This window comes from Drosophila ananassae, chromosome 3R (assembly GCF_017639315.1).
Source record: "Drosophila ananassae strain 14024-0371.13 chromosome 3R, ASM1763931v2, whole genome shotgun sequence".
Lineage (NCBI taxonomy): Eukaryota > Metazoa > Arthropoda > Insecta > Diptera > Drosophilidae > Drosophila > Drosophila ananassae.
In genome coordinates, this window is record NC_057930.1 from 20789346 (window position 1) to 20848946 (window position 59601).

The window sequence follows — 59601 nt, forward strand, 5'->3', positions numbered from 1 at the left end:
GCAGATAATAGGAAAAGTTAGAGTACCACAATTCATTATAGGTATGCCTTTATACATTTCTACAAATCAAGTCCTTCAGATACTAACTCCCGAATCAGAACAAAATATTGAAACTCTCCTTTCCCCAGGAATGATATGACAAATGTCTATCCAACTCCCTTGATAAATAAACTCCCCAGCCTTGAAATAGTATATTATTATGACAGTCATAGTTGTACGAACATCTTCCCTATCTACACAAATGCCACCAAAAATAGCGATGCCAACGCATCTTGCTGTCCCTGAACTATCTCCAAGTTTAAAATATCTCCAAAAGGATGGCACGCTGCCAAGGATCCGAATACGAAAAGGGAAACCCAAACTCCGACCCAAAACACAACAATAATGAAGACAATGATTAGTGTTAAATGCGCCCAGTGTGCCAGGAAATATATTTTCTAAATAGTTACCATTTGGTGTCCTTTCAACTGGCGCCACTTTTATTTTTGTCAACGCTGAATAATTAGACTGTTTCCTCCCCATCCTACACTTGCAACCGTTTGCGGGTGCGTGTAATGTGCTGTCGAAATGTCGGGATATTTGTTTGGGTTTACGCTCAGCAGGAGCTCCTTTTTGGCTCGAGTGCAGGATGTCGGCAGGACAACGACTGTACGGCTTCTGCTGTTTACAGTAAGCGGACTCTCCCGTCTCTTATCAGTCTCGCCACATGGCTCTCGGTGTGTAAATCAGATAAAACGTGCAACAGTTTAAAGTGTATATTCGTCCTGAATATAAAAATGTTTACGCACTGAGACAGTTTTTCTTTTAAAGAACATTTTACTATCTCGAGAAATGTGTTTAAATCATGTGTGAGGTCGCCCTGAGTGATAAGATCAAGTGTTTTGCGGCTGTGTTTACTTTAAATATGTATTTTTAACTCAGGGATAGAGCTCAGACTTTCTCTATTCGATACCCCTTGGCAAAGATAAAACATTACAAAATCTTCTCTGCAAACCTTAAACCTTAAACTCTACTATTTTCATTTTGTTGCTGATTAAGCCTGGTACTTTAAACACCCCATAACTTTGATTTTAATGCCTTCAATAAACATTCAACTTTCCCCGAAACCTGAGATAAAGTACTTTCCCTAATTATGCACAATCACGTGAAGGAACAGAGATAATGCTGTGCACCGAAAAAATATTTGGTCATTACATGGAAATCGAGGGTAAAAGCATTGATTTTCCTCTACCCCAGGACTTTCATCCCCTGGCGAGGTTATTAAAGTAGAATTAACATAAAAAATGCGGATTTAAAGAGAATATTTTTGCAAAAACCTGCAAAAGCCAGACCTTCTTTCATCTTTTAGAATGAGTAGTTTTTTGTTGGAGATAGGTACTTTTTGAGCACAAATGCATAAATAAATATAGTCCTGTTCTTTTTTAGCCTTTTCCATTTGGGACTTGGCTCGTCTCGTCAAATGCTTATCGTATTCCCTTTGTGCATTGCATTGTAAATATCTCATGATGGTGGCTCCTGGCCGTCATTCTACCAGAAAATCTCCGTGACAGGGATAATAACAATGGAGCCGAGCTAGCTCTGCCAGGACACTGAATTTTCAAATATTCAAGCTAAGCTTTAACTTATTAATTTCCTCGTTCCAACCACTTTGGCCCCCCAACCACACATTGAAAGCTTAATTAATTAAATTTACAATAATACGGCATTTTCATTTCGTCCAAGCCGACTGCTCTTGGCGACAATCAATCAATTTCTAAAGCACGTGTTCCAAGACAAATTCATCCAACCGAAGGTACTCCCCGGCTTACACATACAAATTATGTATCCCGTCAGCCATCATTAAACACCTCCTAGTAGTGCTAACCCCGGTATCCACCTGGAGTCTCCGGCCTAATGATGTGTTTCGTCCCATCCCCGATTTTGTAGGCCCATAAAAATTGACAGAGCAAAGGTAAAAAGATTTCTACTAAAGCCAGCCAGGGAGTATGAATTTTTACAAGATGACATAACAAAAAGAAAGCATTTCATGTAACCAAAAAATTAAACAATACACTAAAAATGCGAAACCAGGAGGGAGGTGTTTGGAAAGAAAAAACAGCACTTGAGGCCTCCTCGTCGGACTGGGAGATGTCTGGATCCGGGAAAACCGATAGAGCACAACGGGGCCGGTTATTAAACTGCTTTTAAATTGACGGGGAGGACGGGCCGGATAAGAATAGGGCTGCAAAAGTCGTACCTTATCGATATGACAAAACAAATTTTAATCAGCATGCTCGCCCAACAAGCCGCAGCTGTTCAGGATCTGATGCTGCTCGTGCTGATGACATCCTTTTTGAGGCAAACATCACGTCGATTTTTGCGTTTTTTTTTATACTCATTCCGGTGGAGGGTGGAGGGGCTTGAACTCTGATAGAGGATAATAATAGCTGCTGTTCATGATGTGCACGCAGAAGCTAACACGAAGACTGTTTGATGTTGGTTATGAGAAAAGTTGCTGCTGCCCGATAAGCCTCAAAATGGTAAAGCCATGAGAGTGTAAATTTAAAAAAAAAAATCAAGCAAAAAAAATGGAACCATGGCTGGGAAAACAAAACAGGATGTGTGACGCCCCCATCGTCCTTACCACTCACGGCTTCTAGCATCCATTGCCATCATCTCCTGCACGTGTCGCCGATCTAATCAAATGGAAGTAAAATGTGTAAAAGGTGGAAAATTTACGCCGAGAACACAGCCAACAAAAAATTTATATCTATAAGAAAGGACATTTTTGTACAAATTTTTTGCAATTTCCTATTTAGTTGGTTGCGTTTTCATTTTAACGATTTTGTAACTTCAAGATTATTACAAGGTAAGTTAGAGGACAGTACTTAAAGGCAGTTTTGTTCTATGGATCTATCTATAATCTATCTTAAAAATAAATTATTTCAAAAATTGTAGACTGAAAGTATAGGAAAAGTGGACTAAATCCGAAGGACCTCTTTTCAAAGATACCCATCTATCCAAATACAATAAGTTTAGTTCGCATTTTCATTTTATTTAATATCACCTATCTCAGGGATCCCACAACGTTGCTATTTTCTACTTTCCACACTTAAAAAATCCAATAAAATAAAAAGTCACCCGCCAGGGCCCATTTAATTCCCCCTGCAATTCATATGGGAGCTGACAAAGCAAAAAGTTTGCAGCTGACTTTAAAAAACCCGATTTTAAATCGGAAAAACGGAAAAGCGGCATCGGGGAAAGCCCCCACTCGGTTCATTCCCCTGGCCCGCAATGCCTGTCACATTCTAATTTCCATATGGTCAACCCTTTTCGGAGGCAAGGACCCAACGGAAATTTTAATAATTTTCGCCGAAGTTTTTGCCAGGCTTCAACTTTCCCATGGCCCAGTCCATCCTTTTTTGGCGCTGCCATCTGCCGGGCTAATTGTATGCTAAACGTTTCGGGGTTTCAGAGCTGAGGGCGGCGGTGGGAGTGGCAGTGGGAGTGGGAGTGGCAGTCGCCATGGCCATGGTTGGGAAGTCCTGGGAATCCGGACTTCTTCAGATTTGGGGGCGCGTCTGTGGGTGGCTTTGGTGAAAAGTTTTGTGAGGCACTTTCGGAGTTTGGTCGGACACAAACACGTTGAGGGATAACTGAGACATTGTTGGTTGAAAAGGGTGGAAGTGGGTGTGGCTGGTAGGATGGTGGGTTGGTGGGATGGCGGGAGCCTGTAACTATCCCTATTGGACAAAGTCGGGTAATGACTTTAATTGCGGATGCCAAGTAAGAGAACTTAACTCCCGTATTATACATCCCGAAATTAAAAGGATAACTTGGGAAATATTGAATAACTTATGTGGAAATTTGATTCTCCGGTGTCATGATGCTCACTATCTTAACTGAATTAAAATTTTAAGACTTGCATACTGTCTATCTCTTAGCAAGAGTATGTAACTTTCGGATGCATCCGATGAATGCTTTTCTTTCCCGTTTGCTTTTCTTTTCCTCCCAGCCAAGCAAAGGGAAAAGAAAAGCATAGTCTCTCGCATGACAGGACCGAAGCACTCGACGGAAATTATATGTGGAATTCACGGCCATGGCCGACGCCACTTGTTGGCTATGGCCCAGACCCAGAGCCAGATCCAGGGACCATAGTCCCTACCTTCCTTCTCCCCCGGACAGTCTTGCTGCGATGTTGCCAATGTTAATCGAAGTTGGGTGCAGCAGGCGAAAAAATGTGGCTCCACTCCGGGCATTATCTCACGTATTGGGGGCAGACATAAAAACAAATTACATGGACTGTGGCGAGGAGGGGCTGTTCTTTATGTATAAAAATTGTAAATGGTACTTCTGTATCTGCAGCCCACCATGTCCTTGTGTTGAGGCATTTCCGGTGTTATGAACGTAGCTTCCGGGCTGCCTCTGTGCCCTGCCATGCCCTGACAAGGTTGAGCTGACTGCAGAAAAAGTTTATCAATATTGAAAACTTTTAGCGTTTATTTATTATTGTCTGCACAATCGGGACTCGGAGTACATATACATGATAATACATATAGATAGTGGGATAGAGACATGGCACTGGTCGTAGTCATAGTCATAACAATAAACAAGGCTTATAAATATGTTATTGGTCAGTCTTTGGGGTCTTGGTCTATTAGCTTCAGTATTTGGTTTGCACTTTCCTTCCCAAGAAGCTATTGGCTTCATTTTTCAATTTTATGCTTAAGCACTGAAAGTTTTATTATAAAATAAATGGGTTCTGTAATCTTAATATTTTCTATTGCTATTCAGTTGGTTGAAGCTAAAGTTTCACTTAAAGTTTCCCTACTTTAAAGTTTAAACAAATATCACAAGGAAGGGATAACAGAAGTGTCCTTGTCTGTGTTTTAATACCCACTACAAAGGGTAAAATAATTAATTATTTCAATGCCCCTAAAAGACTGTAAAATATTAATTGCTTTAATGAAATAAAACGCCAATAATTTGCCGTATTTCCATTTCGTTTTGACGCCACCCGCTTAATCATTTATTCAGTATCTCCCCGGTGAACTTTGGCCCAGAAATCATTAATTCAAAGGGGTTATCGTTTAGTGTTTGTGTTTCTCTGTTTGTGTCTGTGTCGGTTTCTGTTTCTGGGCCGTGGAGTGTCTATGCTTCTGTGAAGTGAAATCTAAAACTAGACCTAAAAGTTTCCTTGGCAGAAGGAGATTTGTAACCCGAACTCCTCAAGCCAGCGCAGGGAAAGAAAAATCCACTCTCACAAGTTGCGCCACTTTGGAAACTAAGAATTTATTTTATTTGATTTGATGGTTACATTGCGTGACAGTAATTACAAAATAAATGCAAACATCTGCAGCAGATCACAGGCAAAGTCACAGGAGGAAAGTGTTTTATTTTTTTTTCCTCCCATTCGGAGGGATGAAGATTTCCGATTTTCGATGGGTGGGTGAGCTGAGTGAATGTTTTCTGGGTGATGGCATGGTGGGGTGGTGGTTGTATCGTTCAGTGTATCATTACTATTGTTTGGTAATTCGAGTGGCGATGCACACGCGACTACTTCCTCCTTGATGGATTGGCTTACCCAGATGCAGTTGGAGGCAAAGTATTCGATTACATGTGTAAGTTGCGCTTAATTTTTCTCCTTTTGACAAATTTTTTTTCGACACAGCTGAGACCCTGCTTTACGTTCCCTATCCCTGCACTTTCGATGCTGTCTGCTATCTGTCCACCTTGTGGAGCGATCTATCAATCAAAACTTGACAACGGCAGGAACAGTCATCTATTTAGCATTATAGTCTCAAACTTTAATCGTAAATCTTGGGTTTAAGCTCTCCCATGCTTGCATAAGCCTTTGGAGAGTATAGGGCTGCCCTCATTTTGTATAAAAATATACTTATTTTCATATTTATCTTTTTGTTAAAGTGGAAGAAACGCGATGGCGCACTTCAGTGGCACAAGAGGTTACATATTAATATTAATACCAAGTGTGTATTTAGCCAGGCTGTGGCTATTGGCCAAGAGCGGCTCTTAGGAATGTTTTCCGAGGCCCTCCAATAAATCAAAGAGCCATATAGCGACGAAGGCTGCCCCCAATCAACACCCAACAATACTTCAAGACACCGAGTTGGTCCTTTACGGGCGAGGATGTGTGAAGTAGGACTTGTGGGAATATATTTGAGTACGCCTGAAGTGTATGTGTTGGACATTTTGATTAGCTTTGTGATTGGATATCTTCCAAAATCACAATCACTATTGTTAAAGACAAAGAGTGGACTCTTTTCCGAATATATTTAATTGGAAATACTCTAACTTGAATAAAAGTACGGGGTAAGTACCGGGTATTGAATACCCCACTCTCGATTGTCCCTGTTAAATAGGACAATCGTCCTTAAACTGCTGTTGTCGTTGCAAACTAGTCACGTGCTGGGACAGGGGACCAACGAACATCAAAATCACATCGCAGTGTTCGACTTGTGAAGGGTCCTATCGACCAGAGGTGACGAAGCATGGGGCGTGGGCAGTGGGGGGGCTGACGGGTACCAGGTGCTGTCGGCCCAGAGCTGCCTGGCCTGACTTTCAATCCAGCTCCATAGCCGTCTCTCCATATTTCAAATTGGAAAAAAAACGAAACAACAATAAATGACGCACCACACACTCGTCCCTCGAAGCTCCCCCATCAGCCACCCCTTTCACACACGACGCAAATTGCTTAGCATACTTTACGGCTTCAATTGGCAATTGGCAGCCTTTGAATTTCCTTCCCCAGCCGACAGCTCCACGCCCTCCAGCTCCCCAGTCCTTCTCGCCCCTTTTTTGTACTGGAGCCCTTTTGAAGAGGTGGGGAGTTTGGAATTTCTGCGGCAAGTAGAACCTAAAGAGTGGCGCCTACCTGTTAACTGACAAGTTTACAACTTCTGTCGTTGCAGTTGCTGTCGGTTCTTCGATATTCCGTTCTAGTCTTAACACAAAAACCTGACGGCTTACCATTCCTAATGGATTGCGTTTTAACAGGAAAAATTGTGAGTTTTTTTCGATTTTAATTTCTTAATCATTAGAGGGAGTAAAGCTCAAAGTCCCTACCAAATATTGACAGTAATTCATAAAGCTGTATCAGGCATTCTCACTCTTTAAATAAGACAGGTGAAAACAGGTGGGGGCGAAGGTGTATAGTGGTCTGGGCTTTCATAGGGTCTTTCCATCGACCTTTTCAATCGACTACCAACAGCTTATGGCAGGCTGCTTATTATGACTGTCATGGCTGTCAAAAGGAGCAACGTTTTTCCCCATGCCCCTCTCGAATATCTTCATTACGCTGCAAAGTTCATATTGTGGATGTACATATATATTTTCTGGCATCGAATTTTTAAGCGATTTTCTATTTGTTTTTCCTCGGTGCCCTCCTAAAGCAGTCTCGTCTGGGCCCGCTTCTGACAGGTCAGACAGTTCAGGTGTAAAATAGTTTGCCACGTCAGGCGGCTGCGTTTTAAGTTACCTCACCCCATGATCCGATCCCTTTCTTCTCTCTTAGCCGCTTATTGATTTTCCGGCACCTTCTGTTCCTTGATAAGTGTCAGACCAATCAGCTTGACATCTTGACTCTGGAGCGGACTACCCACACACGTCTCTCAGTGTCTAGGCACGAAATCATAATGCAGAAGGTCCAGTCATTTTTCCAATATTTTTCATCTTTTCCACCTACCTGGCTGGCCTACACGCCGCTCCGAATAGCGTCGAGTCATGGATTTTAAAGATCAGACTGGTAGATTTTCATTTTACAAGCCATTATTGGTAATTGTTTCCAGATCTGTGAAAGTCCTTTCTTTTGAGTAATAGTTGCCAGAGGGGTTTAAGGATTATAGATTGCAGAAATCGGAATAATCATTAAAGAAAGCATAAGTAATGCCTATACCCTATTTATATCAAAAGTCCTCAGGGTATCCTGCTTTAAATCCTCTTACTGATAGCAACAATTTGCAAAACTTTTCAGACATTATACCGGCTAAAGTGTTGCAAAAATTTGATAAGCAAAGGGGCCAAAAAAAAAAAGAAGAAAGCCAACAGTTAAACGAAAATTTTCAAGTCCAATCCCCAGTGACAAAAAAAGTTTCTCGGGGGTGATAGACGAAGCCAAAGACGAAGCCCCTGGCTCATGCCAGATACCGCATTGTTTTCCCCTACTTCATTAAGTCAACAATTTGATATGCATTTCTGTTTGTTTTTCTTTAAATATATATCTTTATAAATATATATATACATATATCTCTGTCGCCGATTGGGCTTAGGAATTTTGAACGTGGGGCTAAGCTTTTGGCGCTGAAACTTTTGACAGCGTTTGATTGAATGTTTGGCAACGACATCGAGGATTAACTATGGTATGCCATGTAGTTATCTACCAAACAAATTCCGCCGGGGCCACCGAGACAGTCGTTAGACGGAGGTGGTGGCCCTAATTGGAGTTTCCACTTGGTCGAGAGGCGGGGGGAGTCGTTCCATAATGTTTGGATTTGCTTACGGACTTTAAAAAGCAAACAAATTGTTTTCTAAAATATATTTTTTTTAAAATAGATACAATATTATACATACTTGGTTCTTAAAGTTAAGATATACATAGGTCTTTATTCTAGGTCTGACAAGTCAATAATTTTATGAAATATTTATTAGTTTCCTATGAAATATATTATATTAGCTCTTATAAATAAAAATAAAATAAAAATCTGCTTAACATTTAATAACATTTATTTCAAAAGATTACAATTATAAAAGTGTTTTAGAAACCCCTTCCGAAAAACTGTTTTTGAGTTAACTGAAAACCCCCTAGAGTACTGGCTACTTTAGTGACTAATACTAAACAAACTAATACTATAGTCATAATTCCCTTACCTGAGAAACCACCCTCCAGAAAGAAAGTACTTTTGTTAAAAAAAAACTCATCAACAGGCAGACGCCGGCTCTCTTCGCCGCTCTCTTTCCGAAAGAAGCAACAATGTGTGTTCCATTGCCATGCCGTTTCAGTCTTATACGCCATTCAAAAGAGAGAGAGAAAGCAGTGAAAAGAGCAGCCTGCGACTATATGCTCCATTTTAAGTTAATACAAAGTAACGGCTCTGGCTGTGTGGGGGCGTTTGTGGGGGCGGTGGGAGGTGAAAAGGTGAAGCGGGAGCCAGAGCCGAAATCAATAATTTTAAATAATTAATGCGTCAAAAGAGCATTTCCCGTGAAAGCCAGCTCTCTAATTGGTTTTCTGTTTGGAATGCATTTACACGAGTTCTCTGGGCCCTGTAACCGGATTTGTTTGTCCAAAATTGCATTAAATAAATCGAATTGTGACCCTAGGTCCACACAGCATCCACTACGATCCACATTTTGTGATTGCTCAGCGGGAATTCGTAGAGTTCGTGAGTGCCTCCTCCTCTCTTGTAAACAGAAAGAGAGCGCAGGATTCTCACAATGGAGAGAATAATAACGGTAAGGTTATCCTGGATCCTGTTTACGCCATAGAAAAAGGACACGTAACAGAGTGTTAACACGAAACGAGGGCTTAACAGAGTGGAAGCTCATAGCGGCGAAGTGGCTCGGCTCGGACGATTGTGCACTCAGGGCGGATGGTTAATCAGGGAAAATATTTAGAGTCCTTGCGAAACTTTTGCTGAAGTAACGTGTCGTCGCGCGTTTGGCAGCGACTGTGTTCGTTTCTGTTCTCGTAATCGGCGTAATCGATTGCCGGCTATCGTCGTCGGTTATCGTGTGGGTGGGATTCTTCGATGATTCCTAAAAAGTACAGGTGACTCCGCAGGACGACCTTCCCGGAACCCGGAACCCGCAACCCACAACCCTCAAACCGCTCATCAGTCGAGTTATCCTGGCTAAGGCAATCCAAAAGTTTTTGCCAAAATTTAGTTAGATAAAGTTAAACGACTCCTAATGTCAATTTAATTATGTGAAAACAAAAGTCGCGACCGAGTTTATTGTGTTTTCGTGATTTTTTCTCCGGTTCTCTGATTATCTGGATCTGGCGGTAAATGGATTTGGAGTTGGATTTGGATTGGGGTTGAGGGTAGGTAGGTTGAGATACAAAATCGAATAAAAACTTTTCCTTCAAATTGGAAACTAATTGAAACAGATGACGATTATAACTGTGGGAACTGATGAAAAAGAATAAAAATAATGGATTGCTTTAGATGGTAAATGGGAATTAATCCATTACTACCCAAGAACTACCCTGGAACTAGGCTACAACCTGGAACAATTTTCTAGAAACCAATTAGGATTAAGTTCAAAGTATTAAGCCATTTTTTTTAACAAAACTATCTATGATGAAGTCAAACTTTTTAAGCCACAAAAATATAATATAGAAAAAAAGTATAGTCCGTATAGTGAACGTGGGAAATTAATTTCCCCACTAGGTAGCCCACTATTAGCCACTCCCAATACCCTCAAGTGCAAGCCATTTTAATTAGTGGAGCGAGTGGCCCGATAGACGGCCAAAAGTGACTTTTGAAATGGTCAAGCAGATAAAACCGTAATAACTACAAAGCCGAATGGGATAAGGCGAAGTGAGTGTGTGTTGTTTGTGTGTGTTGTTTGGGGGTTGGTCCGTGGTCCTGTGGACCTGGCGGGACCTAAGCACGCACAAATTTGTTAAACCGGTCACGTATACCAGAGAGAGAGAGACCCCCAGGGCCACCCACTGCACGGCACGGTGCGGGTTGTCAGCGACTTGGAAAATAAAAATCGAAAATTAAACTTAAAACGCGAAAAATGGATACAAATGTCCCTACTTCCCCCAACCAACCTCCTTGCCACATAGCATCGGTCGCCGTTCCGAAATCGATTTCAATAAACGTTAATTCGTTTACCCTCCGAAGTCACAAATTTGAAACCTTTCAAAATGACGCAACAAATTAAACGCCAATAATTTAAAACAATTTCCCAGTCAAAAATAGCAAATAAAAAAGGGCAATAAGCGGGAGTCACTCGGGACAGGGTTTCTTTTTCTTTTTTTTATGGCTTTTTGATCTAATTAAATTGCCATAAAAAAAAGAGCAACCGGCCCGCAAAAGAGTGACGCAAATAAAAACAAATAAAATAAAAATGATTTTAAAGTTAGAGCAGCAAATGCCATAAACAGTCTGATAAGACATCGAAGGTCAATAAATAAACAAAGTTGAATGGGCTGCAAAACGGCGAACAGTAGTAGGCGACAAAGGGTTAATGAGTGCGTGTGACTGGAGGCAGTGGCAGTTGGCAGGCAGTGGTGCGTGTGCTTGTGTGGGTCTGGTCTGGAGTGGGTGGCCGGCCTATGACCGGGTGGAAGTGGGCTAAGGAAGGGGCAGCAAATTGCACTAATGGCCTGCATTTTGCATTGCGTGAATTGTGTGGGGGTGACTGTTAACAAGAGGGCTTGAGGCTGAGGCTGAAACTGAGGCTGAAACTGGGACCTGGCATGGCAACAGTGATCTTTCCATTTGAGGCACGCAAATCACAAAGCTCTGTACGAAAAACCAGTTTGATTTGTTTTCGATCACTGGCCTTTTATCTAATTAGACTTTATTCCCAACTGAATCATCCACCTGTTCTAATTTTATTTGGCAATCTTGATATTTTTTAATGAAGCTTTCTTTCAAGTTAACATAGGCAGTGAGTTACTATCTCTATAAGATAATCTTTATATAAAGGTTCTGTAAAGAGTCTATGCTAGCTCTAATTATTGCGAACTAAAAGCTAGACAGGTAAGTCTTTAACAACCTGGCACTATATTTTTATACCATCTATAAAATATCATATATATATTAAGGATCTATGACTAGTAGACCCTCTGAAAGTGTACTACAATCCTCAATTACAATCATTACTAGCGGCTGGGGGCCAGTATTTTACGCTCAGAAAGTTTGGAAAAAAGCTTCGTTTCTCAAAAAGTACTCGGCCTTTTGCCAGATACGATGCATATGTATTTGCATCCACAAAAACGAGAATATAAACATTTTGATACACTAACAGAGGTTACTATAATATTCGAGAAAAGCTAAGCAATTATAAGAAATAGTTGTGTAATGACACACACAATGTTGTATGATATGAAACAGATTCAAACCCAAGGGGGGCAATAACATAATTTAAACTAAATTATAAAACTCAAAAAATTAATAATCCAGACCCTTCTGTATCTAAGAAGTCTATACTAGACCTAGATAGACTCTATATGATAGAGTATAAGTATGTTCGCTGTCACATTTTCCCACCTCGACAGCAACAAGTGAACAAAAGTTCAACATCACTTGATAAGAACGGTGCTTCGGTTCTGATCGGTGGGTGGTTTTTGATGAGGGGCTGGAGGAGTGACGGCCAAGGCGAAATATTCGTGAAAAGCTCAAAAGTGAGATGAACAAGCTCGCCACATGCGTGTCGGCGTCTATATAGCAAGTCAATTGCGCTAATTTCTCCCAGTTTGTGAGTGAGTCGCAGTTGAAAAGATGTCAGAGATCGCGATACGCGCCCTGGGGGTGGAGGACTTCCCGGAGGTGGAGGCCTTTTTGGCCGAGCACTTCTTCAAGCACGAGCCACTGATGCTGATTCCCCAGGAGGATCCCTCCCAGGCCGCCGTCGTGGAGCCCGAGTCGGAGCTGCATCACCAGCTCCTCCAGCAGGGTCTCTCTCTGGCAGCCGTCGACAATGCCCAGGGCGGACGCATTGTGGGAGTGGCCCTGTCTGGGGCCATGGAGCCCTCCGACCTCGAGCGGGAATACAAGGAGACACAGGAGAAGCCGGTCTCGTGCCTGCTGGACAAGATTCACAAGCTTCTGGCCGGTGTCGAGTGGCGGGCGAATGTCTTCAAGCACTACGGGGTGGAGCGGGTCCTGTACCTCTACATGCTCGGGGTAAGCTCCGAAGTGCGTCGCCAGGGCGTGGGCTCCCGCCTGGTGTCCGGCACCATTGAACTGGGCCGCACCCATGGATTTCCCGTCGTCTGCTCCACCTGCACCAACCTCAACTCCACCCGCCTGATGACCGGCCTGCAAATGGAGTGCGTCCTCGCCCAGGAGTATGCAGACTACAAGGATGAACGGGGCGAGGTTATCCTCCAACCGGCGGCTCCCCACACAAAGGCCAGTGTGGTGGGTATTCGACTTTAGCTCGGGGATTCCCCCGAAAGCCAAAAAGCCTGAATTAAGTTTAGCTACAAATTAGTTACTAAGGAAGCAGTGGCTTTAAAGTAAATGTTAGTTAATTGTTATTATATTGGACCTTGAGCCTATTGCTGGTGCCATGTGAGTATCTTTGAAATACTCACATGCGTGCTTTTTTGTTCAAAAAAACTCATTCTCTCAAAAATAAACCTTGAATTGCTCTGATTACGTTACGGAAATGTTTATTTTCTGTTTGCTCTTCATAGAATGTTATGAGTATATTTTCATATTATGGCATCTTGGTCTAGAAAGCTTTTTTTTTGACAAACAATACAGTGGTTCAGAGCCTATTTAAATGAAAAAGAAAATAAACACAGAAGAGTGTCTAAACTATACGATACATGGTACTATGCTTAAGTTTTGAAATCTTTAATTCATAGATACTAGTTCTTTAAATACAAATTACTATAAACTCTCGATTCAACCCACTAACCAAAACAACTACGTCAGAATACCCGAAAAGTTGTAAACTACATTGCATAGGTTTTTAGCTGTTGACATTCGAAATTTTAATAAAGTGAAAATAGTTTCCTGAAATTTTGTTTTCCAACTACTCAAAATTATGCGCCAAAAATGTGCGAAAAAAAGGGGGGGGGGAGAAATGGAGAAAACTATTTTCCAGCATGGCGGACAGCAACCACAGTTTAGTACTCCGGGGCTATGTCAATCCGGAATATTTGCATAGTCTCATAGAAATTCCTCCAAAGATTCATACAAGTGAATTTGTGATTTATGTTGGCGTGACCTAAAAATTTGTTCGCACACTACGACGAAACTATTGTAATTAAAAGTGAAAAGTTGACAATATTTTCTAGTTGAATTTTTGATTTATTGCGCGCAATGCCAACCGCAGCAAAAAATTTAATGAAAATTCAATGAAAGTTTGCGGCACTCGGCATGCGCAGATGCAGGGATTGGTTAGTTGCAACATATGGTTGCACTGTTAGAAAAATGAAAGAGGACTTAGTTTTGGAGTATATACTTTTTTCCAATACGTTCTGGGTGGTCTATAGGCCTTAAGTGATCAATTAATTACTATTCTTTCATCTAGAATTGTATATATAAACTAAAGATACCAAGAATTTTCCAACTTACCCCACTTTTGACACCGATTTCATAGATTTTTTGAATGTTGCACAGCTGGCCCAGCCGACCCGACCTCCGGTCGCTTTGTTATTGTCTAAGTGACCCTAATGAAGATTAATTTATAACAAGTGCTGCGCTCCACTCTCAGCGTGAACGAGCGAGGAAAAGCGAAAAAATAAGCTTGCCACTAAGTCTGACAGCCACAAAAATGAGAAAAATATACAAGTTTAACACAAAAAAAAACAGCCAACGACTTTTCATTCTTAATAATTTTGACATTAATGGGAATGTCAGTGGCTGAAACACAGACATTCGTGCTTATAATTTAAATCTACGACCTATTACTTCTATTAAGTCATTCTCGTAGGTGACGACTTGCAAGGGCAGAACAATTTCCAATAAGTATAGGTCTTTGTTTGAAGTTATAACAAAACTACTTCCATAGTTTGCTGTAACAAGTTTCGTCACAAAACTAATATGTAAAGTTTTCCTCTTTTCATATTCATTCGTCACCGTCTTTGCAACTCCCTAAGAGGATTTCGTTCTGTACTATAGTCCTATTAATGTCAAACAATGGCTAAAAAAAATGTTAAAGTTTTTCCCGCACTATGCATAAAATTTTATTTAGTTTATAAATAAATATGGAGAAGGTCTCCCCGCAGACTGGAGAGACGGAGACACCTGAACTCGGTCGTAAAAAAAGGGAAAACCAAAATAGGAAGCTCCCTGCCCATTGTTACTTTTAGTTTTGGCTCGGCCATGTCCTTTTGCAATGGCGTTGCATTTGATAGGGGAAAACGGGATTTTCAAACATATCGCATATACAAAATGCAAACATGTCTGGCAAACACAAATCCCATAAATGTTTTGTGCCCCATCGTGGGTGTTAGGGGGTAGATGGGTCGGAGGATGATGGTGTGCCTGTGTGAAGGATAAAAACTTGCAAAAAATATTTTCATATGTGAATATGTGTAAAGTGTAAAAGTTGTTCTCCACTCCTAGCTTCTGGCTTCTGGATCCTGTATCCTGTATACTAGATCCTGGCCTGATTCCTGCTCGTTTTGTTGCCTCCTATGCCATGCTGCTTGTGTGTTGTACGGTGTGGCACGGTGTGCCCCAACTCTTTGCCACTTTTTGTGTTCTGTGTTTGCACTATGTGAGCATCAGGTGCTGTGGCAAAAGAAATTACAACAAATCCATTTGTAAAATTGCAAACCGAGACCGAGGCATTTCCTCCGCTTATCTAGTTGCCTTTGATGGTTCTTTTCTCTTCTGTTTTTTGTTTTTTTTTTGGCTAGTCGGCAGAGATGTGTGTTTGGCTGGTCGGGATGGTTGGCCAAAAAGATGCGATGAATATCGAAGGATATTAGGTTTTCTAAGCTATCCTTTTTCAGAAAATTCCAAAGAAAAAAGTCTTGAATTATGGTTATATTTTTTAGGAGGGCTTCAAAGTTAAGAACTAAATACCTTCCGTAGTGTCGCTGCCAAAAACACAAAAGCCCTTTTAAACAATAAGGACTTGGCTACACTATTCAGTCAATTCACTCAATTACAAGACTGTCTCCTGGATCTGCCTTCTCGGTGGGCCGGCTCCTATCATTATGGACTCAAAAATCAAGATGAAGCCACTCACTCGCTGCCTGTCATTTGACTGGGAAAACATTCATCTTACTAAAGTTTGCAATGGCCGCCATTCGCAGAGTCGTTCCCCGGGCTCAGGTCCTGGGCTCAAGTCCTGGGCTGAGACATTCATCAATTTGTTAGGACCAACCTGCTCGAAAGGTAGAAACAAAAAGCGGAACGTTAACGAAAATGTTACGACTATAGATACCCAACTGTTGTGCAGAAAAGGGACTACTAAGGGGCCTCCTTGGTAGGACAACAAATATACCCTTGCCACTCGCAGGATAACTGGATACGAAAATGGCAACGAACATTTTTCGTACTCCTGCAGCAGATTGCATATAAATTTTCAGAAGTAAGTGCAGGCAGCGCCTTGCTTTAGTCCAGTTTTGTCCTGCCAACAGGAGCTCTAAGGTTGCATAGCTCCTGCCCTCACCTGCCAACCACCACCACACACAGACCCCTCCAGGCCTCCAGGACATCAAGCTACACACGTCAAATTTCAAACAAGTTCGGCTGCCGGAGGGCCTGGAGCAAACGGGCAGCTTCCAGACACAGGTAGCCGAAAAAAAATTCCGAAACAAAAAGAAGGAGTCCGGTTGCCAGACACCGGTAGGAATTCGCAGGGAACAGGGTGGCCAAAACTACGGCTCCGGCTCTTGCTCCGGCTCCGGCTCCGGCTACAGCTCCAGCATCTGGCATCTTTTTTCCTTCATGGCAACAGACCAGGTAGGGCAACAATGAAAATGGCTAACGGCTGACGTTGGGGCAAAGAATTTCGGAGCTCAGGTTTATGCATAGCTGGCACACAAGGGGCACAAAATGTTGCTGATTTACTTCGTCCTTAAAGAGCACCATGGTAGATTTAAAGGCTAACAGAGCTCCTTTTGGCCCAAAACTAGTTAGTAGTCCGAATCAGAAATGATTTTCACACACTCGGTAATGAACCTCAAATATGTTACCAGCATTCAGGACTAGAAGCTAGGGTTTCGGGGATAATGGCTATATGGTCCTATGGTTAATAGTTAAAATGCAATGCCATTGGGTTCAATGCATCGGAAGGACTGTGAAAAATAAATAAAGTCCGCTCACATTTTAGCTCTGTGCAGTAACGTGTTGTGTCTGCAACTGCAAGTTAAATATTTATTTGCAATTCCCCAAACCAACGAGTTCCCCAAAAAGTTGGACTGCCACCTGGAAGAGGAGGCACAGGTGATTTTAAGTTTTAAGGGAATCAAGAGGACACCTGCTGTTTTTATCCTTTTCCAACCAAGACAAAGAAACACTATTTTAAAGTTTATAATTGGCGTTAGTTGGCATCTGCGGAATGAAAGGATAAAGGAAGTATCTCTTTTTTACTTTTTCAAGAGTTAATTTATTTTCAATGCAATAATTGTTCTGTAAACATTAAAGTTGTCAAGTGTTTTTCAGAAGAGCTGTCCAAGTTTTACTTCCTGTTAAGATTATAGTTCCTCAAGTAAATGCCAGCTAGAACCTCCTGAATTCTCCGACGGCGCTTGTCCTGCGTTAAAAGGGACACTAGGTGCTTGGGATTCAGTCCGCGGCGCGTCTGGCGGTCTAGAGCTTCCACATCGTCCTCGGTGATCACATCCTGGTCCTCGCGATCGTCATCTGCCTGAGGTGCCGATGCCCCAGCAGCAGTGGCCAAGTCCAAGACTCCCTCGTCGGCAGAGTCCACCACCTCGGAGTCATCCTCAAACAGACTGCCATCGGCCAGATCGTCCAGATTCAGACCTTGGAGGATATCAGCGATCGAGGGGACAAAGGCGCTCCTCCGGGAGCTCGTCGAGTTGGAACTGTTGCTGCTGGAGGCTGGCACGTAAATGCCCTGAGCGTTGTTGGGGTTGACGATGAGGAAGGTGGCACCAGATCCCCCAGGGAGTCCGTTTAGGTAGTCAGCATAAGGGTTGGGCCTGGAAGTTGGTGGAGGAGGTGGAGGTGGTGGGTAGTAGGGATAGTAGGGGCTATGGTGATGGTGGCGCCTGTCCGACTCCCAGTCGGAGTTGGAACTGGGCTGCTGCACTATGATGATGGGTTGCTGACTGCGGCGGTCGTCTTTGTCGCCTCTATGGAGGTTCCACAGCAAACGAGGGACAATCTTGCTAAGCGCTATAGGATAGGAGGATAACATTTAAGGATGTAAGGATAGTGCTGTGTAGACTAAATTACCATTCTCCTTCCGGTTCTTGCTGCCCGAACTCTGATCAGCGGAGGCCAAAGCTAAGCAGGCAGTGACCACAAGCAGAACACTCAAAGTCTTCATGATATTGCTCATCTCGGTAACCTACACCTTCGACTGAATACCCCCTCCAGAATGCCAATGTCTTTTATACCATCTAACAATTACTTTTGCTCCAATTTCGCCACGCTTCAGGTGTTCATTTTCCAGAGAATCCCATCATCTGTAGATGCTCGCAATGTATCTAAATCGTAAATCAATTTCTAATTCTATCGCCCGATGCCCTCCGTTTATTGCACTCGTAAAACGTTCTCCTCATTGCCCGGTCTTGTGCTTTTTGTTTACTCTGGCCTCTGGTCTGGGCTTTCATGATCTATCCATTGAAACCATTCGATGTAAGTATTTCTAAACTCCACTGGGAGCTGCTAATGTGTTGTTTATAGTCGCGGGCAGAGTGATTATGATCTGTGTACATTGATCTGAAGTTGCAGAGTGGTTTCCAGCGCAATGACCTCTTTTCTAGATTCGCCGATTCTTGTACATTGAACTTATCGTGGTCTTTGGAATTGGAACAAACCAAAAATAAAAACTAACCAGTCTATAGGAAATACCAACTTTTACCCTATGTATGAACAGTGCCCTGAATAAGTATGTCTATCACGCGTGTGTATAAAAACTACCAAATTGCGAGATGCAAATATAAAGCCCTCAAAAATAGATAAAATCTGTATGTATCCATTTCATACTGTCCAATCAAAGAGAAACGAAAACAATAAGTCCTTGAGAGCACACATGGTTTAAAAAACCGAGACACGTAGGAAACACAAAGTACAAACCGCAGCACACAATCGAAATCACCTCCACTCTGGCTGCACGCCTTCCCAAAGACCCATAGCTTTCCAAATAAAATGCCACCTAACAGCCAGGATCCATTCGAAAAGCATAAGTAAAAATAAATAGGAGCAACAGGAGCAGGGAAGGGCATAGCCAGAGCCACAGGCAGAGCTAGAGCCCAAAAAACCTTACCACACAAAACTGTCATGTACGAGGACTTAACAGATTTAAATTCTATTTGTCAAAGAACGCTCGAGAGGCAACGCAATCGCTGAGCTGTGAATGAATATTGACCAGAGGCATTAGGAAAATGGATTTATTTGTTTCTCCGAACATCTTTTATCCCCAAAATATATCTTGCTTAAAAAGCAGAAAAAAAGATGTCAAAAAAAAAATAGAGATGGCCGATCAAAATGAAGTAGACTGAACTACCTTAATAACATAGAATAGTAACTAACTTCAATAGAAAATAATGACTATATATTATAAAAATTATAACCAATTCCCAATATATAAGAAATGGAAAACCACTCCCTATAACAAATAAAAATTAATATCCACGAGCTCCATCCACCGGAAGTTGAAATCAATTTTTGATACATGAGCACTGTGAAAGCTCTCTATTTCTAAAGAAAATTGTATGTTTTTTATGGAATTCTCTTAGTAAGCTTATTAAATTTTTGCCCCAGTAAATTAAGCGACACTTTTGGGGTCAAATGCTCCGCTGTGCGATTCCCGATCCCACATCGAAAAAGGCGTTTCCGCCCGCCTTCCTGCATGTGCGTTTGCGTGCGTTAGCGTCGCGCTGCCATTTCACATCCGGTGCTCGACAGCGGTGCTTAGCTTCAGCTACACTGCAAAAAAATGTTCCAGCCACGAATGGCAATGAACGGCAAAGCTTATTGGACCAAAATCGAAACTAATTTTGGCAGTGAACTCCTTTGGAGAAGACCAGAACAGAGCACTCTCGGTGGCCATTAAGTAACACAAATTTTCGGCAGCATGCTTTTCCGGTTTTCCGACGCAACGGCAGCAGGAGCAGAAGTAGAAGCAGAAGGAAAAGCAGAGGCAGAGAGAGGTCCTGCCAACCCACCGCCCACCACCCACATCCTCGGAGACTGTGCCTCTAGTCGCCTTAGTTCAATAAGGATTTCCGATTCAATTCGTGCGCAGCGACTCTGCAGCCGCTGTCCATTTTCATTTATCGAATTTTTCACATTGACGACCTTTACACCAGGAGCTCAATTTTTTATACTTTTAGCAGCTATTTTATTCTTCGGCATTATTTATTTATTTTGTGCTGATTTCATGCGTTTGCCTTGAGACTTTTCGCTGTTGGTCGCCCAGCTATGTGGTTGTTGCTCTTTGTGCTTGATTTGCTTTCCAATTTTCAATGTGTCACATTATGCACACGACCATTAATCAAAAACAAAAAAAAAGCTCACCCAGAAGTCAGGGGGTGGCAGGCAGTCCGCCCCGGGAAGAGAAAAATTGAGGCAAGAAATTATTGCTTAAATAAGCGTGTTTTCGCTACTAAAGGACGAGCGGTTCGAAAGCGAAAGACTTTACAGAATAAATCAACCACAAAAATGGCCAGAGTGGGGTTATTTCCCGCTCACCGCCCCCCGGCTTTGGCCGATTTAAAAAATTTCCGTACCTTTCGGCATGGCCCTTATTGATTTTGCCTTTATGCGCCATTTACGCGGACTCCGTCTGCCGTCCGTCCGCCTGCGCCTTGCCATGCAAAGGACCTTCCATTCCATCCCATAATTTATAGAGATCAGCAAAAAGGGGACAATATTAAAGAGCTACAAATCAAATTATGATGAAGCAGAAAGTGCTAAGTGAAAATCGTTGAGATGAGAAATCGCTTTCCCGCGATGCTTTACATGGAAATTTTCCAATTTTTTGTGGCAGAAACAGCGATAAGCTTTCACATATTTCTTAAGGGATTTCCTCAAGTCATGGCTTTTCAAATAAGAAATAATTATGACCTATAGTTTTTATGCCTAATGCCACTCGCATGTGTATATAAAATAAGGACAAGAGCTGACATTATGTTGAAGGTTACTCCGCAGGCATCGTAAACACACATCAGTTCTAGCTTCATTTTAGGAGAAAAGTGTCAACACCAAAATGATTTGATAGGCGTTTCCAACAACAACCTCCCCCTCATTTCCGTTCTGGCAAAGTGGGCGTTTCCAAAAGAGACATAAGAATCCACATGAAGAAGCTGGAACTGAAAGTGTGTCCGCCCCCATGGCGAAAATATATTCTTGATTGGCATCGCGAACCAAAATCTATGTCTGATTGAACGTCTCTTTTTTTATACCCTAACAGGGGGAATTATAGTTTTATCCTAAGGCTTGTAAATTAGTGAGTCAGAATTTGATTTCATCTTAAATTTCCTGGAGGATCCCCTTCAGAGTCATGAAAATTGCATGGGGCCACAATATGGCCCACTGCGATGGCTATATCTTTGCCAATACTTATCCGATTCTTGGGCGGAATACCTTAATCGAATTGTACATAGATTCCCTTTCAATTTGCATCAAAATTTAGAAACAAATTATTTTTTCGATTTTTTCTAAAATTTTCTGGAGGATCCCCTTCAGAATGATAAAAAATGCATGGGGCCACAATATGGCCCACTGCGATGGCTATATCTTTGCCAATACTCATCCGATTCTTGAGCGAAATACCTTAATCGATTTGTACATCGATTCCCTTTCAATTTGCATCAAAATCTAGAAACAAATTATTTTTTCGATTTTTTCTAAAATTTTCTGGAGGATCCCCTTCAGAATGATAAAAAATGCATGGGGCCACAATATGGCCCACTGCGATGGCTATATCTTTGCCAATACTCATCCGATTCTTGAGCGAAATACCTTAATCGATTTGTACATCGATTCCCTTTCAATCTGCATTAAAATCTAGAAACAAATTATTTTTTTAGATTTCTTGTCAAATTTTCTGGGGTGTCCCCTTCGAAATCCTGAAAAAAGGCTGGGGAGCAATAAATAACCCACTGTGATGGCTATATCGTTGAGAATACTCATCCGTTCCTTGAGCGGAATACCTCAAACGATTTGTAAATCGATTTTCGGTAAACTATATCAAAATCTAGAAAGTTGATGGATTTTTGATTTTTTGTGAAATTTTCTGGAGGTTCCCCCGTCCAATATGTCTTCTTAAAACAAAGTTATAAACTGATAGACCTGAAGCTCGCTTTCTCTTAAGAGCAGAGCTGTACTTCTTCATCCAATAAGTTGGAGTATATACCCTTACCCTTAGCCTGTTCTCGTTTTATGCGGCCTCATAAAAATGTTTAGTAGCAACTGCTACTGGCTAAGATACATTTGGCTTGGGCCCGCTGGCCAAAAATAGACTTCAACTCGAACTTGTAACCAGCTGCATTTGCAACTAAAAGTAGTGGGGCTGCGGAAAGGGAACGGGTATTAAAAAGGCCGACCCGCGGCCATAAAAAGTATCCAGGGCCACTACTGTTCTCCACTTTCTATAGGCTCCACACAATTTCATGCCTTTTTTATTTTTGGCCACTTCGCAGACATTAGCAGCAACAAAATGCTGCACATTCGCGTTTCGCATTTCGGTTGCCACTTCCACTGTCAAGTTGGTGTAAAATTTTTCATTTCGCATATGAAAGGAAGTGTGGGCGCTACTTCCCTTCTTTTATTTTCTTTTAATTTTTTTTTTGTGTTTTTTCGCCAGACAGACTCTGGCAGCATTTGTCACTTGGTTTTCATTCATATTTTCTTTTTTATTTTTTTCCTTACACATTTTATTAATTGCTCGAGTGAATTCTTCGCGTTGGCAAGATGCCTGCCTGCGGCACATTGTGGTCTTTTGATCTATTCCGATCTACACGGATGAAAAGGAACTATAGCGATGGAACCCGACAGCCAAGAAAGAAAAGATCTCTGATAGAAAATAGTATTCATACCCGGTACTTGCGAAGTTAAAGGTATTATCTGATAGAATTAGACTTGCTCTTCCGGGCATGAATTGTTGCATCTTGTTTACCTTTTAAAAATTAAATGACAGGCCCTACTGTCTGCCAAAGGACAAACATCGGAGCACCCAAGCCCCCCCTCAGATCCTATTCGCCGCCACTGTGTGCGCCACTTTTTCGCGCTGTTAATATTTTTGTATTTTGACACGTTTTGGCATGACGCCAAGCAATCCGCTGGGGAAGTAGGGAGTTTAGGGCCTCGGTGTAGTATGTGCCTGACATTTTACATAAATTTCTGCTTGCTCAGCTCTGAAAATCGTGCCGGGGAAACTGCCAGTCGACTTTAACATCCTCCCCTCCCAGGGTGCACCCTGTTTACGATTGGATGGGACTGCCATGACTTGCTATCATGTGACAAAAACGCGACAGTTTGCAAGGTCACGTCACATTAATTTGCTGACAATGATGTATTTAAGGAAGGACTTCTCCCCGGTCTCTCCGCCACTGTCTCGCTGGTTGGATGGCTGGCTGTTCTGTTGTTCTTAAAGCCTCGCCAATTAAGCCACGCATTTTCACAAATCTTTTATAGTCTTTTCTAATTTTTATCCTTTGCGTTACAGAGTGAAAACAACGAAATGCCGAACAGACCAGCAGATTTACTAACGTGAGAAGAATCTTGAAGGGAATCAGAAACAGAGAAAAAATCAAAATGACGGCAATAAAATTACAACGATTGAAGCCCCATCGTTTCACACAGCCGACCTCTCCCATTGATTGCCCGGGAATAATTGAGGCAGGACGCGGCAAGGACGCCTATGGAGGAGCACAGTTTGCAACAAATTATTTCAAAAATTGCCACATTAAGCACCATAGTATTAATAAAAGTAAAACTTTATGTTGGCTGGCATTGACTTTGATTTTATTGGACGCCCGAAGTGTCCTGCAAATGGCGATGGCCCAAGTACCAGGTGGCGATACATCCACAGGATCAGAATTAGAAATTGGTAAGTTTTATTTTTATTATATTCATAATGAACAACGGAGCCAATCTTTTACTAGATTAAGAACATAGCTCATGGCCATTTCCTAATTAATACTAATTATCTTCCAAAAATGATCAGTATGCATTATAAAATGAACGGAAGTGTCCTTAGCTCTGTGTTGCATGTTAAACATCTCAAGGCACCCGAAACCATCAGATTTGAGTCCCAGCCAGGATGGAGGGTATGGCCCGCACTTGATTTGCAAGTGCACTAAATAGTCGAGGCACACACACAATTTGCATTTTCGTTCAACAATCAACATGGAAATCAATCAACCGCAAACGGAAGGGTCCTGGCCCAAGTCTATGTCCTTAACTATTAACCAACAACACAATACTAATAGCTGATGGCCGGAAGGGCGGGCAACGGGCAACGGGATTGTCTATTAATTCTCTTGCCATCTTACCGCACGCAACTATAACCAATTACTGCACATTTGCGAATAGCGCCCGGTTTTGGGCCGAAGGACTTACAATTAGTGAATATATACGAGGTTAGTTTATGTCCGAAAAGGGAGGAGATTGCATCGGGATAAGTGGGGTGGAAGGTAAAAGGATTTGCTGGTGAATGTCAAATCGAAGCGGCCCTCTCTGGATGGATGACCACCTTATTTCCATTGCTGATTGGACAGCCCCAAGACCCTGGACCCAGCTTAACCTCAGTGACCTCTCTTTCTGTTTCCATGTGCGGGTGCGGTGGCGCCCATCACCCCCCATCGATTGAAGTGGCTTTATTGTGGTCTTTTTATCATAACAAAGTATCTGGTCATTACGATCTTCGAACCTTGACTTTTTGGGTATAACATTAAACCTATGGGATAAGTGATGGAACTATGAACCATACTAAGAGGAGAGACTGTATCTATCAGACCTTTATTTTCTTCCTAGGAGATTGTTTGTAAAGCCATTAAAACATGGTGTTTGTTAATTATAAATGGCAACTGCTTCTGAAAAAATTGTATATTAAATCTTATGTGTTGCGGCAATGTTTAATGTTGCGTTTCAAAAAACTTTTTAATTGTATCCGCTGGATACTTTCCACCCCCAATTGAAAGCCAATTAAAAAGCGTGCCTAATTTGTTTATACAGCTATTGAATCTGATTTTCAGCACCCGTTTACTTTCAGTCTCAACGAACCTTGACCAAAAGTTTTAAGAGTGGTTTGCACTGGGCAAAGATAGGGAGCGAGTCCATGGGGTCGGATGGGGTGATTTGGGGTGGATCCCTCTCATAATGCACGCCTTGTTGCCTTTGTTGTTTACGAGTGCCGAGAAGATTTGCGTCATTAAGCGCGTTTTAGGCCAGTTTTTGCCTTTGTTTATGCCACTTTTTCCCCGTTCCAACTCAGGCGTTTGCAACGAAATCCATATACCCTAGTGGTATGGCATGCCCTTTGATATATCCTCGTATAAAGTGGTTCTTCTCGGTAAATTTACTTTCCAACGGAACCAACGGAATTGAGCTGTCTAATCACTTGTGAATTGGTTTTATACTGCACTTTGAAATTTCCCTCCCATATGCTTTATTAAGCCTTTGCATCTGCACATGAGAACGTATCTCAAATGTTTGTTTGCCATTTTCCAGGAATTATGCTCTGCACATACGCCAGCGATCGACCAGGACGAGGGTCCTTTCGCCTTGCATTGAACTGTAAAATTTTCATTTTCATAAAGTTTCGCGGTGTTTTCCCATTGTTTGTGTTGTTTTACACGCCCGCCAAAGAGGAAACTTTGAATTATGATTATCGCACACACGCCAACTAAAGCCGCCCGGGCCCGGGTCCGGCTCGGGACTGGGACCGGGACCGGGGCTGGGCCACGCACTCAAGTGCAGTTAATTAACTTTTGCGCAATTTATACTGCGTAAAAGTTTGCCAGTAGCAACAATTGGAGTTCTGCCGCCGCGCCGTGCGTTGTTTACTTTTCACTTTTCACTTTGTAGTTTTGTATTTCGCCGTCAAAGTTTCACAAATAGTTTCCTTCTCGTGGCTGGCAGGGAGATTCTTTCCCAGGTCCTGCTCCTGTGATGCTTCGGTTCGGTCAACAGGCTCCAGCCGTATATCATGCTGGTCAAATTCCCACCATTCAGTGGCGAAAAACGTTGCAGGACCATTCATTCAAAACTTTTGAAATAAAACCCATCCAAGGCATTATTCAGAGTTCTTTTCTCCAGCATCCCTGAAGAATATATTATTAAAAAGGGGTTTGGGTTTAAAACTCACCTTTTAAAGAAGATTTTATCTTTAAGGATATATTAAAGGATATAATTCAATTAATGTACCAATCATAACCAATCTAAAAACAAGAATTTTAAACACTTTATATACTCAGTCTTTAACAATTTGTTAACCACTTTGAATAATTATGTTAAAACTGATATTTTCATTTAGTATACACCATCGCTAATTAAAATGTAACCTCAAACTCAATATTCATTACGCGCTTCTATCAAAATAAATGGGTTTTGATAAATACATATTGCCTGAAACGTGAAACTCATAAAAAGAAATTCCACCGATGAGGGATATTTATTAAAAGGTTAACTATGAATATTGTTACGTTCAAACTGATGCAGAGATATGGAAAGTTTTCCCGGGTAGTCCCGGGGTCACTCTTTCTCTAGTTCCCTTCTCCTGACTTTGACTTATGGTGCTTAAGCACTGACTGATTGCTTCTAATTATTCACTAAATGATAATATTCTTGATATTTTGAGGGAGCGGCGACGGCAGGAGCGTAGTGGATGGTGATGACGTCGATATCTCAACGACCTATTCATGACCCTTTCGCGGTCTCTTGGGGCCCGCAGTCCCATCATTCTTCGAGTAGTGGCCGAGGGGGTGACGATAATTGCGCTTTTCGTGAGAGACTCCGAAGATTAATGGAGAATGGAAATTGAGTTGCTGAAATAAAGGAAGAATTTTTATTATTTCTGAAATTATTTCTTACGATTGAAAGATTTTCGTCTTCGAATTTGATATATTTTTAAAAAGGTAATCTCTTTTCATTTCAGAAACATGCAAACAGGCTCTGGGAATGGAGTCTGGCTCCATCAATGATTCCCAAATAACCGCCAGCTCTGCTCATGATATAGGAAACGTGGGACCCCAACATGCCAGGTGAGATTCCACTTCAAAAAATGTTTTAACTTTAAATTCTGTTTAAACGCGATAAGTCACATAATCGACTGTACTTCCTTTTTACATTTCAACCGCAAAATCAGAAGCAAAGATGTAAAATCATTGCACACACGTGTCACTGATGTTGACTGTAAATGATAAACAGCAATCATCCATTAAAATTTGACTCATAATACGACGAATGTGAGTAATGTTGTATGTTCAAACCATATAGAACGTACAAGGCATTCCCTTACATTCCCTTCCACACGAATATTATTATTATGAATTATTTTATGGCGTGTTAAAATGCCTCTATGTCATTTGTGACCAAAAAAGAAACAGAAACAAGCCAAACACATAAATGACATAAATTAAAGTACAACAGCAATAGCAACAACGATTCCCCAACGACATGTGCAAAATAATTTGACTTCACATTGAAAATAATGATACAACATATGGCCATTATATTTTGCTGACATTTATTTTCTCCAACCTGAGCGAGAGTGGCTGTGTAAGGACAGCTCCTGATTTAACCTCATCCGTAAAACATTCCAGGCAATTATTTAGAAAGCCAAACACTGACCAGCCATCAAAACCATGAATATATAATGAATAATTTCATTTACTGAGCATACACCACACTTAACTTTCCACATGAAAATAAAAACATTTTTTACGAGGTACTAAAAGTATTCCTTATTTTTTAATGTATTGTCAACGAAAGTAAGATAATCTTAGTAAAGTCGGATATAGACCTTTTATAGGTAGAGGACAGTTAAATTTTCTTTAGAGGAGGAGCACCATGACTTCCTCTAGACATAAACCCATTAGCCATGATGACCCACAACCTAGAACCTAAATCTGGATCAGGATCACTTCCAAGTCCATGTGACTAGTCTCCACCCACATTTAAGTACTTTTTCATATGGCTGTCCTCCTCCTCCTCCTCCTCAGATCTGTCAATATGACTGCCTGCCATAAATTAATATTATTGAACGTCTTACTCCAAACAGTCACATAAAGTTCTGACAAAACAATAGACCGTTCCACCTAATGGCATGCATAGACAAGGCAAACAGAAAGTGTAAGTTGGAGCTTCAAATGATCCACAAGCCAAGTGGCATGGGGCAACCGAGCACAATATATATACAATATATGTATGACTGGGGTAGAAGGAATATTGATTATAATGTCAATGTTGGCCGGGAGGCATTGCGTGTGCGACTTCGGGGGGGACCTGATGGGGCCGCGCATAAAAGTAAAAGAAAAGCAATAAAATTATGCAAAGTCAACAGAAAAGGGACTGGCAAATGAAAGGCAGGCGACCACAGAGTGTATTGTATCCATGAACAAGTATAAACAAGGCAGAACGAAGCTCTTCCGACCCTATAAGAATTATACAGACCCGACTTTTTCAACCAAGCTCGTATGATATCTATGATTTTAAAGGTACAATCGATGGAAAAAAATTATTTAAAATATATTTCATAAGGAAATAAAATATAAAACCTTTGGAGTTTAAAATTTTTAAAACTACAGACCAGAAAAAATATTGACAAACGCCAAACCGGCTTCCGTCAAATATTTTTAATTTGAAAACATTTATGGGAGTATAAAAAAATATAGTGAATTCGCAGTGTTTTTATTTTTGCGCACAACTGTTTGTGTACTAAACGTATCCCCAGCACAGCCCAGAGAAAAAGCTCCGGTGGGCAAAACAAATGTTTGGCTGTAAAAATGTCACATATGCCGTTTTGCATGCGGCGCCCTCCGCCGGCAAAGGAATGTTTTCCGTTGCCAGGCCATACGCCATACCAGAGTAACTGGTAATGTGCGTGCCCCAGCCTAATGATGCTCCATTTCCTCTCCCTCCACAAGGCTTTTCCATTAAACATGCGCCAAAGTCATATGAATTTTATTACAACTCAAAAAGGTTGCTTCACATGAGATACTGGTATAAAGCGGGCAGAGAAAGGCCGTTTGCGGAAAGGGTCAGAAGATTGCAGGGAAATTCACTTTCTCTTATGATAAATGAAAAAGTTTGTTCCACATATGGTAGCCTGTTTCAGTGGGGTTAAGGTTCTTCTTCAAAAGGACTTATAGCGTGTTTTAAAGACACTTTTCACCGGCTTCTTAAACTTTCAGGTCGATCTAGAGAACTGAAGAAAATTTAATAAGAAAATTGATTATTTCGAATTCTTTGAAGAAATCAAAAATTCCATTTTTGTGCCATATGATTCATTTCTCAGATGCAACGAAAGTTTATATTCGAAATCAAAATTATTGCGAAATTATTCTCAGGAAAAAATGCAATACCTTCTGAAAGTATAAAGGGAGGAAAAATTGTGTTTACTTGGTTGCTTTCTGTTTACTTTTGGTTTCTGCAAAAAATTGTTTTTTTGGGTGGCTCAGTTATTTTATTTGCCTTTTTCGGTACACTCTGCGCCAAGTGGGTCAATTGATTTCTGCTTGCATGCTAAGCTGCCATTACAATTGAAGTTGTACATTTTCTCTTTGCCTCCGAATCCTCCCATTTGAAGATACATTCCAAAAATTTGTGAATTGCATCTCATTTTTCCATTTCAATCACTGCCAAAGAGGAATTTATTTTGGGAAACACTGGGATTGATGATTTGTAGTTTACGTAATTATGGTATAGGTACCTTCTGGAGCCTATTACTCTTGGGGGAAATTTCTGATAGGAAAATATAAGGTCAGAGATATTTGACCGCACCTGCATCTGTTGTAACCAAATACAAAGGTAGCATTTGGCCCGGCCTGTAACTCACAAAAAGCAAATAAAGTTGACCAAATAGAAACAAACGTCGCTTCCATGGCATCTTCAGAGTCCCTTGTCTCCACTTACGATTTTGCAGTGGCATGTTGGCGCAGAGAAAACGTCTTTTGTCAATATAGCCACAACATGGCAAAGAGTTAACAACTGGGCAGTTCAGGCAAACAGGCACGGCCCCCATTATAGTTGGCCGATGGATCACCTGTTGATACGACCGAGCAGACGACTGATCTTTACCATGTTTGACTTTCCATTACGGGGAGGCAAACATTTGCCAACTATTTGCTTAGGCAATTTAAATTTAACTCGTGGTGCGAGTCACTCAATTTGCCGCCTCAGAGCACTTGAATTGCACCAACTGCAATCTAACAAAAAAGAAAAGTAAAGAGAAATTAAACAGAAGTCGCTGCCATTTGCATTTCAGAGGCATTATTGCAGTGACGGCTTTAATGGCATGCCATCATTTTTTTACGGCAATATACTCGATAAAGCCAAGGACAAAAAGGTTAACCTTATGAGTGCTTTTATGCATTTGTCCATCAAATCACTGTGAAAGAGTATTCAAGCAGGTGACGAAAGTACTAGACATCTTTCGTTACAAAAAGCATTTAATTATTGGCAATGAAGGCAACTCTACCACCAAGTAATGGTTATTGAAAAGGCTTTGGCTTAGTTATTTGAATAAAAATAAATACTAAATACATCACTTTAAACATTTTCTCGCAGTGTGTTCAGGCCGTAACGAAAGCCATCTTAGAAAGAAAAACACTTGCCAAAAAGCAGAAAAATGGAAATGGCATTAGAAAGAAAATATAAGCTGGGGCCAGAAACACGAGTAGACACAAATGCCAAGAAAAATGCATAGAACACAATACGTATGCAAGGCGGTAATACTTTAAAAGTCAACAGACAACACTGTGGAACGTTTCACAAAAAAAAAAAAAGAAAAAAAAACCTAAAATCAAGAAAAGAAAAAAAACGTCGGCGGAAGAGTTTTGCAATTTGTGTGCCATTGTGTCAAGTGGAAATTGCAAGGCGAAGAGAGCCAAAAGGAACGGATGGTGGAAGAAGCAAAAAAAAATGGCAAACACGCAGAGCGACAACAACGGTAAAGATGACAATAAAAATGGCGGCTATGGCTTAGGCCAAAGGAATACCAACGACAGCAATATCAGCCATTGCTCCTCCCGACTACGACGATACGTACGTAGAATAAAAGGAGACGTCGGCTTAAAGTTTCATGGAAAATATGAAACGCAAAATGGCGACATCAGCTTCTGTGGCAGAATCGCAAGAGTGAAAGTAGGGTGCAAACGAAAGAGGTTTCGGCCGACGTGGATTCGACCATTAGCGTTTTATGGTAAAAAGGAAAATCGATAAACCCAAACACACACACACACAAACATGCTGGGAGCCTCTTGTTGTAGTCGCCTGTTTCGTTTGCAATTTGTGACGTGCAAGGGTTGAGGGCATCCCTCCATCTACCTCCCACCTGCCTACCACCTACCATCTGCCACCACCCATCCAGCAACTGCCGCCGCATCCCCACTCTCCCCCCTTTGTTTTCACTCCAATCATAAAAGCATAATACAAAAGCCATTGCGAAAAAGAAGACATATGCAGGGGACTCTCGTCTTCTTATGTGGGTTACGTTATAGATAAAGGAAACGAGAAAAAGGGAAAGGTATTTCTGCATACATTAATGCCATATTTTAAAGACCCCAAGCAGACGAGAGAGTACAAAAGGGAAAGGACATTTTATTCTAAGTGGAATCAATCAAAGCATCAATTATTTGGGGGGAAAAGACATTCAAAATTCAGGGTTTGCATATTATAAATAAAATATTTTGAGGCACTTAGTATTTATGGCTCGACAGAATTGCTCTTTTCTTGAATTTAATGCCTAGAAAAGGCCCATACATAAATTCGTTAGATTCTGACATTTAAAAGATATTCGATAACTCTGAGATATCGATTGGCAGATGCTTAATTCGGTTCATCACTAATTTTCACCATTTTGTTGGCCGCCATTTTGTCGGCCCAAATCCAATCATGGTTTTTCAATTCAATGTAATGGTTTTAATTGAGAAACTGTAAAGATTTCATGATTCATATTCTTAAGTCCTATAGAAATAAATATTGTAAGACTTTTCCATTTCTGTTTCTATTTCAATCATAAAATCTCTTTTTCATTGCAATTGGTTGTAATTTTCTAAGCTTGAATAGGTGCCAACGAGCATTTAAAGCCAACTGATGTTCATTTTAAGGCCAAAAATTAATTTGTTAAATGATTACCACGGCACTCCTTTGAGCCTCAAGTTTTCAAGCTTTTCAAAATATTTTGTTAACTGAGCAGAGAAGAAAAGAGGGAAAAAGAATTTTTAATTAAAAACTCCGCGGCACTTTGACTGTTGCTGCTACCAACCGCTAGGAGCACCAGAAACAAAGGAGGCGTCATTGTTTTGGCAAGGGGTTGATTGGAGGTGGGGCCTGGTGTGGTTGGTGGTAATAGCAGCGGGTGGGAGGCTCTGGGTGGTGGAGTGCTGGGTAAAGCCCTCTTTATGACAATCGTAAAAAATAATTTTTAGTAGCTCACAAGGCCCGCTGCACATTGGTAAGTTTCCACGGCAAAAAACAAGGCTTAAAGTACAAATTTTTAAGTAGGTGTCCTCTTTCTTCATTTAATAAGATTATTGTTAAAAAGATCATAAGTTTTTTATCATCCTTAAAAGATTACCATTAGTTGTAAGATTGTACCCTATGTCTATTATTTTTTTTAATAAAATATATGATTCAAAAAATATGAATTTCTTAAAAACTATTATGAAAAAACCATTCATGTCACCAGCATCTCAATAATACTCCACCCACTGTGCCCTTAAACAAAGAACTTCTGTCTTGGAATTTTAATTGGATCAAGTGCCATTAAAAAACTGAAGGAATTGGAAATTAAATGAAAAATAAATAAGTGGTGGGGCAGCGCAAAAAGAGAATAAAGGGGCTCCTGACTGACAACCTTTAACCATCTTACACACATGCTGGAACGAACTGAAGACGAGAAATATTTACAAGCTTTGCCAAGGACTCGCGCTTCTTCCAACCACCTCCCAGCACTTCCCCCACACTCAGGTGAAATCAACTACATATACAATGAGGCGAACTGATTCACCATCCTGGGGGTAGTACCCTTTCACCCATTCAGGCTATTAGATGGGCTCGGATGTGTATATGTTTTGGTAAACATATGCCGGAGAGAGCAATTTGCAACGGTAGGGAAAATTTAATCCGCTTATGTTTTGGTCCTCTAGGCAAAAGTTAAGTTGTTTAGGGGACAGGAATCAAAGTTTCCAAATCCACTCTCCACCGGCTTCCGAAAATCTGCTTAACTTTTTATTAGAAACTGTAGAACTCTTCTAGACGCAAAGCTTAAATCCTTTCTTTCTCATAAAATCGACAATGCGAAAGGTCATTTTAGTACACATAATACTTCAAATGGGAAACAAATACACATAACTTTAAGAGTAGGATAAGTTTATAAAGAAAGGAAGGACTAGGATAAGGACATTTACGTTGGGCACTTCGAACCTATTAGGAATTTGTTATTCTTACTCATAAAATATTAAAAAACATTGAAAAGAGATTAGGCGTTAAGAAAGGGCATTGGAAATTGAAACAAAACTTAAGTCCACGTATCAAGACTTAAAGATATTATTTTTAAAGACGTCAAGTAAATTTAAGTATCAAAGAAAGGGCCATATCGAAAGTGGAGCAGTGAAAGCGATTTAATAATATAATAGAAGCCACCATTACCCGACAACCGGCCATTGGGAGGTGTCCTGGTAGCCGGTAGCTGGTATCCAGATAGCTGGGTATCTGCATCTCAGGATGTGCGAGGGGCATGCCGTGAAGGAGCGTGTTTCGGCTCTAATTTCAGCCGGACACATAAAGTAACACGGGTAGGAGACCCAGTTAGGAGCCAGTGTATGTGTGTAAATGCAACATAACAGCCACATAAATGGGTGTTGGCCCACTAAAGTGGAAAAGGCGCTGGGGCACGGAACATACTATGCTGCAGTTATGCGATAGCTGCAGACCTTTTATGGCATATTTTAGAGGCTTTGCTAAATAAAACTTAGTCTAGGTGCCTCTGCGCATTTCTTCCTGCAACCATGGTCCCATGGAGAGATCCTGCACTGACCATAACGCTGCACATATTATAACTATGTGTGTATGTGTTACCTGGAAGTTTGTACGGCAAATGGCTAAGGCAGCTGGCCTCTGCTCCACAAACTATGCAACAATTTTCAGTAAAACGAAACCACAACACTACTAGAAAAATATATACCAAAAAAAAAAGGAAAGAAGGAAGAAAAAATAAAACAATTTCGCACGGCATACTTTGCGAATACTTTTCGGGCATTAAATGACGTGCTGGAAGGAGCACAGGAACACGAGCTCGTTAAAGCTCCTGCGAAACGAAACTAATGAAAGGATTTTCCCAAAATGCAATGAAAACTATCCCAACCGAATACGGCTGGAATTTTCTGTTGCATAACAAGCCACTTGACACAACATCTTGGCCGGTCGGCATGGTGTGTATGGATGAGCGGGCTTGCTTTAAAAATCTCTACATTTCTGAATGTATATTTTTGTATTTCTTTTTGGAAAAAGCTTTTCTGAATCCAAATATTCGTAATGAGGCAATTTTACTCACAACTCTCAAATTACTCAAGCAGTCTATGAGGAAGACTAACTACTATTCCGCTTTCCGTTTCAGACTGAAGGTGGACAACAACGGAGGAGCTTGGTGTCCCAAGCACATGGTATCCCGAGGTCTAAATGAATATCTCCAAATTGATTTGCTGCAGGTGCATATGATAACCGCGGTTCGCACCCAGGGCCGGTTCGGCAAAGGTCAGGGTCAGGAGTACACCGAAGCCTACGCCGTCAATTATTGGAGGCCGGGCTTTGATAAATGGATACAGTGGAAGAACAGTCATGGGAACAAGGTATGGTTCGAGGATGAAACACAGTCTTTATAATTTATTGATTCACTATTAATTGACACTTGAACAAAAAACTTTACAGTTAAGTTCCTTTCGCGATAAAATATCTATAATTGCATTGCTCTTCACCTACTCCAAAGACATTCTCTTTTTTCCCCTGCCTGATTCACACATTAATCACGAGCAGGCCAAGCCTTGAGATAAAAATCTACGAAAACCGCAGGCCTAGCTCGCAGAAGACAAGATATAGAGGCAGATATTGCATCTCTTAGCCAAACAATTTATGTGCGAATTACCAACGGAGCCAGCGAAAATTGCGTAGGTGTTACCAACCGGCACCGAACCAGTTTCATCGATTTATTGAATGCAAGCAATGGAAAATCAATTTTTACGCTTTTATTTTTCTGTCTTTTTTTCCCACCTACACAGGCCACAAGCATGCTTTTTAATGCCCATCTGACCGACCGCCCCTTTTGTCCACTCGTTGCAGATACTGCCCGGCAATATAAACACCTACAGCGAGGTGGAGAACGTGTTGCATCCCAGCGTCTTTGCCTCGAAGGTGCGCATCTATCCCTACAGCCAGTACGATCGCACCGTCTGCCTGCGTGCCGAGATAGTCGGCTGCCTCTGGAAAGGTGGGTGCCCCTTGATTTGCTTCACCTTGTGCCTTCGATAGCCGATCTTCCTCGGCTCTGGCTCTTAGAATAAGTATTTTTAGGATGGACATAACTTTTATGGGTGCCTTCGATGCCTAAATACTCTTAAGCATCAAATGTTTATCCAAAAAGTCACGATTCGACCTTTTCTATTACATATCTGAACTGCCAAAGAGTTTTGATTGAAACTCGACAGAACCTAGAATTATAATACCCCTCATAAGAGTATAAAAATATATAAAGTATAAAAAGACAACACAAATAGCTCTTCACACTGCCCATTATTATTTGCAGAAGACATTGTGGCCTACAGTATTCCCAAAGGTGCCCAGCGTGGTATGGAAATTGATCTTTCCGACAAGACCTACGATGGCCAGGAGGAAGGTGATCGCTATGTGAACGGTTTGGGCCAATTAGTAGACGGTCAAAGGGGCAAGGATAACTTTCGAGCGGATATTAGTGGCTTAGGAAAAGGTGAGAGGGACTTTCTTTTAAAAGGTAATAATTTATAATACTTATTTCTTTTAATTTCTAGGCTATGAATGGGTTGGTTGGCGGAATGACACTTTACAAGGAAGACCTGTGGAAATCACATTCGAGTTTAGAAATGTTCGAAATTTTAGTTCTGTGATAATTCACACTAACAATATGTTTTCCAAGGATGTCCAGGTGAGATATTAATAAACATCATACTTTCTAGACCACTTTCCCTCTGCAATGTTATAAAGATTAAGTTATGAAGATAAAACCCAGTGTATAGAAATAATAAAACCTAAAGATAGATCCCCAGCTATATAGATTAGAGTCCATGACCAGACAAATTGGTATCAAGCCGGGCAAATAAATGGCCCAGAAAATCGAACCGTAATATCTGATAATTTCGAGGCAAACAAAACTATTTTTTTTTCTTATAAACAAACACAACATGAACTGGAAACTAAACAAGCCACGTGTAGAATTAGGTTCTGGGCCTCTGCTGGAATTCTTAAATAGTACAAAGAATGTGGCAAGTGTGGGAAAGATAGGGGATCATGGGTGAAGCCACTATCAATTTAATTTCTTTATTCGATGTGCTCTTTATCAAAAGTAAACAAACCATTAAAGTAGAGAGTTGAACAAGTGCATTTTCAATTTGTTGTTTGGCAGCTATATAAATGATTTCCATCGAAATAAAATAGATAAAGCTGGTTTGCTTTTCAATAAATATTTATGTTGTATGTTTTTATAGTAACTTCACTCTTATTAATTTTATTGCAGGTGTTTGTTCATGCCAAAGTGTATTTCAGCCTAGGCGGGCAGAAGTTCACCAGGGAGCCTGTGCAATTTTCTTATATGCCAGATCAGGTTCTGGATCATGCCCGAGACGTGACTATAAAGTTGCATAATCGGATAGGACGGTATGTGAGACTGCATTTGTACTTTGCCGCCCGTTGGATGATGCTCAGTGAGATTACTTTTATATCAGGTAAGCCGGCTAGGTATTGTTTCTGTTTTATTATTGGCTTGGAATCAAACAATTCTGTATTTTCCTACTGTCTCTAATGGAGCATGGCCTGGAAAGGACCTTTCGTTTGCTCACAAAATAGCCAACAAAGCTGGAAAACACAGTACTTGGATATGAAACAAATAAAATGAGTTGTTAGAAATATCTTTCTTTAAATTCATTCCATTCTTTCTGTTGGCATTTTCTACTTTCTTTGTCAAACGAGTACGATTTAACATATTTTCAAGAGGTTGACAAAATCAATCGAACAGCAATATACTTCAGCATTATATCATCCTCGCCATCGTCCTCCTTAATGTATTCATATTTTTCTGCATATTGCGATTCCTTTGAATGTGTGTCTCTGTTTTTTTTTTATCCTGCTTCATTTGCTGTTTACGCTCTTGAGACAGGATGCATTCTGTGCAGCCATGCGTTTTCTCATTAATTCATTCATTTCAATAGCTCCGCTGCTTGCGCTTTAAGTCCTTGTGCAATTCATGTAGCTTAATCCTTTGTAATTGGAAATCGCTTTGTGGAAGGATATGTCCCTCATACTCCATGCCATCATCCGAATGCAAATGCAAATCGCAGCATGGAAAGTGAACTTGAGTTCTTGCTTCGTAATATGCTTAATGCTGCAGAGCTTGAAGGCACATTCTTTGTCTCTAATTTTAATGTTAGAGAAATACTTTCGAGTCGAAATAGTAAGGATAATAAAGCATAGCTGAGTGTAAATAATTAATCAAAACATAGTCTTGTACCTTGCTGACTCATCGAACCACCGAAGCATTTCTTGCTTAGAGACAATAAGCCAAACTTTGTTGCCAAAAGAAAGTCGACAGCTGTATTGGGAAAGGAAGCGGAATAAAATAAAAGGAAAAACAACACAAAATCAATGCCAAAAGCAGACAAAATTTGCATTTCCCCCAAGTATTTTTGTTTGCCTTTTTTCCAACAAATTATACAAACTTCTTTGTTTTTTAAATATCCATTGGAGAGGAGAGGAGGGTTCAACAAACGCCAAAAGGGAAAATGCAGTCCAAGTGGAGAAAAGGCACTGAACCCAACCCATAAAACGGCAAAAATCAAGTGTTCAAGGGTGAATATTTTGGACAACGTCCTGGTCGGTTTTGTTGTTTTTCCTTATTGACAAATGTCTAGAGTTTCAACGAGTTTATGTTTTCGATTTCTATTTTTGTCTGCGTCGGAAATAGAATGTCAACACCGATGTCAGAGAGTGGCAAACAATTGAAGTCTCTAATTCAACATTCAAAATTAAACTTGGGCTTTTTTCCAGCACAGCCAGCGTATGCCGAATTGATTGAAATCCAAACCGTTTTCCATTTCCCATACGTTGACATTTAATATCCTTTGTCAGAATCGAATACAATTGATTTAATCAAAGAGTTTCCCGTTTATTAGAGTATCTGTATTTTATTCATAATTTGGTTAACTATAAATTGCTATTTTCAGTCTCTGCTGTCGGAAATTTCACAGATGAGGAGCTGCCTTACGTATCTTCGTCGGGGGATCCCAAGGAACCCGAAACTTCAGAGTATCCCTTACAACGCGATGAAGTTGGAAGGGCTTTCAGCACCGACAGTGATCGAAGACAGCAAAATACACAAGGTGAGTTAAATTTAATGGCTTGGATTATAGTTTGGGAAGCTCATTTCCCTTATTTCCTTTCCGTATAGTTATCTCTCCAAAACCCATTGACCACCACGAACCGGGTTCCAGTTTTATTGGCATTATAATCACAGTGCTGGCCACAATTATATTTCTACTCGCCGCCATTATTCTGCTGATAGTGGCCAGAAAAAAACGGGGAAGGAGCAATGTTTTAGACGCATTCCAGCACAATTTCAACCCGGACACGCTCGGCGACGTGGATAAGCGACTGAGCGGCAACGGTGTCCTAAAGGTAAGTGCCTAAGTCCCGGGCCAAAGCCCCCGGTAATACATTCCCCGTCGAACTTGGTCGGGGGTTACGTAACATGCAAAGCGCATTTCCGACACTGGCCCCCTCACGTCGACGGGGCCAGGACCCCTCCGGCTGGTCTTCAGCTGTTTCGGATCCACCCCTGGAACCACCCAAAATGCATGTCAAACATCATCAGGACACCAGAAGGTAAAAACCCAACAGAAACAACAAAAACAAAAAAAACGCAGAGAATTTGGGTGGGAAAAATCGAGCAGAAAGTAACCAACGCATCAAAAGCCCTAACGCTGGGCATATTCCAGAAATCATGATTAAAAACGGTTGTAAACGTAGTGCGGAATGCACAAAAAAAAGTGCTCGGTGCGACCTATGAGTTTTTTCACTATCTGCTTCTGCTTTTTTTTCCCCCAGGTGGTCACAACAATGGATGACAATGAGTCCTCCATTGACAAGAATAGTCTGTACCACGAACCCTTCAACGTTAACATGTACACCAGTACAGCCAGTGCCTGCTCCATGCCACGTCAGCATGTAACACCGGACTATACAGGTCAGTGCACAGTGGTTCAACAATTTTAGTGGCCCAAGCCCGCAGGTTAAATGGCCATTTTCTTTTATATTTTAACAAAACCAAGACCATTTTACAAGACAATTCTAAGCATTAGGGTTTTAAAAGAGCAAGGAATGTCTCCCCAAAAAACAAGTCCTAATTGGCAATCCTGAACTGGACAAATCCACAAAAAAACCCAGTCACTTCAACCCACTATGCGGGAGCATGAACTTAGACATGATGGAGGCTGGGGGGTGTACATATGTATATGGTATGCACCTATGACAATTATGTGTGGGCCATCACCCAGTGCCATCAGATATAAAACTGCGCTCACAGCCAACACTTGAATGTCCTGCCCCTCCCGGCATTGCCAGCTTCCAGCTGGTGTCGTTCTTGATGAGTTCATGTTTTGGATCCTGGCTGTGACAGGATATGCAAATGTCCCTTCAGCCTCCAACTGGGAATGGGGCAAAAATTGGTATTTCGGCAATATCCAGAGAGCAATGCTTAATTTAGCGGACAATATAGATCAGACTTCGTAGGTTTCCTGCGAAAAAAGTGGGAGTCACTTGTGTCTTTGATGAAAATGATATTTAAATTGAATGAATTGGGATTCCTTGCCCTTTGATCCTTAAGATCCTTAACAACTTATCCAATCTTCACTAAATCCAAAGCCACCTCTAACTAACTCTGGGGTTGCTTTGAAAACATACTTTTCTTCTTTGCTCATTACTTTGTGTGGTTAGACTTCTTGTTTCTGCCCTGCTGGCATTCTCTTAATTTCTACTGAACAAAATTAACTCGCTTTTAACATCGCATTCCTTCATTCTCGTCCACAGATGTGCCGGACATTGTGTGTCAGGACTATGCGGTGCCTCATATGCAGCAGCTTCTGCCCAACTCCACCTCCGGTGGGTCGGCAGCTGGGACAGCGGCTGGGACGGGGGCCGGGGCTGGGTTTGTGGCAGAAGCGATTGTTGCTGGTGGCAACGCGAGGACGCGAAACCCTCTCAGTGCTCCCCAGTACCGGGCGCCATCCCCAGGGCCCCCGCCGCCCGAGAAATATTATGCAGCCACGCCAATTTACAACAAACCAATGTCCATGCCAGTGCCGGGATCCCAAAGCAGCGGGTCGCTGAGCCTCAGCTCCTTGACTACAGTGGCGACCACGCCCACCACAGGGGGCACTACCGTGGGAGTGGGTGGTACTATGGGCATGGGCATGGGTATGGGTATGGGCATGGGATTAGGAAGCAAACCGCATCATTACAATTTGGAAATGAGTGCTAATTCAGAGGATATTAACGAAGAGCAGGCCAATTGCCAAGTGCAAGAGTTTCCACGTCAGTCGCTGGTTATTGTCGAGAAGCTGGGCTTCGGCGAGTTTGGAGAGCTGCATTTGTGCGAAACCAACGTTTTGGAGTAAGTAACATCAGGACCACCGTCACCACACTTCAGTACTATGCTCAATAGTTCCTAAACCCTACTAAAGTCCAATATATAGACTTTCTACAGTTTAAAGTTTTTTTTTTTTAATACCTGGTAGTCGTAAACAGAGCCCTATAAACTGCAACTAAAACATATATCGTATCTCATTCGCCTGCAGCTCATTATAATAAACTCCAGCTGTCGTCTGATGGCTTCGACTCCAACTGCCCATGAATATTCCATCAGAATCCTTGGGGGACAGCCCATTGAAATTGTCTTCCATGAAATTTTCTATTTCCTATCGAAAGCTGTCTGCACAAGTGCATGTATATTAATTATTTTGCATACATATGTGTGGTCTGGGGCCAGGGGAATTGTCTGATGGTATTTGCAGCCAGTGCTTGAACTCACCTCATCCACCGCCCACTCATCCACCCATGATGGCCCATCGTCCTGGCGATGGCACAGAGCCTGCCAGGGGAATATTACGTAACCGTATTAGATTTTGTGGCTTTCTTACCGCAAAACAATTAAAACAAGCAGGCAATGGGTTTGTTACGTGAAACAGCGTATTAAAATGTGTCAGGAGCAGAACTTTTCGCAACTACTGGGTTATTGTTTCTTGATGGATTCGAAATGAGTATTGCAATGAATGAAATGGAAGCTTTCAAAGACATATAGGTGCTTTAGATACAGATTGATGGAGGGGAGATCCTTTGGCTTTCAGAATGAACCCTAGAGATGTTGCTCTCTAATTTCAACACACAATACTTATCACATCTCAACTCTAACCTCGTTCCAGTGCCACCCTGGTGGCTGTGTCCACCCTGCGACCCGGGGTCGGTGATCTCATGATCCAGGAGTTCCGGGGCAGAGCCAAGCAGCTGGCCCAACTCAGTGATCCCAATGTGGCTAGGCTGGTGGGTGCCTGCCTGAAGGACGAGCCAATCTGTATGGTGCAGGACTATTCGCACTGCCTGGGCGACTTGAACCAGTTCCTGCAGGAGCACGTGGCCGAGACGTCCGGCTTGACGGCCAACAAGACTCTCAGGTAAGGACTTTTGAAGTAAATGGCGTAGACTGGCTTCCTCCACTGGCATCTCCTTAATTTTGTGTGTGTTTCTTTCCTTTTTTTACACTTTGGTGCGTTATCGCGTGCGTTTTTATCGCGCATCCTGTACCGACACCATTTGCCGACGCTACACTTCCGGCCTCGTGTTCAATGATTACACCCATCCGCCCAACGACCAACGACCAACGACTTGCAACCCAACGACATACCCCAAAACGGATGTTAAAACTTCGTTAACTTGGCCCCAACCCACCATCAACTTTGGCGACTTTGTCCCATGCGAAAACTTTTCAAATTCTTATTTGACGCTGCCACTTCATTTCCTCCTCCTCGCCGTCATCGCCATCCTGGCCATCCAGCTATGGCTGTTTAGTCTACATTGCCACACAAATTGCATCGGGCATGAAGCATTTGGAGCACATGAATTTCGTTCATCGGGATCTGGCATCCAGGTAAGTGCTTGGAATAAGGGTGGCAGCCAGCCATCTCACTTTTTTAAACATTTCAACATTTTTTAAATGAAAGTATCTGAATAGGAATAGAATTTAAAGTAAGTCTTGCAATCCCTGGTATACAACTTGAAGTCCTTACTGTACCATTTCTATCCTTGTGAAATATCCAAATAAGTATAAAACAAAAATCATAATCAATGGCATGTGCTTAGTCAACAGAAAACTGAATTATTTTCTCTGGCAAACACATCACTCCAGATCACTGACCCGAAAATGAGTTTGTAACTCCCAAAAATATAATATTTAGATTGGTTCGTTCCCCTCCCACTTACTCTTTCGGACCCAATTATAATACCCTGTGAAAGGATGTGAAAATTCTTGTCCCTGAAGCCATGTCCGGTGCTCGACAACATATTTTTAAAGCCATAAATCCTAATAGCTTGACCCCAAAGGACTCGCACAGCCCGAGAATACATAAAAAATATACACTAATTTAACAGCTCACCTTGGTTACACAGCACTTGGATTATATTTGGCTATATAGATATCTATAAAGAGAAAAATAACCTGTTCTAGTGTATAAATATTTCGGTTTTGGACAAGTCAGGGGACTGCTACTCTTTCGTTTTATACTGCTGGGGGTGTATACATAAAATACAAAATAATTCCCAAACGTAGCGACACGTTATTCCGCCGGTTTCTGCGACAATTTGTAAACAAGTCAAGGTGGTAAATGGCAAATGGAATATATGTGTCCATACACATATATGTGTGTTTGTTGGATTGGTGGGTACACAGTGCGGGGCATCCCATGAGGAATGCTTACATGGCGCTCATTTTGTGTCGCGAGGATGCCTGGAAACTGCCTGCTGCCTGGTGGCTGGTAGCTGGTGGCAGCTTCATAACTTGATGACTACCTGTGGGGAGAGCTACTGAGGAGCGGTAAACTGCAGTCAATAAACTATAAAATATGCAATGTTTGAAATATTTTACATACACCATAAACTACCCAAGTATGTTTGTGTGTAAAAAGTTTCCCTTTTTTTCACTCCACCCTCACCCAGCCCAACGAAAATATTTTATGCATGCAGGTGAATTGATTCAATGGGCTGCCAACTCAGAGCACACATCCCGACCAAACAGCAGCACCCAAAGGAAATTAGCTTGACAGGAAATTCCACAACACACACCAAAAAACCACCAAGCCACCAACACCAGCACCCAGACACACACACTAGCCACCCAACCACCACCCATCCGACCTCTGCACCACACAGCCAATAACCTGCGACTGCAAGTGCACGTGCACGTTGACATTTTCCCCCTCATGCCGATTTTCATATTACATTTGGCTGAGCTTAAATGACAAATGTGGTTGGTAAGCCGATGTCTGGGCTGGCATTCCACCACCCCACTCTGCATTTTCCACTGCTTTTCAGATATTGTGCATACTGCACACTCGAAGAAATAAATAAATGATTTGATTAGTAAATACCAGTGGGGATTATAGGGGTTTTTGGTAACCGTATGCCAGGGAAACCTATTTAGAGTACTTGTCAAAAGGGTTTTATAAACTTACAAACAAGAACTGAACTGGATATCATATCTTTTATATACTTATATCCCAATTTCCACACAAAATATAATTAAACAATCCATATTCCATTAGATACAAACAGGCACTCGCTACTTCTTAATAAACTTATATTTCCATGACACTTATTAAGAATATTAAACCAATAATTTTTAACAGTGCAGAGCTTCAGAACACATTAACAATTCTGTTTTAATTGCAACGGACATTATTCGGCCTTGTTAACTTTAGTAAATTCCTCACGGTGTAAGGACCTGTACCAAAGAACTGTAATTACACTGAAGAGGAGTCCCAGGAAAATTCCAAGGACTGCAAGGCCACCGAGGAACGCCATATAATGCACATCATTCTCAAGATATGCCAGTTGATCAATAATGGGCTGGACCACATAGACACACGCGGCTTCGATTGGATTGAGAATCATTTTGCTCTTTTCTGGTGTTTTCTTGACAAGTTCGTCAGTGCACTGTGATGATGAAAACGATTTCCCTGGGAATGACAGATATTCGGCCCTGTTCCCACAAATTTACAAATATTCACAAATTTCGGAACAAAACACTCTGTAGTTGAAAATTCTTTGTGAACAATGGACTATCAGGAGTATTTGCAGAAGCAGTTGGTCATTTTCAATTATCATTTGCACAATGACTTCGGTTTGATGCTCAAGGCGGCCACGTGTATTGCCTTTGGGGTCGTGTGCGGCTGGATCATCAGCTTGCTTACGTTTTTAATCTACAAATTGGCCCTGGTACTCGGAGTTCAGCCCATTTTGTATAGCGAAGAAATTGACGATGATCTCGATATGGATGACGAGGATGAGCTCGACCTGATTCATCCAGGATATCGGGACTGGAACGAGTGGTTTTTCTCGATGAGATCGGCACAACGTAATATTTGAGAAGTGGATTGCTAAATTGTAGTGCCAAGTGAAGTCAAACAAAATCTTTTTTAAAGTTGCTACAGTCTCGCACGTAAAATATTTAATAAATCTTCATTAATTATTTACGGTTCTCAATTCTCGAGAACTTCTCTCCCAAAGCTATCTAGTAGCAATAATTATTTAGTAGTCGACTTGTTTACAAAGCTTGAACTTTAAGAATTCAGACGTCGTTTCTAGAGACTTTCCCCTCCCTATTACATGTGATTGCACAAAAACAGTGGGAGTATTCCCACGATAAAAAACGTTTGAAATCCCAGAGGAAAGAAGCTGCCATAGATTAAAAGTTGAATGAACCGGGCGAGTAGGCCCCAGTTGTCGAGACAGACACCGTCAGGCTGCCAGCCAGCCAGGCAGGCAGGCGCATCTCAATTGATTCACAATACGAATGCTTTAGAAATTCTTCACTCCGTCCGGCGAAAGCAGCACAGCCGGAAAATACAACTCTACTTTGTCGCGTTCCCGGTGCTCCAGAGGAGTATGAGAACAGAGCCATTTCCTACACCCCGAATCCAACAAACTAAGCCCATTCATCTGAGCCAGCGGCATCAATACGAGCATCACGAAAATGTTCAAATATATATTTTTATATGGCGGCCTCGCCTGCTTTTCGGTGTGGTGATTATATTGCATCTGCACTTTTTATTTTTGCAATGAAATGAAACATTTTAATGAGGTTTGGAGTTTGCCTTGTGAAGTATGTCACGCCGGAAATTTTTGTAACAGGTACTTGTAGAATCTAGAATGTGTTGGAATATTAAATTTTTCAAAATGTATATCAAAGGGGGAGTTTTTATAGTTCATTCCAGCGGACATTAATACGAATTTTATTACTCTTACTATGCCATATTAAAAAATATGAAAATACATTTCAATTTGCAAAATTAGACCATTTATTTTTAGGTGCATTTGCATTTTACCGAAAATCAAAAACAATATTACAATTTTCTTTAACCTAATAAAGCTTAATTTGCTTCTGGTTACCCTCCAACAAGAATTAAATTATTTAAATACATTTTTGGCACAAACTTTAAGTTGCCTGAGTGACATTTTGTTGACGTGGCCATAAATAAAATTAAATTATTAAACAGGACTCGGCAACAAAAAAGTTTCCGCCTCGCTTGAGCACCGAGTGCGAGTAAACTTTGTGGCATTTCGCTAACTAACGAACAAAAATGGGGGAGTGATTTATTTTTATTATTATTGGCGTTGCATTTTAAATCAAAAACCTCACAAATGTTGTGCAAAAATTATGAGTGGCCGGCCGGCCAGCCGACCGACCGGTGGGCCAAATGGCAGACTCTCAGTCCGAATATTCCTGGTGGACCGATTCGCACGGTGTCCCCAAAAAGCATGCTATACATTTTGTAAGCTGCTTTCGATGGCATTAGTGCCAGCTGCTTTTGCCATTATTAATAACTGTTAATTATTCACCATTATAACTATGCCTGGCGAGCACATTCGTTGATTTTGAAGGAGAACTCGTTAGCCTAGTCCTCCATCGTCCATCGTCCATCGTCCTTCGACCATCGACCGTCGTCTGTCCTCTGTTCTCTTGACTATCTTTTGGCTTGCTCATTGCCGCTCCAGTAATTCCCTTTTCATATTGTTTGGCATAATATTTTATGTCCTTAGTTAACACCAGTCGATACCTCCTGCTGCTGCTGCTGCTCTTCTGCTGTGTCCTGGTTACCCTGTCTTTCTTTTGAGGCATATTTACATACTATTAAAAAGTTTCTGCCAAGCTTAGGCTGCCGAAGCGGACGAACAGGGCCGTACAAAAAAATGACCAGCGCAGGACTAAAAGAAACTTTTCTATTTTCGACTCGAGTTATTGAAAATTCATGAATAATTGACTTTTATTGCAGTTGGCACAAGTGATGGTCGATAATGGACGAACTGAGGCTCCGAGGCTGCCATGGCTAGATGATGTAGATGGCGGAGTACCACCCGCCATAGACCATAGTCTGCCCTGGGGTTTCTCTGCATTTACAGACATAAATATTAAAGTAGCTTACGTACTTAATTATAAATTATGCATTCAATTAGCTATGCCAGGGTGCCCTCAAATGTCCTTTACAGTCACGGTCAGAACGAGAGCTGGCATTGTGCTCCTCAGAGAATGCTGCTGAAGGGTCAATTAAATTTCAAATATTCTATATTCATGTCATCGTTGTTGCCATAAGTCTTTGTTTTCGACTGGTAATAATGTCAGCTGCAGAATACAATTTTGGTCACTGGAGCTTGCAAAAGCTTTCGAAGGATATAAGCAATTGTTGTTGCGGTGGCAGGTGGCTTAATAATAACTTATGTTACCAAATGATTATTTTAGACTCTTCTGTTTTTGCTAATTTAATTTTTGGTTGAGTTCATTTTGCAGCCTATTTAACCCTAATGAAGGGGCATATTTTTTAGACATTTATGATTTTTTATAGATTTTTTATAATTCTAGGATTAATTTAAGGATATAGTTACATGAAAATGGGCGCTATACCAAGGCTACCCTTTCAATGGCCGAATAGAATTAGCAAAGTGCTACTGTCCCATAGTCTATATCCTTTAAATTGGTAATTCAGGCTCACTAGATAGTAGATACATTTTAATTGACTTGAAGCCTACAAGGCTCCAGGCATCCGCCCTCCTGCAACCGCCCCCTGCATGCGGAGTATGCACTTTTTGATTAAATTTAGCCCGCAGCTTTTTGAGCCGCACTGGATTCCCAGGTTTTGTGTGTGTGTTTCGAGGGGGGGTCCTATTATGAAAACTCTTTCTCTCGTATCCCCCGGTACCCCTCTGTTAGCTTTAGATGACTTCACATATTTTGCCATAAAATAACACCAGAGGGCGCTGTCAGCAACATAAGCTCTCCATTTCCGTTTTAGTTACAACTAACTGCACACACATCCTCATATTGCACGCACACTGCCAAAGGATAAGCCAAAGGAGTGTGTGTGCCTGCGTGGGTGTTTCTAGTGTGTGTACATATATGAGAAAACCGCATTGGTGATGGTTTTGAAAGCCGACGCTACGCATTCCCAGGCATTCGCATTCAAATGCATTTAATTAAATCAACTAGAACCAACAGGAAAATGCAGCCAAAGCAACGCCCGCACTTCTGCCACCCCCACCTTTCACATGATAAGCATCATAACATTTAAAGCAAAATTTATTTTGTGTAAATTTTGCCAGCTTCGTTAGTTTTTATTGTGTTTAGTGTGCCATTTTGTAGTGGGTAGTGGGAGTTGGAAGGACTCGTTGTTGGGATCACTCGGATAATTGCAGTAGGAATTCAACCTACATATATAGAATTTATAGATATGGGACTTAACACATGACTCTCTTTACAAATACATTTTTACATTTATTCCGAAGATATAGTGGATATATGTTAAAAATATTTTTTTTCATAAAATCCAGATCATCATGAACTACATGACATGTTTCCTTGAACGGAAATGCGTTTAGACAGGAAACAGTACTCCATTTCTTGCTTTTTTGTTGCCTGCTTTTTGGCGGTCTGACTAAAAATATTTCTTTTATATAAAGAACCTAAAATTCTTATTGTTCTCTGGCTTTTTAGCTCTTACTGTCTACCCCTTCGAAGGCTGCAAACATCGATTTTAAATAAAATATGGAAAGCGGAATAAAGATGGTTGTCTACCTGTCCCAGGGCCAATCCAAGTGTCAATTAGCCATTTGGCTGCTACAGCGAACCCGCATCAAGCTGTCAGAAAGTTAAATGTGAAAGACTCATTCGTATAATTTATAACATTATCGCTAATTGAAGCAGAAGTGATATATAAAAAGGAACTTGAAGCTTTCGCAGGCCTTTGGGAAAAACCTTTAAACTAGAAACCGAGAAAAATAAAATAATCCTTCTAGCCAGAATAAATATTTTATGGGAAAATGGCTACCAAAAGTTTTTAAATTGTTTGCCTTTTATCCCAAATGATTTATTTACATCGCTGAACTGCCTCCATGGAATAATTTCCTTTTAATAATGTTGACTTATCAAAATATATAATATAGTTTGGTCCTCAGTTCTAAATCCATCCCCTGGCATCCATTAGCAACCAGCGAAGCATAATTGAGCGCAAAACATTTAGCATCATTATTTAAATGCCATATCTTTGATCTAATCATTTTCTTTGACAATTTTTCCCCTGCTAACGAATCCAAGGCCGAAAAAACTTTTAATGTGATTAATTAATTTAAATGTCTTCGGGAAAAGGGCAGTCAAACTAACAAAAACTGAAAGAGGCTTAGTATCCCGGGCCAAGTATAAAAATACTTCTCATATTTCTCGGTTAAGCATAACTTAGTATTCATTAGGAAACCGTTGAGAGTGACACTTGAAAAATATTCGGAAAACAAAGCGCTGCTGGGAAAAGGTGCCACTAATAAATATGTTGTATAGCCCGGGGCTTGCTGTTATTAAAAAATGGACTTCATTTTGATCTAACCCTTTGTCTTGGCCTTTTGAAAAATGTGCCAGCGAGGTAACCAGGTAACGGAGCTTACTTGAGGGACCACAATAGCGCACCTTCAGTCGTTTATCAGTCGCAATCGGGACCACTCAGCGGCAAGGTTATTTTAACTTAATGAAAAATCATCAGGCTCTAATTATATGACGGTAATGTTATAATGACTGCCCAGACAATACATCAAAAGCTCCTTGTTTGGCCTGATAATTGAAAATGTTTGTAATTTTCGCCCACTGTCCTTTTCACTCGCGCTCTAAAGCTCTATACTTTTATCTGTTGGAAAACTTTTTTCTGCCTGTTTCAGTTTTCTTTTTTTTTTTTTTGTCTGCTTTTGTGTGGCGGGAAAAGTTTTGTGACAATTTAGGGATTTCGAGGCTCCCACAAGAAGGCAAAAAACAAAAAAAAAAAATAAAAGGAAAAAGTTTTAGGTCATGTCCAAATTTAAGTGCTGAAAAATTTGCTGGATTATGTGGCAGTTAATGAATTTGTTGCAAGAGGGAATTAGACGCTAATGTTTGTTCTTTTTTGCTGCCAAGAGAGTAATGAACTAATAGATTTGTCTGGGTCGTTGGCAGCAGGCCTGGAGTCGGTTGGCTTGGAGTTCTCCAACCTCAACGTATGGCGCAAACAGGCAGAAAACTTTTGATTATCACTCGCATCCCATGCATAAAACTCGGACCAACTTGAAGCCTCCATGACAGCTGAGTGAGGTTGGATTTGCACTCAATAACAAGTGCTAGACATCCATTGAAATATGGTCCAAAATTAAGGTATTCTCGCCCCTTTAAGAAGTCAACTGGCTGTGTGACGCAGATGATTTGATCAGCCACTCTTGCAATTTAAGTGAAAGCCTAATCAATCATCTTTGCCCGGCCACCTCCAGGCCGTGCTTAGTAAGTGCCCCCGGGCCACTCGCAGACTGCTTTGACGACAAAGTTATATAGCTTCCAGCTCCTGCCTCTAAAGATATGAGAGTGCTAAGCTGCCTGTACTCAAAGGCATGGGAAGTTTACTCCACAGACTCCATGAGACTTCGTGGATCAGGATTTATAAGCCCATTCCAAGCCGTATTACAATCAAAGGATTGGCGACGCTTCCGTATAAAATGTTACAAATTATTTAATAAAGTCTTTGCTTGCCGTGCTGGACAAATTTTTAAAATGAATACGGAAAATTATTGCCCAAAATTACCATAAGCTTTGGGAAAAGCGCTGGAAAGCAAAAGAAAAGTGAAAATGCCACTATGTGCGTTTCAAATTGAGCGGATTACGTTTAATTACAAAAATTTTTTTTTTTTCGCCGTTTTGTTTTTCTTGTAATGGGCCACGCACAAAGGATATCTGCAATGCATTCGTAAGGGTTGTTTCACGCTGCCCCTTTACGGGCTGGCTGGCTGGCTGTGCAATTGAAAAGGAGACCTTAATGCAGCCCTGCGGGCGGCATGCAATCCGCCCGTCGATCCGTCTATCCATTCAAGCCAAAAGGAAGCCAAACATCCAGCCACCACCCATGCACCACCCACAAGCCACAGCCCAACACCCCAACGCCCACCACCACCACCACCCCTTGAAAAATTCGTTTCGCGCACGTGTTCCACATGAAGCGTTTCTGCATATCCTGACAGCTCCACATGCGTTCCCTCGCAAACGCTTATAATTGGATTTAGTTGTCGCTAAGGTTGGACTGACCCATTGTTCTATTCCTGCCATATGCCCGCCGTCACAAGACGGTGTCCGTCATTTTCGCCTCCGTTTGGTTTGGGTAATTTAATGTGGTCGCAATATGAAAACCAAACACACACACGAGTATTCCGCCAATAATACTCACAGTATGACAGCCGTCTAAAATACAATTGAGGGTGTGTTGGCGTCAAAGACAAGCTTAAATAAATTTAATCCCCTGCTGAATATTAAAGATCCAGACAGGATCACAAAGGTGGAGGAGTGTGCGTTGATTTACAATCAATATTGACCTTTAGTCCTGCGGTCAAGTAATGTGATCCTTTGTTAAGAAATCACCTATTCATCAATGATTTATAGCTGGTAGCTAGTTAATAAATGAATTAGTTTTTTCACAGACATTTGTACTTGAAAGATCAAGTACGGTTGAGGCGGGAAAAAATCTATATAATGTATAGAAAAAATATTAATTAAATGTTCTCTGGTGTACACATTTGAAGCATATATAATTCATGAAATTGTAATTGTTTATGGCATATCAGAGAGACATTATGGGGGAAATTTTCATTTATTTTAATATCCTACCAATCACACACTCACCCTTAGACCCCGACCATTTTCAATAAATTGCCATTTGCATAAAATCAACATTAATGGCCGCAACAACATCCTACGTACTACCTTTTTAAAGACCTCTTACTCCGTGCAATTTTTAATTAAAAACCATCGTACAACAAAAGCGAAAAAAATTGCAATTATGGCCAACTTGTTTCTCCTGTCGATACTGAGAAATGTGAAGGACAGTACTGATTTGATTCATAAAAGCAGATGTCATTGTATTTTAAAATGAATTTTTAAGTGAGTTACATAAAATTATTCTGAAAAACTTTTGAAACGACAAGGTTAGACTCTCTTGGGAAGACTAACGTGTATTGACTAAAAATAGAAAAGCTATTTGTGTCAAACTAACTCCATTCCGATTGCGTATAATTCGCAATCATAATTATGACGACCTTAAATTCCAATTTCCATCGGTTCCTGGGAGTGGGCGAGTTCGCCCAAGTGCATTCCCAAAGTCAATCAGTACGCTTTGCTATAGCAACTACTTCCGCCTGGTTGAACATTATTTCCTGCTTCGATAGCACAAGGGTATTTCGGATGATGTGACAGTGTCATGGCAACGACAACGGCTGGAGGGAGCTGTGGAGCCGAGAGGATGGAAGGAGTATGTCCAATGGAAGCTTAAGCCGGAGATTCTGCGATTTCGGCTGCGGATGCTGGCTATCAAAATCGAACTAAACTGAACTGAACCGACGAGAACAGAACCATTCCATTCCTATTTTATTTACACATGTCGCGATGTCAGGGGTTAAATGGATGCATGCAGGGGTTAAATGCACACTCCTGGACCGATGCTACTCCACTCCAGTACACCCCACCCCCAGTGACCTCTATCGGCAATAGCAGTAGCAACGACGTTACCTTTAAACGACGTCCATTACATTCCACCTGATCACATTTCAGATGGCAAATGGCAGGGCCCCCATTTCACATGTATTCGTTGACATGTGAAATTGTTGCGCAAGTCTCCAGGCGGTGTTTGTCTCAGTTTTCCGGGTTCTTTTCGTGGGGGAAAGGGCGTTGAAATTTGTGCAAGTGCCCATTTGTCAGCTCTATTCAAATTAATTAAATTCTGCATAAGCGGTGCGACATAATCGATAAGTATTACAAAGAGCCAGACGTCAGTTGCAATTCATTAAAATGTATGTTTAATAACCTTACATAAGTACTAATGATGTGGGGAGGTAGGGTCCTCTTGTTAAAGTAGTTACATACTTTTATACATTGCGTTAAGTCAGAATGCCAGGTCTTTTAAGCCAGTTAATCAAAGATATATTGATTTAACTTTAATCATATAATAAAAGAGATATGTCTGAACTCTTCAATCAAATATTTAATGATAAAGCTATATCTTTGTGGCCAATGATTACATTAGATTTTTCTCTTGGACTCTGGCCATTGTGTGTAAATATTTCTTTATCTTTCTCTTGTAGAAGCTGTATTATTGGCTCAGAACTAAGTGTCAAAGTATGCTCCATTGGAACTGTGATATATCGCTCGGCCTATTCATCCGATTATTGTCAGTTTGAAGCCAAAAATGGCAGACAATCTCAACCGTTACCGATTCGCTGGATGGCCTGGGAGAGTGTCCTAAAGGTAAGATTATTTTTAGACAAATGTATTCATTTCTATAATCCAAACTTGTCTTTTTTTAAGGATAAATTCACTACGAAGTCAGATGTTTGGTCCTTTGCCGTTACCTTATGGGAAATATTGACATTCGCCAGGGAGCAGCCGTACGAGCACATGTCGGACAAAAATGTTATTGAAAATATTGGTCACATCTACGAGAACGACAAAATGCATGTAAGTCTCATAAAAAATACGAAAATATGACAAAAACTAAAGCTTTCCTTACCCAGGAACTCTTACACATGCCCACCAACTGTCCTCGGGAAATTTATGACCTTATGTGCGAGTGCTGGCAGCGGAACGAGTCAAGTCGGCCCAGTTTCCGGGAGATACATATGTTTTTGCAACGAAAGAATTTAGGTTTTAAGCCTACCAATCACGATCTAACATATTAAATTTTTATCAAATTTTTAGGTTTTCAAAGTCACGAGCAAAAAATAATTTACATGAATTAATAATAATTAATTAAGATTAGTATTATAAAGAAAATATTGGGACTCTAATGCTTTTAAAAGCGAGAGCAACGATTGATGAAAATCATTAGAATATGATAAGTATTTGATGCAAAAATAAGTAAACATAATTTTCACAAAATTGGATAAACAGGATCATAGTTATCATATTTTTGCTTAAAGAAATGCCACCACAAACTTTTCTTTAGTATAGCAGCTTCGGTAATCGTAGGGTATTTTAAGTAATATTTAAAATAGAATTACAGTTTACAAAACAATGTTTGAAAGCTGAACTTTTAATTGAGCAACATCGATTTTCCAAACGGGGTTGGAAGCCCCTTTTTAGACGGGCTTTTAAAAAATCACATATCCCAACTGTCAACTCAAAACAAACGAATAGAATTTATAAAAAATACAAAGAAAAGATTATACATATAAATGTACCTATCGCTCTCCACCTCCCAATCTTCTAGTTTTTGCTTTAAATATTTAAATGTATATGAATAAATTAGGTACACTTGCCTAAACCTCTCCCCATTTCCAATGACAATCTATCCCAACCCAAAATCTAATTTTGGTGTTGGGGCTCTTTAAATATGAAATATAATTAAAACCTGCGTATAATTTCGACAATAAAAACTAAAAAAAATGAAATTTAATTTATTATAGAAATGCTTTATATAGGAGAACCCATCCTAGGATAACCTCAATCATTTAGTTACAAATATAACCTATGAACAAGTCAATTAGACTCATATCAAAAATACCTACTGTTTCGTTTCGATGTATCTTGTGCCTTCTGCTGCTATCAATCATCTGAAAAATCAGAAAAATATTATTTTTGCATTCTCTTAAACGCTTTAAAATGGTTTCGCTGTAAAAAAACAGAACTATAAATGTATAAAAATTAAGAATTAAAGTCTAAATTTAGGCAGCTCAGAAATTTAAAAAGGTAGTCTCACTTATAATATATGTATGCTTTATTCATTAAAGTTAGGTTCTATTGCATAGGCTTAGACTAAAGTTTAAAGATTTAATCATCGTATTATTTACAAGCTATATAAAAGTTTGCAAAACTAGTTATTAATCACAAAAGTGTAAAATAAAGTAATTGGAAAATAAACAATGTTTGGAAAACACAGCAATATGTACACCCTTACAGTTGCTAAACTTAGTTGGATGGGTTTGAAATGTAAATAAAAATACAATTATTTTGTCTTGAAAATTAAACCCCGAAAATCTAGGCACATCAAATTAATTTTTTCAAATACTAATAATTATAAAGTATTGAATTGACAGCTACAAATTATGAATATTTTTAAGTAAAAAATGTAAGTAGGAATTAAGTGCAAAAATAAATACAGCGTATGAAACTTCACTCCAGACTCGATTTTATGGGGTGGGCCGGGGGATTATGTAGCAGTCTTAGCCCGAAAACGAAATGAGACTTTGAGCCTCCGAGTGCAAGACCACAGCTGAGACCTGCTCGACAAATCCCTTCTCTGGACAACAGGTTTTGCTCCGGACTCAGTCACCCTTCTTGGCAGGGAGCACTCCCCTTGAAATTAAAGAACATAAAAACAAAAATCCGGTGGTTAATGGAGTGGAGAGGTAAAAAGAAACAATGTGGAATATTTTAAAATAATGGAAATGATTTACAGGGCCCCATAGAAACGGGTGGAACTTCTAAAAGTAATTTTTGGCTAGCAAGGAAATGACTTTAAAACTTATAATACGACCTTAGATATCTGTGTCTTTGGAAAGTTCTATCCGAACCTTAAATTAAATATCTTAAAACTACTTGAGTTCGATGTCGCCTCACTCTTTCTACCTCTATCAATATATGCACACAGGTTCTTTATTAGATTTAGAGAATCCCCTTCAAAAAAGCATGGAGGAACAATATGGCCCCCTGCGATGGCTATATCTTTGTCAATACTCATCCGATCCTTAAGCGGAGTACCTTAAACGATTTGTCCATCAATTCCCTTTCAATCTGCATCAAAATCTAGGAACAAATAATTTTTTAGATTTTTGAAATGTTGAAAAGTGCATGGAGCCTCAATATGGCCCCCTGCGATGGCTATATCTTTGCCAATACTCATCCGATCCTTAAGCGGAATACCTTAATCGATTTGTACATCGATTCCCTTTCAATTTGCATCAAAATCTAGGAAAAAATTATTTTTTCGATTTTTTCTCAAATTTCCTGGAGGATCCCCATTGAAATGTTGAAAATTGCATGGGGCCACATTATGGCCCCCTGCGATGGCTATATCTTTGCCAATACTCATCCGATCCTTAAGCGGAATACCTTAATCGATTTGTACATCGATTCCCTTTCAATCTGCATCAAAATCTAGAAACAAAATATTTTTTAGGTTTTTTCTCAAATTTCCTGGAGGATCCCTTTTGAAATGTTGAAAAGTGCATGGAGCCTCAATATGGCCCCCTGCGATGGCTATATCTTTGCCAATACTCATCCGATCCTTAAGCGGAATACCTTAATCTATTTGTACATCGATTCCCTTTCAATCTGCATCAAAATCTAGAAACAAAATATTTTTTAGATTTTTTTTCAAATTTCCTGGAGGATTCCTTTTGAAATGTTAAAAAGTGCATGGAGCCTCAATATGGCCCCCTGCGATGGCTATATCTTTGCCAATACTCATCCGATCCTTAAGCGGAATACCTTAATCGATTTGTACATCGATTCCCTTTCAATTTGCATCAAAATCTAGGAAAAAATTATTTTTTCGATTTTTTCTCAAATTTCCTGGAGGATCCCCATTGAAATGTTGAAAATTGCATGGGGCCACATTATGGCCCCCTGCGATGGCTATATCTTTGCCAATACTCATCCGATCCTTAAGCGGAATACCTTAATCGATTTGTACATCGATTCCCTTTCAATCTGCATCAAAATCTAGAAACAAAATATTTTTTAGGTTTTTTCTCAAATTTCCTGGAGGATCCCTTTTGAAATGTTGAAAAGTGCATGGAGCCTCAATATGGCCCCCTGCGATGGCTATATCTTTGCCAATACTCATCCGATCCTTAAGCGGAATACCTTAATCTATTTGTACATCGATTCCCTTTCAATCTGCATCAAAATCTAGAAACAAAATATTTTTTAGATTTTTTTTCAAATTTCCTGGAGGATTCCATTTGAAATGTTGAAAAGTGCATGGAGCCTCAATATGGCCCCCTGCGATGGCTATATCTTTGCCAATACTCATCCGATCCTTAAGCGGAATACCTTAATCGATTTGTACATCGATTCCCTTTCAATTTGCATCAAAATCTAGGAAAAAATTATTTTTTCGATTTTTTCTCAAATTTCCTGGAGGATCCCCATTGAAATGTTGAAAATTGCATGGGGCCACATTATGGCCCCCTGCGATGGCTATATCTTTGCCAATACTCATCCGATCCTTAAGCGGAATACCTTAATCTATTTGTACATCGATTCCCTTTCAATCTGCATTAAAATCTAGAAACAAAATATTTTTTAGATTTTTTCTCAAATTTCCTGGAGGATCCCTTTTGAAATGTTGAAAAGTGCATGGAGCCACAATATGGCCCCTTGCGATGGCTATATCTTTGCCAATACCCATCCGATTCTTGAGCGGAATACCTTAATCGATTTGTACATCGATTCCCTTTCAATCTAAATCAAAGGTTGGGAATAAATTATTTGTTAGATTATTTTGGTAAAATTTTCTAGAGGATTCCGTTAGTGTTTCATTTTAATTGTATTAAAGATTTATTTTATTTCTCTATAGAGTTGAATTTAAATGATATTCATTGTTTGAGGTGACTGGAGTCATTATAAATCCAAACGACACCCAAGTATTTTAGTATCCATTAGTTATCAGAGCCTATTTGACATCCGCAGAAAGGAAGAGCCACACACACGAACATATGCACCTAATCCTCCGCCGGAAGCTGCAAATATGTACGGCTTCTCCGTGCTCAGCCATCCTGCTGTGCTTTTCGTACTATATATGTAATTATTTGTGCGGTTTAAGGAAGCTTTTGGAAAAGCTAGGATGTAGGATGGGATTTGATTTCCTTTTTTGTTTTCCCGCTAATTGGAAAATGCGGCGGCAGTAAAATGAGTAACGAGAGCTAATCCACATATTTGCCGTTCCATGTTACACATTCGGGAAAGCTTTAAGTTGAACCTGCAATCTAAATCAATAAGTTTATATGTGGAGCAGATCCCAGGCGCCCGCACCATGTTTGGGATCTCCCGGGGGCTTCCGATGATTACTTTACTTGGTTCCCCTTTAAGGTCTGCGAAATCAAAATCCCAGACGCAATCTTTGATTTTATTGTGGACAAACAAAAAAGTCGGGGCGAAAAGAGCAAACTGCCAGCAGCTACCAGAAAATTAAGAAGGAGGATGGCGAAGGAGAAGAGAAGTCCCGGAAGAAAGGATGCCTGCAGCATATGCGCTCAGAGATTTACGTTTGGTTGGAAAAACAAAAATTTTTGACATAAACCTTGGAGCTTGTTTACACAATGTACGCATGAGTCAATTAAAAAAACTTTCGAGTATTTCAAGGCTCTTGGGAGTTTAGTTGCCAGCCAAGAGATTAGAAACTAAGGTCTTCAAAATAACACTTAGAAAGTATGTTAAACCAGTAAGCATAGAAATTGTTAATTGTTTCTTTATTATTAAAGGACCTCCCTTAAAACTCTCAACTATGAATAAAAAAAAAGACTGTAAAAACTGTAATGTTGCAGATGCACATGATGGTGAGGGCGAGACCCCAATCCAGGACCAGTACTCCCAAGCCGTCCCCAGGCGTCTTGAGGATTTGTTCTTTTTATGTTTATTATTTTTCTTGCCATTCGGTGACTAGCTGTGTGGGTTTTTTTCCGCCACGTGCCAACAGCCACCCCCTTGAGCAACAGTCGCTCCCCTCGAGAAGTCTACGCAATCCCCGTCTGAAAGTCATTGCGTTTCCATCTTATGTGGTTGGTAACAGCCCATCCACTTCTTCCCCATCCCAGCCAAAGGTCATCAAAAAGGGCGCAAACATGCATTTACGTCGTTTGCCTTTGCATTGGCTTATTTAAATTGGGACACATCCTGAGCCCTTTTTTTCCTTTAGGCGTGTGATTCAGGTCCCGTGAGGCTCACTACTTTCAATAAACATTTATTTGTGTTTGTAAGACGGCTTCTTTGTGGGCATACGGATTAAGTGGAATTTGCCTTTTTACTAATGCAAAAATGATTTATTATTTCAATCGAGCTAGAAATACTTTGATGTGCTTCTGAAAGTGGTACGACTTTATTAAAATTTTCAGGGAATATTTTTAAAAATAGTCATTAGTCATTATCATGTAAAATACTCCCCTTTTTGTTTTTCCTCATTTTAAATTATATTCCTATTTTTTTTTAAATCCACAAAACTGTGCAATAAAATATTAAATTTATGAATTCCTTTCCAGATGAAAATTTTTGAATGATTTTAATTTTAGCGCCAAATACATTGGCAGTTTATTGACAATATTCAACAGCCGTGGCAGGATAGGAATAATCTTCTCGACGTAAGTACTACAAAAAATCTTTTAATCGTCAAAGAACAACATTAAATCTAAATAAAAGCAAATATATTTTAATTAAATAAAAAATAATAAAAATATCAAAATTAATAACGATAATCGTAAATGGAATTGTGTGGATTCGGTATTTTTATGTAAAATGTATATAAAATGTTGTATGTAAAAGTGATGTAGAAAAGAGTAT

The 59601-nt window shown here is 40.5% G+C and overlaps 5 protein-coding genes across 7 annotated transcripts; 3 read left to right on the forward strand and 2 right to left on the reverse strand.

Moving 5' to 3' along the window:
• The first annotated feature begins 9506 nt into the window (after nt 1-9506).
• Nucleotides 9507-55211, forward strand: LOC6497336 (discoidin domain-containing receptor 2). Of its 3 annotated transcripts, XM_014906169.3 has the most exons (17): nt 9507-10040; nt 23506-23889; nt 26938-27043; nt 34621-34852; nt 35340-35487; nt 35803-35982; nt 36044-36177; nt 36766-36973; nt 38468-38623; nt 38692-38918; nt 39348-39486; nt 40329-40911; nt 41720-41968; nt 42349-42441; nt 53190-53352; nt 53413-53562; nt 53619-55211. In XM_014906169.3, the coding sequence occupies exons 2-17, from the start codon at nt 23595-23597 to the stop codon at nt 53781-53783; spliced, it is 3228 nt and encodes a 1075-aa protein (XP_014761655.1). In that variant the 5' UTR covers nt 9507-10040; nt 23506-23594; the 3' UTR covers nt 53784-55211. The 3 variants fall into 3 exon arrangements, with proteins under 3 accessions (XP_014761655.1, XP_032307472.1, XP_032307473.1); XM_032451581.2 differs by having other exon boundaries at nt 53190-53562; XM_032451582.2 differs by having other exon boundaries at nt 9507-10036; nt 53190-53562.
• LOC6497335 (arylalkylamine N-acetyltransferase-like 2) lies at nt 12389-13506 on the forward strand. Its single transcript, XM_001962262.4, has one exon. It carries the CDS (start codon nt 12453-12455, stop codon nt 13110-13112), a length of 660 nt encoding a protein of 219 aa, XP_001962298.1. The 5' UTR covers nt 12389-12452; the 3' UTR covers nt 13113-13506.
• On the reverse strand, nt 17304-18271 carry LOC6498207. Its single transcript, XM_001962261.4, has 2 exons — nt 18066-18271; nt 17304-18005 (listed from the first exon to the last, which is right to left on the reverse strand). The coding sequence occupies exons 1-2, from the start codon at nt 18169-18171 to the stop codon at nt 17323-17325; spliced, it is 789 nt and encodes a 262-aa protein (XP_001962297.3). The 5' UTR covers nt 18172-18271; the 3' UTR covers nt 17304-17322.
• Nucleotides 44129-44477, reverse strand: LOC26514032. Its single transcript, XM_014906804.3, has one exon. The coding sequence runs from the start codon at nt 44457-44459 to the stop codon at nt 44244-44246; it is 216 nt and encodes a 71-aa protein (XP_014762290.1). The 5' UTR covers nt 44460-44477; the 3' UTR covers nt 44129-44243.
• Nucleotides 44555-45073, forward strand: LOC26514831. Its single transcript, XM_014906892.3, has one exon. It carries the CDS (start codon nt 44622-44624, stop codon nt 44931-44933), a length of 312 nt encoding a protein of 103 aa, XP_014762378.1. The 5' UTR covers nt 44555-44621; the 3' UTR covers nt 44934-45073.
• Nucleotides 55212-59601: the final 4390 nt, after the last annotated feature.

Excerpts from the sequence above, each read along its gene's own strand:
- LOC6497335 (XM_001962262.4), top strand. The coding sequence starts at position 12,453 with ATGTCAGAGATCGCGATACGCGCCCTGGGGGTGGAGGACTTCCCGGAG.
- LOC6498207 (XM_001962261.4), bottom strand. The coding sequence starts at position 18,171 with ATGAGCAATATCATGAAGACTTTGAGTGTTCTGCTTGTGGTCACTGCC. Across the intron at positions 18,006-18,065 it reads CAAGAACCGGAAGGAGAATG|CGCTTAGCAAGATTGTCCCT; the intron begins GTAATTTAGTCT and ends CCTATCCTATAG.
- LOC6497336 (XM_032451581.2), top strand. The coding sequence starts at position 23,595 with ATGACGGCAATAAAATTACAACGATTGAAGCCCCATCGTTTCACACAG. Across the intron at positions 36,974-38,467 it reads TGAGATTACTTTTATATCAG|TCTCTGCTGTCGGAAATTTC; the intron begins GTAAGCCGGCTA and ends TGCTATTTTCAG. Across the intron at positions 38,624-38,691 it reads AAGACAGCAAAATACACAAG|TTATCTCTCCAAAACCCATT; the intron begins GTGAGTTAAATT and ends CTTTCCGTATAG.
- LOC26514032 (XM_014906804.3), bottom strand. The coding sequence starts at position 44,459 with ATGATTCTCAATCCAATCGAAGCCGCGTGTGTCTATGTGGTCCAGCCC.
- LOC26514831 (XM_014906892.3), top strand. The coding sequence starts at position 44,622 with ATGGACTATCAGGAGTATTTGCAGAAGCAGTTGGTCATTTTCAATTAT.